The sequence below is a fragment of the Lissotriton vulgaris genome, chromosome 8, assembly GCF_964263255.1.
Source record: "Lissotriton vulgaris chromosome 8, aLisVul1.2, whole genome shotgun sequence".
Lineage (NCBI taxonomy): Eukaryota > Metazoa > Chordata > Amphibia > Caudata > Salamandridae > Lissotriton > Lissotriton vulgaris.
The window spans coordinates 887,864,872-887,936,960 of NC_141696.1; positions in this window are offsets into that span (position 1 = coordinate 887,864,872).

The window sequence follows — 72,089 nt, forward strand, 5'->3', positions numbered from 1 at the left end:
TGTAAGTGGGAAATACACCAGACACAGCATCCACCTCAGGAAACGTGACCCATGAGTAGAACAACTCAAATGGGTACACTGCGTCAGCTGATACAATAAAAACAACTGCCTGCCCTTCCAGTGAAATTAGGTGATCCTGCAAGTGATTCCACACAGCCAAGCAACTGTGTGCTGAGATATCAACAGCAGCCATAATGACTCAGTGATAAAGAAGTACAATGCAACATTTATAAAGGCACAACTGGGTAGTAATTCAATAGAAAACCGTTTTTAAAATATCAAGCTTGAAAAAAACCTATGTAACTATAGGCAGGTATTATCCGTCACTACTGTCAACGGGAAACAATAGTGAGGGGTTGTAGACTGATATAAGCACTACTCAAGTGTCTCACAATAAGACCACACTCGCTGGCGGCACCATGTTGCAAGGATCCTGCTCATACACAGAACTGTGCACAGAGACCTATGATGTCAGTGAATTGTGGCGTACCAGAAACTCACCTCCGTACCTAGAAAAACCCTAACCAGCTAGCATCAGTGTCACATTAGCTCTTCATCCTATAGCAAAGTACCAATGATTAGACAACCTAGAACATGCAACTTAGGACCATCTCAGGAATGGTGAGAAGTGAGAACACTCTTTTGTTATACTCTCATACCAGTCCATAACAGGAGTAAATCAGAGACACAGTAAGGTTAAAATATTCATTTTAACGACGTGATCTCATGTGCAGTATCTTAGCCAACACAAAGAGACATATGATTAAAAATAATATGGTCAGCATGGTTACAACTCCATGAAATACAAAAGGAGAAATCATAATACAATGATGGTGAAAATAGGTCTTATAGCGCCTAGTTTTAACACCCTCCTTATATAGGAACAATGTAAGAGTAAATTACATATGGATCAGTATAGGCTCTCTTCATCCCTGGAAACGGAAATCTTCTGAGTGTCTGAAATCATGGCAAGTGTGTGATAATAAGGACGCCAGAATCTTACTTGGCTCACAGCTGCCAAAATGTTGTGTCTAGAAAGCGTTACTCGAACATGTCCAAAAACAGCTAACATGTTTTGATAACCTTGACGGCTTCAGCACTCACTGTGCAGACTAGTGGCACGATGTAAGTCTAGAGATGTAAAAAATACACCTTTTCTCATGTGTAGACCTTCGTGAAGGCTAACTTACAAAAACAGCTTTGCAGTGTTGTGTGCAAAAGCAGCAAAAGGCAAAATGGCGTTTAAACTTCTAATAAGCCATACTAACTTAACATGCACGCAAAGCAGGCCTTAGGCCATACTACAGGAAGCTATGAACTGTGGAAAGGTACCATTGATCTTAAATCTTTTTGGGGATCTAAGCATTGGCAAGTGCACAACGCTGAGGCTCTGCATCGTGCATGTCTCATCCTCAACCATATGTTGTTTCTGAATTTGACTAGTTCACAAATCACCTGCTTTGGATTGGCTACGTCTAAAAAATTAAATGCTTCCTCTATTCCTGATTTGGGCGAGTTACTCCAATTGAAATAATCATACCAGTAGGTCCCTTAGTGATTTACAAACTCTGTTACAAAATTCGTCTTTTAACATTTCCAGTTTGAATCCCAAGGGCTGGTTATTATGGCAAAAAAGTGCAGATGCATGCCAGCATTGTTTTCTCTGTTTAGCACCTGGTTATACACAAGTTAGGGTGGACCCCCGTTTTGAGACTGACCATTAAGACACTACCTATTCTGTTGGCAAGCTGTGTCAGTCCTAGCTCAAACACTCCACCTTAGCGTCAGTTAAACTCAGTTTGTCTAAATTGACTGAAGCCGTTAGCTTGAATGACTTTGTCAGAGGTAGGTATTTACTGTTAAGTAATGAAGATTGCTGTGGTATGCTGGCAGGAATTTCGTACATCGTGACTGTTTCCCAACATGTTGTCTGTTGTAAGAATGTCCTGTTTCCTCCTCCGCATGGAAAGCTCTATGTATCCATCTGGCCTTCCATTCCGACCTTGAAAGCAGAGTTCAACAAGATGAGTCGAATAAGAGCGCTTTTGTCTCAAAAAGAAGTCGCCCTTACATCTGTGCGTGAAACATTAATCCTTCACGTGGCTAATACTCGTATTGAGGTACATGCCTTATTAAACACAGATCTCCCCCTGCATTTTGAAGCATTGATTTACACTATCTTTAAAGCCTCCTCAACCACGGGCCTGGCACAATTTTTTAAAGTAGTAAGTTCTGGTCTTGTGACTTCATTCCAAGCTATATTTGGTGTGAAAAAGGCATTTTTTCATTCTATTTTTTCCAGCGACTTTGGCGGTTGCCCATTACTTCTCGCTTTGCGTGCCGTGTACTGCTGTTAATTTGCTTGCTGCAAAATGGTTGCATATTCTGTGCCCCACGGCAGCCAGCCCCGGCTGCTCCAACTTTGTAACCGGATGCTTGAATACTATGGATCTCTACCTCTGGCTACTTTGAGAGTGGCGTATGGTTTAACTTTCTGGTTCTCTTACTTCACATGCGTGCAACCAGTTTTCCACTGCCTGGATTGCAGATTTGAATGGGCTCTGGATTTGTGTCTCTGCAACATGGTGTCTCCTAACCCGGATTATGATCAACTAATGAGTCCCTTAGATGCTCATGAACTAGATTGTTCAGAAGTCAGGATTATAGCCTGCACAGTGGCTCATGGGGTCCAGGGCAGTTGGAACATATGGACTGCAGCCCATGACTTTCTGGCACAAAGTTATCTCGAAGAACACCAGAGTTGTCCTCTGATGGTGCTAGAGGATCCGGCTCGTGAGGAACATGTGTGTTCTTTTCCATTGTTAAATTGGATGGCTGAAATGTTCACTGATGAAAACAATGACTTACTGTTGGCGGCAGTTGCAACGTACTGTGCCTATACGCTGTTGGATTGAAGTTGCGACTTTTTTAAGCTTCATAGACACGTATTGGTATGATGACCTTTTTCCCTTCAATTTTTAACTTTCATGAACTCTACAAGTTGCACGTGTTTTGACAATATACATCCCTGCTGGGTTTGAAAAAAATGTTTTGGTTACTAATTCGGATTTTACTCCCACTTATCCACTTTGGCGAAAGTTTCAACTTGGTTCTGTCTCATTCGAACTTGAACTCTGCTTTCTAAAAATTGCACCCGCTAATGTGCGTTCTCCGATCAAGGGAGGGTGTAGTGAGGGCTGAGCCTTGTTATTCACACTGTTATGTTAGCATGGGCTTATGAGAAGTGTATACGCCATTTTTCCTCTTTGCTGCTTTTGCACTCAACACTGCATATAACTGTTTTTGTAATTTAGGCTGCGTTAACTGCTTCACATGAGAATGGCTTGTTTTCAGCATCCTTAGACTTACATCGTGACTCTAGTCTGCACACTAAGTGCTAAAGCCTCCAAGGTTTCATAACAAGTTAGCTGTTGCCCTGGCAGATCGATTCAAGTTCTAGCCATAACATAAATGCAGCTGCAAGCCAACGTGATTCTGGCGCCTTTAATAATGCACTGTAAGCATGATTTCAGACACTTGGAAGAAGCCCGTTTTTCCAGAGAGACAGATAGCTTTTGCAGATCCATTCCTGCTGATTCTAGAGGTATGGGGTCCCCCACACAAGCCTAAGAGATCTTCCATATTTTATAAAACATAGTTCCTAGCAAGGGAGGGTAATTCATTAGGCGCTATATGACCTATTTTCACCATCATTGTAATATAATTTCTCCCTTTTTGTTTTATGGAATTGTAACAATGCTGATCATATTATTTCTGATTATATGCTTGCTTATGTTAGCAAAGATACTGCATCTTAGAGCACGTCGTTAAAATAAATATTTTAACCTTACCCGTGTCTCTTTTTTAATCCTGTTGTGGACTGGTATGAGAGTATAACGAACGAGTGTTCTTGCTTCCCACTATTCCTGAGTATAACCTAAGACGCATGTTCTGGGTTGTCTAATCATTGGTTCCTTTGCTATAGGAGGAAAAGCTAATGTGACACTGATGCTAGCTGGTTAGGGTTTCTAGACACCGAGGTGAGTTTTTTGGTACACCACAATTTTCTGAGGTCCTGGGTCTCTGTGCACAGTTCTGTGTAGGGATAGAATCCCTGCGACAGTATTGGTAAGTTCAATATTAAGCGTCAAAGTCTCACAGTCGGTCATGGAGGCTCGCTCGAAGATGGCTGTTTAGGAATCCCTGTAAATTATTGCTGGGCCGCCATCTTGCTTCATAGGTCTATCTAACCAATACATGGCGTAGTGTGAGATTAGGACTATTACTAAATCCGGACCTGAGGACTGATCTGCCCAAGTTTTGGTCACGAAAGCAATATCAATCTGTTTTCTAACTATAAAATCAGCTAAATCAAGCGCTTGTTTAACTAGAGATCTGCCGTCTACCAGGGCTGCTTGATTTTTGTATATATGGGATCACTACTAAGCCTTCCTGTAGGAGCACAGGGCTGCTAGATTTTTGTATATGGGATCACTATTAAACCTTCCTGTAGGAGCATGGTGGTTTGTCCAAATTGACTTATCAGTGACACTTGAGTTTGGTTTACAATTGATTATGGGACAATTACAATCAGGGCATAGTGTATTGGGATTGTGTACTAGCCAGAGTGGATCTAAAACACAACATGCTGGGCTCTTACCTTCAGGGTTGACTGCCAGGAGCTTATCCACTGTGTATGGTATACGTGGAGCTGGGTGGAGGTCCAAACCAGCATATTGGCCGGCACCGGCCGTGGTCTAGGTGCTGACGGGCGCAGACAGGCTTGCCTTTGGCATGCCTTCAGTGCACCAGCAACGCGCCTGCTGCACAGACGCACTTGATGCCAATTTAAATATCCCTCCATGCAAGTGGGGTGAAACTAGGTTTGGGAGCTTTGCAGTGTGTGTCTAGAAATAACAGGTGGGTGAAATGAAAAACAAAACTGGGGTTCAACAACCCACTTGCAGGCTCCTCTGCGAGGGACAGCTACTGATAACCAAGGCAAAATCAGCTTAATCGGCGAGGAAAGCTAAAAGCATGAAATTAATAATATTTTCTGCCTTTCATGAAGACTACATATTTTGAGATACAAATCCTTAAGAGCAGTCTCTGGTCTCCAGTACCATTTCCCTTTCTAAACCCAGCTTGGCGGTTCACTAAACAATTTACTGTATTCAATTGATCTTGAAGCCAATTAGACAAAGGTTTACAACAAATCTGTCCTCTATAACAAAATAGGCTTGTAATTTCCAGGATTCATCATAACACTGCCCTTTTTTAGAATTATTGCATTTTGCAGTGACAGTGGTATTCTATCCAACTGTAGAAGTCTTCTAAAGAACAGGGCCGTATGTACTTTCCATTATCAGATTTAAAAAGAGCCAGATGGAACCATACCTGGCGGAAGAGCTTTTCCATTTTTCTTTGCAGCATTATCTTTAGTGGGCTTCTCTACAAGTAAAAGTCAGAGTCTGGACATGGAATGTCACCTGCTCTCTCTCTTTAACCTATGATATTGGTGTATCTTCACTCTGGGATTTAATGTAATTTAGCAAAATGTTTGTACCACATAGCTTCACTAATATGAATTTCAGGTACATTCCCAATGGCATATTTCCCTTCCTATAGCACCATCGTGAAATTAGACCATTTCTTCTCATTGGAAACTTTCAGAATTCTTTTCCAACTCAATATATCCATGTCCATTTTTTGGTATATCATTTTATTTGACCTACAGGAGTAACTGAGAATGAACACTTGTCTTTAATGTGTTCTGTTGATAAACTTCCAGCATGTCTACATTCTTTGTAAAAATATGTGCTGGCATTTGTGGCTTTTACTAATTGGTTTATTCTTGTAAAGATCCCTATATACATGTCCAAGTTTGTTGAAATGAAACAAACGTAGGTGGGTCCCATGCTCACTGAGTCACTGGATCCAAGCTGTACCTGGCTGGTGGGCCTATAGCTAGGGTGACACCATTCCTGGGTTGCTTGTGTTCTGGTCCAGGGCGGACCTGGCTGGCAGTTCATGCTGGACTGTTACTTTGAGGAGCATGGTCAAGACTGGTTTGCTTATGGCTGGTTGCAAACTGAGGTGGCAGAGTGAGGAAAGAAATGATTGGTTGGGATGGTAGAGTGAGCGATTTCCAGTGGTTAGACAAATTGCAAGCATTCCTTCCATCACCTTTTGTGTGTTTCATGTACCACCTAAGTGGCATGGGAATGCCCAGACGTGGGTCCAATGCTCACTGAGTCACTGGAACCAAGCTGTACCTGGTTGATGAGCCCATAACAAGGGAAAAACTGGTCCTGTGTTGCTTTTGTTCCAGTTCAGGGAGGACCTGGCCTGGTAGCTCGGGCTGGACTGTTCACATGAGCAGCAGGGTCAAGACTGTTTTGAATATGGCTAGGTCCAAACTGAGGTGGAGTGGTGAGCAAAGTAACGATGAACACGGATGCTACCCCCACACGATTGCCAGTGGTTAGACAAATTGCAAGCATTCCTCCCATCAGCTTTTATGTGTTTCACTTTCTGCCACTCTGTCATTCACCAGTGGGCTGGAGACTAGGGGCTAATTTCAGAGCAAGATGGGCTCTCATGACTCAACCATACCGCCGGGAAACATTTAATTCAACATTTGCCAGGATGATTTTGGATTCCAGTCCGGCCATGCATTTTTACAAGACAAATTGCATTTCACTATTTTTTTGTTTCTCTATTCCAACTGAACTTTATTCTACAAACCTGATAATGTTATGACAAAATAGGGAACATTCGCCAAACCACAGTTCTAAAACAGTTTGCGCTGTTATGATGAAGAAAGCGATTACGATATTCTGAAATTATATATATCTCCTTTAGATAGATACAGCTTTTGTCCTGTTTTTCTCCCATTCAACGTTCCCAATGCTCGTTGAATGTCTAGGTTGGTTTACCGAGCTTTTGTCGCTTTGGAGCTGAAAATCTCCCCTGCAAAGGTTGAATGAACCCCTGTGACCTTCTCCTCATTAGAGTCCAAGGGCATCCAAATCATCCACCGGAGACAAAAACAACACATTCAGCAAACAAAAGAGGTAATTCCTTCGCAGACACAATCGGCTGCGTGAATGGGAAAAGGCAGAAGAAGCCGTTGTACAAAACGAGCCACAAAAGACTTTGCATGAAATCCGCAAGCGCTCGCTGAGAAAGTGCGTGGTGGAAACGCAGTGGGTGGATATTTTGAGTGGTTGAGCAGACGGGGGTTGTTGTAGATGGAGGGGACAAAGTGTGGAAGCTTTGGTGTCTGAGAAAAGTGCCAGCAGCGAAGACGTGCATGAAAATGGTATTTACGTGAGCGGCAATCATTGAGATGAATAGCCACCCTGGGATATATTGAGGTTCTCTAAATGATTTTGTGGTGTTCAAGTGAGAGCAGCGAAAGCAAACACCTGCCAGGTCTGAACATACAACATACAAATGTTACCTCATTCTTTTTTTTTAACAATATTCCTTGGTTGCTCAAGAAACCCCACCAGCCAGGAAAAAGTACCTTAGCTGAATTCAAAATCAGTTATTATTTGCAAATACACCGCTGGTCTCGCATCCCAAATGTCCTTACTAGCTTCTTATTTCGAAGTGACAAACACGTACTCTTGTAGTTTCGAAAAGGATTGCTGATATCTTCTTATTCACGCCCTTCTTCTACCCTTGGTAGTACTGCAAGCTACACGAAGAGCGGATTCTATTTTAAACTATTACTTAAGGTATGATTGTTAAACATATTATAGAAGTGAGCTGGTAACCTAGGGGCAGAAGCCCTGCAGGGCAGCAAGACATCTTGCTGCACTGCGTGGGTGACAGGGACAGAGCGGAAATGCGTCATATCTGTTCAGATATGGCACGTTCCTGGGGCCTCATTTATGAGAAATGACGCATCGCTGCGTGAAAGCAGTGATGCGTCACTTCTCAGTGCGCACTCCTTGCGACATTCCTGATGCGTCATATTTACAGTATGACGCATCATGTCGCAAGGAGTTACAGATACGTCAGTATTTCTGACGTATCTGTAAATGCAAAAGTGACGCATTGCTGGAGTGTGTCACAAAAATGACGCAACTCCAGCAATGCGTCCTTTCACATGAGGCAAGCCCCATGTGGAAGGGCCTGCGTCAGTCTTACGCTGCTGTGAGGCAGGCGCAAGATTTTGACGCAACGGCGTCCTAAAAGTGACGCAGTGAAATCTCATAGATTTCACTGCGTCACTTCTGCGACTCTTCCTTGCGTCAATACTCCCCCCTTGCATACATTATACCTGGCGCAGGTATAATGTGGCGCAGGGGTTTACAAAGTGACGCATCTACCTAGATGCGTCACTTTGTAAATATGGCGCAACAAGGCGCATTTTTTACGCCACTGGTGCGTCACAAAAAGTGACGCACCGGCGGCGTAGAAGTGACGCAAGGGCTCATAAATGAGGCCCTAGCTCTCTTCCTGTGCAGGCGCGCTGTGTGCTGCCTAGCGCCAATGCAGGCACCCTTGCGCTATCCTACAACAGTGCCTGCATAACAGGATCGTTTTTATGCATCTGCACAAAAATAATTATTTGAGGCCTTTTCCTGGTTTCATTAGTGCTGTAAAATGTAGCATCCATCCAAAAGACAGTAAAGAGGAGACATCAAGATATTTCTCCTCATCATACCTCACTTGGGAATGTGTACCATTTTGATGCAATCCCAGGCTCACTACTTTTAGTAAATATGGGATTGCATCAAAATCCATGGGTGGATGCATAGGAAACCTCATTCTCCACCCATGCAATGCTTTTCTACACAGGGCAGCAGCGCATCGAATTGTGATGCCTTGCGTGACTCTGGATTTACTAAGTCAAACAGAGCCATGCAAGGTGGGCAAGGTGGCTTTGAGTGGCTTAGCAATTCCCTTTTAAGGGCCTATGGTGCCTTGTGTCGCCTTGTGCTGAGCAGGGGCAATAAAAGCTCTTAGTACATCTGACTCACAATGTTTACAAACAACTACCATTTTACTCTCCGATCAACAAATTATTCACTCTTAAATTAATATGTGTACCTCTTGCAATTGAATGCAAACCAGGAGGTGGAAAGAAACACCAGGGACAGATCTTGACCAATGCTGGACATTCTTAAAATATGAAAACAACAACACTGAACTAATCCTTCTTGCACATTGGTCCTAGATTTGGTAAGTAGCTGCTCTCATACAGGGGATACCCTAGGACCTACCTATTCAAAATTCATCTGTAAGACTGCATGGGCTATACTTAGTTAGGATTTCTTCAACTATTTTCCTTGTGCACTTGCCACTATCTTACACTTTTGCTTTCACTTTATATGTGCTCAGTCAGTTATCCCTGGCCTTACTTAAAAATAAAGGTCTTGTGAAAGCATTTGATGGCCTGTGTCAAAAACTCACAGTAGTCTTCTTGAAACCCACCTATTGCCTCTATTGGTTGGTTTTGTTGTCACTCTTATTTGCTTGCTTCCGGTTTAATGGTTTGTCTTCCTCCTCTGGTGTTTGTTCTTCTCCTGGAACATAGCCTCTTTATCATCCTGTTTATTAGCTAACTCGTATCCTTAAAATCATACAATTTAAGATTACAAATATTAAAATCACTGATGCCTTAGGATGCAACAAGATATGTTTATGCTTTTCCTCCAGTATTATGAAATGTGTTTGCTTTTACTTTCTTTTAAGCAATGCTTTTCAAACAAGCATTGCCAAAGAGAGTAGTTTGGGTCGCTGATTATAAAGGCGCGACCTTTTGGCTTTTCCAATGCTTGTTCTCCTTTGTAGTTTCTTTTAAATATAAAACGCTCTGCTGTCCATGTGGCTACGCCTGCACTGTATAAATATACCTAATAATAACAAATACAAAGTATGTAATCTTTTCTCGTGGAAAACGTGAGTGACAGGTGCATTAAGAGAAAGGATGCCTCTTCCCAGGCCACCACATAGCAACTATAATGTTTCTAAGGACACACAGTTCCCTTAAAGCCTTCGCAACTGTATGAGAACATCAAAACATGCCGACTCGGAGACCTCGAATACCCATTAGTGCTAGGCCCTGCTGCCTCCGCCATGAATGAAAAGGCCTTGATTATTAACTTAATTAGAAGTTATGCCAATGCTGATATAAATGGGAGAACTTTTAGAGCCCATTAACAGTGTTACTTTAAGTGATCTGGCTGTGAGCTGTTCAATTCTGTAATTACACTATATGCCTGTCTATAGGAGTGATGTAATTAAGCAAAAAGGGGAGGGGGTGAAATTAATGTTCCCTGGACTACAAGTGTGTTTTTTTGCACACGCAAATCAAAGTGTTTTTAACATTGTGGATTCCCATGTTAAATTCATTTTGTAGACATGCTTGAATGCCCTTTCCTAGAGCACACAGGTATCTCACATAGAGGAACTTTAGACAATTCCTTTCGAAATGGTTCACTACTTCTTCTGCTAATTAAATGCACTTGTGTAAAATGCTTCAAGTCTCATGCTATTTCCACTGGGAAAGTCAAAAAGTATTTTCAGCAGGTCCAGATGTGAAAGGGAACCACAGGCCCAACTTGCTGATTAACATTTTTTTACATACTCATTTGTGAAGGTTGTATTTAGTTAAAATATAGGAGTTTGTGAAACTGAAGTGTTTTTCTCACGTACGTCTGGTTTTTCTCTGAAACACTCAGTTGTAATGATCACAAATATTCATATGAGATGGGCTTTTGCATGAAAAGCGGGACTTTTGCAAGTATTTTGTTTACGAGTCTAATTTGGGTTGAGACAATAACAAAGAACACCTGAGAAAAGTATGCACGTGCATACTAAATATCACGAGTTACAGGCACAGCATGGCTTCAGAGCACTTGCAACATAAATCTAAGCAATATATGCACTCACCGATAAAATGCTAGAGTGCAGGCTCAATTCACAAAGGCAAACTGAGACAAAAGTCTAATTTTACGACTTTTGGTATTCAGAAAGGGCATTTTCGAGTAGTAAAGTTAGACTTTTGTTTCACTTTTGGTCTCAGTTAAACTTAAGGCCAAAACTTAAGTTTAACTGAGACAAAAGTCTAACTTTGCTACTCGTAAATGCACTTTGTCAATAACGAAAGTTGTAAAGTTAGACTTTCGTCTCAGTTTACCTTTGTGAATTGGGCCCTACATCTTTTAGAGTAGGCCAAATTGTAACAATGACCACTAGATAGTTGGCAATATTCTGAATGAACGAAACTCGAGGATGACTAAGGATGAAATTTAGACTAATCTAGTCCTGGTCATTTTCAAATTAATACAAGGCCCTTGTGTCTGATGATCAGGAGGAATAGACTGAGGAAAGAGAGAAGGGAAGCATGGATTTCTAGAATCAAGCTTAAGGAACTGGAGTTACAGAGGGCATCGGCAGAGGAGTCGGTCAACAGGCAAATACTTCAGAGAGAGCTCGATTGTCTGCGAGCAGAATTTCAAGCAGGGTTGGACAAGGATCTAAAGGAAAAGTGGGACATTAGTAATTTACAACAGTTTGCCTACGGTGAGAAGTGTGGACGTCTCCTGGCATGGAAGGCCCGAGCCGACAGAACAAGAAACAAGATAGACAGCTTGGTTTTATCAGGTACAGGGGAAAAAACTAACAAGGATGACTGTATCAGAGAAGAAGCAAAGAGATACATGCAGTCTCTTTATGGACCCAACTCCTCTGGGGATAAGCAACAAGCAGAATCCTGGTTTGCAAATGTCCAGCTCCCTAAGTTATCTGAGATTGATTGTTCTTATCTTAGTTCAGAAATCAAAGAAGGGGAAGTCAGGGCTCAGGTGTCAAAAATGGCTAAGGGCAAAGCCGCGGGCCCAGACGGGCTCCCAGTGGAGCTGTTTAAGACCGTTTTAGAGCAGATCATAGGGGTTTTGACCCTATTATTTAACGAAGTCTTACTCAGGGGAGGACAGGTCCCCAGGTCATGGGCGGAGGCAACGGTCACATTATTGTTGAAGCCAAATAAGGATCCGAGTAGGATTGAGTCCTACAGGTCCATTTCACTTCTAAATGTTGACTATAAAATATTCGCGGGGGTATTGGCTACGAGATTAGCAAAGGTAGTAAAATCTGTAGTACATTGCGACCAAAGGGGCTTCATCCCGGACAGGCAGCTCAATGAGCTGACCTTTCAAGTGGTGGCTGCAATTGATGTAGCTCAAGAAAAGAAACAGCCTCTGACCATAGTAGCAGTAGACGCTGCGAAGGCATTCGACCAAGTTGACTGGAACTATTTGTGGTTGGCGATGGAAAAATTTGGCTTTCCGACGAACTATATAACAGCCATTAAGCTTTTATACTCAGACCCAACAGCAAAGGTCCTAGTAAATGGTTCTCTGACAGAGCAGTTTCATATCTCCCGAGGCACTCGTCAGGGATGTCCCCTATCCCCTCTTTTGTTTGACTTGTATATAGAGCCTTTCGTTTGTTTATTAAGAGCCGATCCTATAATTAAACCCTTTAAGATTGCGGAAGTGGAGTTTAAGTTGGCTTTGTACGCAGATGACCTGTTAATGTATACTATAAATCCGGATGTGGCAATCCCTAGACTATTAGATCTTGCAATGGGGTTTGGTAACATTTCAGGGTACGCAATTAATGCTGAAAAGACGGAAATAATGGAATGGAACCAGCAGTCTAGCTCGTTAGGGAAGAAGAATAAAATGAGGTACCTGGGAATTCACTTGGTTAATGAGATAGATGAAATCCCCAAAACTAATCTAGAAAGGATCATTAAAGATACAATTGCTTTATTGCAACGCTGGTCCTCTCTGCCTCTAAACATATACGGGAGAGTGAATCTCCTGAAAATGATAGTGCTCCCTAAGATCACTTTTCTATTTAATGCCATCCCATTATCCTTTCCAGCACCCTTAATTAAAAAACTACAAGGAAAACTGGGCTCATTCATTTGGAATGCCAAAGGCCCTCGCATAGCGTGGAAGAAATTAAGAAGGGGTCTCAAGACGGGAGGACTCGCCTTTCCAGATTTAATGCTGTATTGCCACGCTTTTCATTTTAAGCATTTTAGAATTATGGCGGGTCATATGGACCAATCATCAATGGGGCTGCTATTCTCTGTGCTATTAAAGGAGGTTCCTCAGGGTTCCAGTTTTTTTCTTTATAAGTTTGGGGACCCAAAATTCTTTAAAAAAGTAAGGTTGAAGATCTTAAGGTCAGCCTTGAAAAATTGGGTATTTGTAAGGACTAAACTAAACATTACCTATTACGCACCACAGGCCCCCATATGGGACTCACCAGGCCTCCCAGCCTGCCTTAATGATCAACTGTCACTACCTTTGAAACAGGCAGGGCTGCAGAGGTGGGGAGATCTGCAGGGAGATGGCCAACTCTTAAGCTGGGACGCATTGTCCAATTTAACTGGGGGGGCCCTGACGCGGTTTAAATACTACCAATTGTCAGGCTGGTGGACAACGAGATCTGGGACACCTAATGATAATAACCCCCCTAACCCTAAATTTGATGCGGTAGCTAGAAGGGGTAAGTGGAAAAGCCAAATATCTTTTTGGTATTCGGCAATGTTAGAAGGGGAGGATGTGACGGAGGTTGAAATCAGTAAAATTTTGGTGTAACGCCCTCACCCCGACTAATGGGCCTCTTTTGGATTCTTGGCGCGACTCCTTCAGGGTGTTGAATGCCGTAATTAAGCCGGCTGCGTTGAAAAGGAATCACCTATACACTATGTATAGAGTCTATATAACTCCGAAGAAATTGGCAAAATTCTCAAATATGGACTACAATTGCCCAAGGTGTGGCCTCTTGAAGGCTGACGATGTTCATATGTTTATGGATTGTCCTGATTTAGCGGAATATTGGGGGAAGATAAAGGAATTTCTGGAAGAAGTCCTCTTAATGCCTATAGCACTCCCAAGGTTCACAGTCATGTTTGGGCTTGTGATGAACTATCAAGTTAATGACTTTTCCACTAAATTTGTATTTTTTATCATCCTCTTAGCAAGGCGCGAGATTTGCAGGGCATGGAAAGATCCAACTCCCCCAACCTTTGCTAATTGCCTGAGGCAGATTATGTTAACTTGTAAATCAGATGTGGCATGCGATCCCAAAAGCTTGACGAATGTGTGGGCAGCCTTGGTGGCATGGCAAGCTCGATGATTGGTTTTCCAATGATTTGTCTGGAGCCCTGCTGGTTCCCCGTACTCCTAAGTAGCAAAGGGCGCACACGGATCGGTGAAAGAAAAGGAGTTTGGAGGGGAAGGTAGTGGCTACTTGAGGGTGCGGGCAAACCAACTTGCATCAGGCCAAAACCAACGAGGGTCAGTGCAGAACGGCCAGCAGTGCATGGAGGAGCCAGTGTCCCATCAAGAGTTCCATCTGTGATATATGAGGATTACCAAAAAAAAAAAAAAAAAAAAAAAAAAAAAGGCCCTTGTGTTTGTCCTGTTTTATTAAATTTGAACCTCATACCTCTGAGTGACCACCTTGGTTGTCTGAATCTGGAATGCCACAAGTATTCCAGCAGCCAAAGCATGCAGTAGTGTCACTGTAAGTGGTCCACAGACCTGGTGCATGCAAGCATGCTCCCAGGCACATGGCATACATGTGCTACTGGTCTGTGCCCCATGATGTTAAAGCCACAATATCTACTTTTAAGTATTGCTCTAATAAAATATTGTATCCAGAATATTGACTGCCACAATATTGTACGATAAGTATATGTAGGTAAATACGATTCTACTTTTATTGATTTCACCTTACGATTATGCCCCTTAAGAAAATTAACCATTTTCCCCATTTTAAATTGCCACTTGTTCTTTTCCTTTTCTGTGTGAGATGAAGACACATATGCCCAGATGCATCAAGCATTTTTGCAGTCGCAAACGATGCGATTCCTTAAAATCGGCCGTTTGCGACTCCAAAAATGCTTTTTGATATGCATCATTACTTTTTGTTAAAATTCGCTAATTTTGCGAATTTCTTAAATGCGATTGCATTTAAGGAATCGCAATTGTGCGATTCCTTAAATGGAATGCATCATTGTAAAAAAAATAACAAATTTTAAAATTGCAAGTGCAAATTACCACGAGTTTGAACCTCATGGTAATTTGCACAATTGTTTAAAAAAGCACAAAAATGCATTTTTTAAACTGTTAAGTTACAGACACACATGTCCTTAGGACATGTGTGTATGTAACTTACATGTAAAAGTGCATTTCATGGGTGCAGGGGGGGGTCCTTTGGACCCCCCTCTCCACCCTTGAAATGCTTTGTTGAACTCCGATTTTCAAATTGCGAATTCGCAATTCCCATTCATTCCTATGGGCATTTCAGCCCACAGGAATGAATGGGAATTGCGAATTCGCTATTTGAAACCCGCAATTTTATTGCGATTCGGTAAAATTTGCTAATTTTACCGAATCTCAATAAAATTGCGAAATAAATGATGCATTGCCATTTGCGATTCCTTATTTGTGATTCCTTATTTTTCGCAAATAAGGAAACGCAAATGACAACGTTGATGCATCTACCCGTTAGGCTCATATTTATTCTTTTTTCATGCAGTGCAACTCAGCAAACCACCTTGATGTGCTGCATGAAAGGGCAGGAATGTACTGTATTCAACATTATATGGTGCATTCCTGTCCTTTCTAGCTCTGGTGCACTTTTGACTGCCTAGCATCAATTCAAACAACCTTGCATCATGTTGAGGATTGTTTTTGTGAAGGAAGGGACATCTTCCTGCGCAAAAAAAATCCATAGAAGCATATTCCTTTTTCTATGTGCGCTACAGAATGCATCACGTGTAGAAAGAGGAAAAATCAAGGAGAAATAAATATATTTCTCCTCATTACGCCTCCCCTGGGGAGGCATAGCATTTTGACGCATTCCCAGGTCTGCCACTAATTGTAAATTTGGGAATGCAGTAAAATAAATCGGTGGATGTTTGGGAACATCCCTGATCCAACCATGGAATGCATCCCTGCTGCAGAGTAATGTAAGGCAGTGATTTGGGCTGCCGTTGATTACTTTAGATTCATCAAGCCATTCAGGGCCATGCAAGGTGGCTTGATAAATCTCACATGGGACACGGACAATGCAAAACTTGATAAATATGCCATTTAGAGAACAATTGCTCAATGGGTTTATGCACCTGGCAAATAATATAACAGTGAAATAAATTGACACAGTCAAAACAAACATAGAAAAGCACATATTGGCAAAGGCAATGTGTCTGGCTTTAATGTGCAAAAAGAATGCCAACACCAGTATGAAGTAATAATGTGTGCACGCATTGGCTCAATAAATAATACCTATTTTGAAGCACATAAAAGAGAGTTCAGGTTAACTAGAGCACTTCAGTTCAATAATAAGTTCAACCACAGAGCTTGTCATCATCTCATACTTCACACAACATCATATGATAACACTCAGAACTGTGACACAACATGTCAGAAGCTACAGTACCTGCAATCTCCTAGAGTCTTGGTCTATAACATTTTAGAAAATGTTTATACTTGATACTTGATATATAAAGCACATCACCTGCCTTTTTTCAGTTCACATACAAACTCAACAAGTAAAAGGAAGTTATTTTAGGGGGCGGATTTCAGACCGGTGCAAAGCTTGCAAGTACTGCAGTACTGTAAGCAGTTACTATGTGCCCCTCTTCAGTCAAACACAAGTGAATAAAGATTCCTTCACAAAGGAGCAGTACCTCAAACCTTTACTAGATGTACCTCTTGGATCAAGCATATATCCTTGCAGAAATGCTCACAAATATGCATTACTGCAAGCCATGACCAGATGTCTGTCTCAAATGGAACAGAAGCTCTTTCTGTAACAGACTCCCATATCTTATGCCATTACTATTAATGAGTCCATGTGTGTCTACCATTAAAACAAACACTGCTGCCAGTCTCTAGATATCAGACAAGTTTGAAGAGAGCAAACCCCATTTAATATATCCCGCTAATTTTCTATTTGTTGAAAGTTAAGTGAAACAATAGAAAACCCTCTTCAGCAGGGTAGATCATAGAGAGAGTGCACTTTTAGCACCTTCATTTGAATATTCACCTTTGCTGCTTTTATGGTTTTGCTAAGAGTATATGCCTATGGTCATAGAGGTCATCATGGCTCTTTGCGCACCTACCTTATATTCCAAAAGACATCGAATCTTTGGTGCCCTTATTCTGCTACCTTGAGCTCAGAAGATGACTGGCAGTTGTGTTATTTTTTCTGTTGAATTTGGACCACAGAAATGGGATCCCTGAAACCTCTTCAGGCTCGGAGAGGGGGTGGTTACGCACTCTCCCCTTTCTTATAACATCCACCCTGGGGATGGGGTCCCCGGGCCTCACAGAGGCTCAGGGAGGGGTGCCACATGCCCTCATGCTATACATATTTAAATATGCCACCCAACCGTATCCTGGCCCACCACAGCCCCCACCAGACCTAGGGGGCAGGATAACCTGCCCCTTGTTTTCACAGTTTTCTTCAGGACTCAGTACTTAGTCCTGAGTCCTCAGTTGGCTGCTGCCACATTGTTCTTGGTGTGGTGCAGCCAATCAGCTCTCCTCTGGAGATCTTTGGTCTCTGCTGATCCTTCGCACCCCAAGATATACAGATATTGGAATCTGTAAATTCTCATAAATTACTTAATGAATTTACACCAAATCACAAAAAGCACACTTTCTGGACCAAGATCTAATTTTCTGCCAACTTATGTGCAAGTCCATTCAGCGGTTTTACTGTAGCTGTGTCTAAATTTAATATGGAACAATAAATGGGTAAAATGCATTTTGGGACTGCCCCTTTTTCTGGCCCTCGCTTGAAGGATCACCCTGTCACACTACATTAGCTATAACTTGCATATTCTCCATGCACTGTATTCTCACAAATTGTGTCATTTGATGTGTCATATATGTTGTTATGAATGCAATGATTTCACATGGTATAAGTGATGTAAGGTACGAGTTATAGTTAAGGTAGTGTGGCGAGTGAGGTGACAAGACTGGATACAGAGGTGTGCGACTTATATTAATTTGAAGGTGGTGCGTGAATTATACATTTAAGTTATAACCATAACTTTAGAATTTCTAATATTTGTCTATTTAAGTTGGGTTTTTATTGAAATAATAAATAGTTTTCCTAACTATAACTTTTTCCTAACCTTTGGTTTTTTCAAAGAATTTCAATAGTTTTTATTGTACAGTGGAATACAGTGCAATTGCGTTGAGTAGGGTGGGGTAGTATAGAGCGGAGTAATGTTTTAAACAGTGGGGTGACATGGTGTTATAGAAAGGAGAGGCATAGAGTAGAGTAGGGTCTAGTAGATTGTCTCTCAGTGCAGTATCGTCAAGAGAAGTTTTGTAGAGTACACTGGAGGAGAGTCTCATACAGTTCAGTGCTATATCATATAGTGGAGTTGCGTGTTGTAGAGAGGAGTGGAGTGACATCTCGCTGTATTTAATACTGTACTACAGTGGTGTACAGTGGACTGTCATAGAGGGCAGTGGTATGCACTGGAATAGCATAGAGTGTAGTGACGTTAAGTGTAGTGGCATAGAATGGAATAGCAGAGTGGGATAGCGTAGACAAGTGGCATTAACTGGAGTCAGGTATAGTGGAATATAATGCAGTGGAGTGAGTTGAATGGTGTAGAGTGAAGTGCTGTCTAATGGAATATCATAGAATGGAGTGGGGTATACTGGAATAGTCTAGATTGAACTACCACCTAGTGTAGTGGCAAATAGAGGAATAGCGAACAGTGCAATGTGGTGACTTCTAGTGCAGTAGCGTAGAGTTGAATACCATAGTGTGGAGTGGAGTGGCATACAGTCAAGTTGGATAGAATGCAGTGGCATACAGTAGAGTGGGGTAGAGTTGAGTAACATACAGTGGTGAAGCATCCAGTGGCATTGCATACAAGGTAATAGCATAGACTGAAGTAATGGAGACTGCAGTGGCATACAGTGGAGTGGGGTAGGGTGGAATAACATACAGTGGAGGGGAAACATCCTTTACAACGCAACTTTTACCACGCAGTGCCTTTACCACGCAACTTTTACAACACAAACCATTACAACGCATTGCGCTGGGGGCGCACTAGGATAGGGAATACGTTTAATTTACTATCCAACACCTTCCCTAGTGTCCACGGAGACTGGAGTTGGAATAGTAAATTAAACTATTCACTATCCAGCACCCCAAAGCGCTATGCGTTGTAAAGGTTTTCATTGTAAAAACCACGTTGTAAATGCATGCGTGGTAAAAGCATGCGTTGTAATGTCATACATCCACAGTGGAGTAGTGTAAATTGCATAATGTGTACAGTATAATAGCACTGAGTGGACTGGCATACAGTGTGGCATGTAGCTCCTATAAAAATATTCAGTATCTGTGCATTTAGACAACATACACTGTAGGATTGGTGTCAGACTAACTCTAATCACCCCCACTGGGTATGTTGACCTTTTGTACCAACTAGCTCACAGTGCCTATAGAATCTCCTCTTACCAAGGAGAGAACAGTTCCTGGCAACCATGTAATGTAACAACCCTGATACCACAGGACTGTGGAAACAATATACTACCTTTCGCTCAGTCACTCATGCTTACTTAGTCTATGTCAGAGAAATGCACAGAATAAACAGGCTGGGCATTTTCAATAAGCATTTATTGAACAGTTGTTATTCTGGGGTAGAAGAGTAGTGCTGCAACAACTGTTTGACAGTATAAGATATGAATGATTAACAGTACAATAAAGATAAATGGATGGTATAGTTCTACCATCTTACTATAATCATGAATACATTCAAGTATATAAAACACATGATAAAAAGATGCGTACTACTACGATGTCTCCCTAACTAGATGTACCTAAATGTACTAAGCCTGTGTATAGGTGATAAGCCAAGAATCCCTCTAGGATTTAGTCAACCAAATTACCTGAAGTGAGAGACTATGGTACCCCATCCTAGTCTTGTGCTGGACACCCCAAGAGGGATATTACAACACTGTGAGCTGGAGTGCTGGGGGAAAACATGGCGGCCGCTGGCTAGGGCGGTGCGCGCTTCGCTAGCAGACCTCTCCTCCACCCTGGGGTAACGGCGCTTCCATCGGCATTTTCAGCAACAGCAACAGGCATTCAGTTTTTTTGTGACTTCCTCACTCGGCAGCCTTACCGCAGAAACCCTCAAATGCTTTTTCGCAAAAACCAGCACCTCGGAGTGAAGACGGCTCATTTTCACTTCAGGATTAAAACCGATGTGTTTGAGTGTGAGCACAAGCGCGAGCCTGACACCGCCCCCGCCTCTCCCCCGCGGTGGAGGAAAGCCGCCGTGGAGCATTGACGGGGCCGCAGGGCGGCAGCGCGCGGTCTCCTGAGAGGGAGCTCTCACATTTCGGAGGGGGAGAGAGAACCTCAGCCCGCAGCACAGACAAATTTGGGTACTTCCAAAATAATTATGGAGAAGACAATTCGTGGATCTCCCTCGGTGTCAAGTGAGAAGATCTCTGGAAGTAAGGAGAGGGCACTGGGGGTGGGGGGGGGCGAAACTCTGACTAGTTTAAAACCAAAAAGCATCACTATTGGAAGGCGTGGGTGCAAGGGTAAAAGAAGAGGGAAAAGTGCTAGAGGGGGCAACTCTGTGGTGAGGTCAGATACACACGAACTGGTCTTAGAAGGGGCAGGTGAACTGGACAATGAAGTAAGGGCAGAAGCTGGGGCTTCTGTGGGCGAAATTCAAGGGGCCCACCATAAGAGAGAGCTCTGCCTGCCCAATACCAAATATAAGCACTAACGCTAGCTCTGGAACCCAGCTAAGAGGCAAAAATAAATCTATAGGGACGCGCAGGGGTGCAACACGAATTACGCCATCACTGCGTTCCTACTTTAAAGTGCTGCCCCAAGTTCTCGACATTGTAAATAAAACAGAAGTGGTCTGTGGCAATCGCGGAAATATCATGAGTGATAATATTACACAGTTGGGAGAGTCTCCTGCCTCAGTCAGTAGTCTAGTGGTGCTTGAACCAGTGTTAGCAGTAAATCCTGGGGTATCAAACTCAGTATCAGAAGGTGGTGTTTGCATTAATGTTTGTCCTACCATTGGCATAGAAAGTGGAGGCAACTCGGTGGAGGAACTTCTAATGGCTATGAGGGAAGAGATCAAAAAGGGTTTTGCTGCGTCTAAGCTGAATCAAACTGAGATCAGGGCGGCATGTGATACACTGGAAAAAAAAGTGGATGGCCTCTCTGAGAGAACTGAGGGCTTGGAATGGTCAGTGGAGCAACTAAAAGCTAGCTTGGAGTCCGCAGAAATCAAAATCCAAGGCCTTAGGAGAGAAGGGGACGTAATGAAGGACAGAGTTGAATCCCTGGAGAACTATTCACGAAGAATAACCTCAGACTCTTAAGATTGCAGAGGGGAAAGAGGGAGGACATATCATGGCATATGTGGTGTCCTTGCTGAAGAACGCCCTTAACTTGGAAGAAGAAACAGAGGAGTTGGAAAAGGATATTCAGAGGATCCACAGAGACCCCTTCCGCCTTAACCCAGGGAGGGTCAAGCCGAGGAAAATATTAGTGAACTTACTCACCTATGCCATAAAAGACATACATTTGAATCTAGCTTTAAAAGCAAAGTCGCTAAAGGCCCCCGACTTCACTTTTGAAGTCCGCTCAAACTTGTCCAAAACTACACTAGATAGACAGTGGGAGCTGGGTCAGAAAATGGAGAATTTTAGGGCTTATGGGGCAACCGTGCAGATGAGATTCCCCGCCTTCTTAAGGGTGATGTACAACAACAAAATGCATAACATTCGTTCCCCTTTAGAGGCTGATGAGTTATTAGCATCCATCAGCGATCACTCAAGGGAGGGTCGCTAAGTCCACTAAGGTTACTAAAGTCATTAAGGTCCTGCTTCCTCAGTTTGAACATTCCCACATAAGAGGCTTGGAAGTGGCTTGGAGGTGTCACATTAAATGCTGTGTCAAATAGAAAAAGGGGAAAAAAGAGTCTAGTGCATTATAATAAATAAAAAAAACTCAGCTAGGAAAAAAATATATATATATATATGTATAAATAAATCAACAAGTTGACCATGTTCACACGTTAGTTACACAAGGCTTTTGTATCATGTCATAAATGTTACAACTGAGGGTGGGCGGCGGGGACACCACACCCCACCCCGACAAGCTAATGCCTGCTTAACAACTATCCAGTAAAGAATGCCTGTGTCTAGCCACATCCTATTTAGACACAGGGTTGGCAGGGAAAGAGGAGAGGGTCTGTCTACAGACCCGAAGCTGGCTATCCATCTAGTCAGCACAAGCAGGGGTGGGGTTTCCAAGGGTGTGTGGGGGGGAAAGGAAAAGGTCAAAAAGTCCTCATATGTCGGTCCGTATTTCTAAAGTTTTGACTTTTAATTTTATTAAGCGCCTCATTAATAGGGCAAGCCAGGATAATAATCGGCACACTGACGAGTCTGGAAAGGACATTCCTATAGGAGGGTGTAAAGAACGTAGAGGAAAAAGGTAATGATGGGGTTGCAATTCTTATCCTGGAATATTATTGGCCTGCGTGACAGGAGTAGGAGATATAGAATCTTACAATACCTAAGAGACTCCCCCGCACAGTTCATCATTATCCAAGAGACACATCTACTTAAAGATGAAGTAAACAAGATGTTGAAGAAGCTGAAGTGAGTTGATAAATATTTATGTACAGATCATAATGCTAATATACGGGGAATCCTTATCATTTTTTAAAAACAGGCAAAAGTTCAAATCATGGATTATAAGGAGGAGCATACTGGCAGATGGCTTCTTTCAAATATTAGGCTAGATGGCTGTCCTTACACATTAATAGGCTACTATGTCCCGAACATCGACGACCCTTCATACTTAAATAAGATCGAGAACCATTTGATTTCTTCCCCAGACCCAATAATATGGGTGGGAGACTTTAATATTGTTTTAAATCCAAAGCTGGATAACACACCTAATTCCTGTGCGATGACTCAGTTAAAATCTAGGCAAACCCTATTAGCAATAATGTCAACTCTGGGTCTAGCAGATATTTGGAGGGAGAGAGCTGGGAACACTCTAGGAGTTTCCTTTCACAACTACAAATACAAACATAAATCAAGAATATATTATGCTCTCTGCAGTTACAGGCTTAAAGACAAATTGAAGGAGCTAGTTTACCTCCCTCACACTTGTCTGATCATTCAGCCATCATTTTCACTATAAATCTTCATCAGCAATCAAAACATCCTTCCTGGTCCTTTGATAGATAGGCCAAGATCGTAAATGTATGGGAGGCTTTTAAAGCTTATTTAAGAGGGTGCATAACCAACCGCGCCTCTTATAGAGCGAAAGTCTAGAGAGAAGCGATCAAAAGTATAGAAAGGGTACTAGTTCTCTTGGATTGGGGAAGCAACTTCGCCATAGGATCCTTAGTCGACCAGGAGAGGCGGGCGGAACTAAAATTAAAACGAGAAAATTTACTTCAGGAAAGGGTGGCTATGAAGTGTGAAGCAAGTAAGCTCTCACAATTTGAATATGGGGAAGCAGCAGGGAAGGTTCTGGCATGGAAAATCAAATCAGACCAGGCCAAAAAATATATTAGAGAAATAAAAGTGGAAGGGGAAGATACATCCAGGACCTCAAACTCAGGAATTGGAAGTGCTTTTCATGAATTTTTCCAGAATATCTATAAGGAGGAGATTGGAGACAATCAAATGGCCAGGGACCTGTGGCTAGATGCAGTTAGTTTGCCCACCCTCTCATCAGAGCAGAGAAATAGTCTGGATGAGGCAATAACTGAAGCTGAAGTCAACACAGTTATCAGCAAACTGAAGCGGGGGTAGACTGCGGGTCCGGGCGGCCTTCCTGGGGAGCAATACCGAGTACTGGGTCCAGTGGTCATTCCAACCTTGACTGCCCTTTTCAATGACATCTTTGTGAACGGGGGGGAAATTCCTGAGACATGGAATGAGGCAACAATCGTTCTGATCCCCAAACCTGGCAAAGACCCGATGGACTGTGGATCCTACCGGCTTATCTCTCTCCTAAACGTCAATTATAAGATCTTCGCTGCCACTCTGTCTGCACCGCTGGGGAGAAAGATAGGCTAAATTATCCACCAAGACCAGAAGGGATTTATAAGGGGGAGCCAGATGGTAGAACTTATGCATGACCTGGTAGGTGCAATAGATATAGTTCAGTTTTGTTCTTGATAGTCACTCCTTTGTTGTTCTTTATAAGCAATAGATATAGCCTCAGCTTTTGGTCTCCCTCTGGCTACTCTGACCCTGGATAATACCAAAGCATTTGACAGGGTTAACTGGCCCTACCTGGATACAGTGATGAGGAAATTTCAGCTTGGAACAAGGTTTTGCCGTACCATAAAACTTCTATATCAGGATCCCAAAGCCAGACTGTTGGTAAATGGCGCCCTTACTGAGTCTTTTCAAACTATGAGGGGTACGAGGCAGGAGTGCCCTCTTTCCCCGTTATTATTCAACCTATATATTGACCCTTTCGCACGAATATTAAGAGAAGAACATAACATCCCCCCTTTTGAATTCGGAGGCTGGGAGAAATGGATAGGACTCTATGCGGATGATATCCTGGTGTACACAATCGATCCAGTACAAGCTTTTCCTGTAGTAGTAAAAAGGGCGGAGGAATTCGGGCGTATCTCTAGGTACGAAATCAACGTGGGAAAAACTGAGATTATGACCTGGAACATAGACAACCCTCAACTTGTAGCAACTCCATCTATGTGCTCCTTGGGAATAAAGATCACTCAGGACATCAATACCTTGGCACAGACCAATTTGGATAAGGTATTTAGAGAATGTAGGGCATTGTTAAAATCTTGGTCTTTTCTCCCATTGACTATTCTTGGGAGAATAAGCCTGGTGAAAATGTCCATTCTTCCCAAGTTTACGTTCCGTTTCAACACCATTCCAGTAGCCTTCGCCTCAAAACAACTATATAAATGTCAGCAGGAAATAAATTCCTTTATTTGGTGCTACAAGGCACCCAGGCTGGTATGGAAGAAACTAAGGAGGAGAAGGGAAAGGGGAGGACTTGCACTGCCAGACCTAGAATACTATGCCTGGGCATTCTTGCTGTCCCATTCAAGGATGTTGCTGAAAACTCCACTGGGCTCGGCAAAAGGGATCATGTTTAAGGCTATGCTGACAGGAGCGAATTTACCACTAGACGGATTCCTATTTAAATTCGGACATCAGAGGTACTTCAAGAAGGTGAGGCTGAAGATTCTGCAATCCGTAGCGAAGGCTTGGGCACAAATTAAAAGTAAAATATGTTTAACTTACTACTCAGCTCTTGCCCCAATCTGGGACTCCCCTGGGCTTCCGTTGTGCTTAAATGACAGGCTTGCGGTCCCCATAAAGGAGGCAGGAATTTTAACATGGGGGACTTATTAGTAGAAGGATCACTGGTCAAGTGGGAGGATTTATATGGGAAGGTTGGTCCTTTATTATCCAAATTCAAATATGTACAACTTGTTAGCTGGTCCCAGGAGTTGATTAGGAAAAAAGCCCCAGTTGGGAGGAGTAGCCCTTTAGAACAACAATTGGTACAGAGGCAAGCGGGGGTAAAGAGGTAGCCTTTGGGTACTGGGCCATTTTAGAGGAGATAGATGGGGATTTTACCCTCCTGGAAGAACTATGGGGAGAAGTCAAGGGGGTCCAGTGCGAAGATATATGGACAAGTTTGTTTACTCTCTTGCTTAAAACAGTTCAGCCTGCTTGGTTGAGGTGCAATTGCTTGTTTACGCTACACCGCGCATACCTTTCCCCACTCAGGTTATCCAAGAGTCAATATGGGAAGTGTTGTAACAAGTGTCTCCTCCCTGCAGCCTCTGACATCCATATGTTTTGGGACTGTCCACCTATCAAAGTCTTTTGGGAAGAAGTAAAGGGCACCCTAGACTCAATCCTTGAAAATTCAATACCTCTCACCCTGTCCCTTATAATATTTGGTTTGGACGAAAACATCACAGGGCCTGCAAAGACCTTCTTGTTCTATGCAATTCTCCTAGCGAGACGACAGATCTGTAAATTTTGGGTTGAGCTAACGTCTCTATACGAAACATCAAAGGTGGATCTGGCCAGGTACTGTAGTAGGTGTAACTTTACCTCCTGGAATCTGTTGGTTCAGTGGAGTTAGATCAATCATTAGGTTCCCCGGGGTTCTTTTTTTTTTCCCCAAGTCCAATGATTAAGCTGACATATTGCTCGAACCTGTTTGTGGCCAAAGTGGGCCCTACAGGTTGTAAGATGCCTTGGAAGAGCAAAGATTTCTGAAAGCTTGTCACGCCACTCTGATACTGTCAACTTGGCCTGGAATATGGTTTCTATACTGTGCCAAATGTTACCAAAGGTGGTTGGCGCTTTCAATGGAACGAGAGTTCAGCAAATGAGGACAATAAAAAAAAAAATTGAAAAAATAAAAAAAATAAAAAACACTGTGAGCTGGAGTGTCTGTTAAGTGCGACTTATAGAGCGCGCTGACACCGAAGCTTCCTGGCGCTGACAGACAGAACAGGTGAGGGGGGAGTATAGATGACAAAAACTAGCCAGAGATGGGGAAGAGGTGGGTTTTTAACATTTTCCTGAAGTTCAAGAGGGAAGGGGAGGATTTGATTGGGAGAGGGAGGAGGTTCCAAAGCACAGGGGCTAGGTAGGAGAAACGGCGGCCGCCGAATCTCTTAGTTTTACTCCTGGGGGTGATCAGCAGATTGCGGTGAGCTGATCGCAGATTGCGTGTGGGACAGTGAGGGTGAATGAGGGATTTTAGGAAGGCGGGACCAGGGCAGTGAAGTGCCTTGAAGGTGAGACATGCCACCTTAAAGGCGGCCCTTCGATCGACTGGGAGCCAGTGAAGGCTCATGAGCAGAGGCTTGGCTGATTGCCATCTGGGGGTTCCATGAATCAAGCGGGCCGCTTGGTTCTGGACAACTTGAAGACGTTGTATCAGAAATTGCGGCAGACCGTGGTAGATGGCATTAGAAAAATCCAAACGGGAAAGTACCAGCGAGATAACGATTTGAGTAAGTGCCGCTGGGGGGAGAAGGCAGCGAACTTTGCGGATCCTCCGAAGTTGGTACATACAGGAGGAAACCACCGCTCCAACTTGAGCCCTGAGGGAGAGCTCGGTGTCAATGATGACACCCAGACTCTTTACTGTTTTTACTGGGGTAGGGGGGGAGCCGAACTCTGGAGGCCAGAACTGTGGGCCCCAGTAGGTGTGACTGAGCCCAGGGAGAAGGAGCTCAGTTTTACCGGGGTTCAACTTCAATTGGTTCTGGTTCATCCAGAGTTGGATGTGAAGCATGGCTCCATGGAAAGTTTTAATGGCATGTGGTGAGTTGAGAGAAAAAATGATTTGTAGATCGTCAGCATAATTGTAAGTGACGATATCCCATTTCAAAAGTGTCTGAATAAGTGGCCGAAGATAAAGATTAAAAAGGAGCGGGGAAAGGGAAGAGCCCTGGGGGACACCACAGGAGGTGGGGGTTTGTTTAGCAGTGTAGGGACCTAGGCGGACCGCTTGGGTTCTTCCCGTGAGAAAGGATTTGACCCACTCAAGAGCAACGCCTTGGATGCCCGCCTGTTCGACACGGTGGAGAAGGATGTTATGATCCACCGTGTCGAACGCGGCAGACAAATCCAATAGGACGAGGGCTTGGGGGGTTCCCGCGTCCGCATTACTCCTGAGTGTATCGAGAACTGCCAAAATGACAGCTTCTGTGGAATGGGCAGGTCTGAAGCCGGCCTGAGTCGGCTCGAGATAACAGGAGGATTCTATGAAGCTTGACAGGCAGCGGGTGACATGGGCCTCCATAAGTTTGGAGAAGTAAGGGAGGAGGGAAATGGGGCGGTAGTTCGACGGCTCTGACATGTCAGCACCCGTTTTTTTTAGAAGGGGTACCAGGATGGCCTCCTTAAAGGAGCTAGGACAGATGCCACTGCTGAGCGATCTGTTAAGTAGGTGTAGAACACTATCTGGTAAGTTAAGGCAGATGCTCCGCAGGACAGATGGTGGACAACAGTCGTTCGGAGAGCCAGATTTCACGCGGGTGGCTAGTTCCGCCAAGGAGGTGGAATCTAGAGCAGGGGGGCAAACAAGTCGCTAGCCGACTCTAACCAGGAGGCGATGTCTTGTTCTAATCCATCAATGTCGTTGGGGTCGTGATTAACTGGGCAAGAGTCGGCTAGGGCGATGAGAAAGCCCTGGGAGTCGTATGAACTCCATTTACGGGAGAGGCCACCAGCCATCAGGGGGGCAGGCGTCTGACCGACGACTGTGATGGTGGTGTCCACCAAGTGGTGATCAGACCAGGCACATGGAAGTATGTCTGGTGGGGACAGCGCCAGGTTACAAGTCCAAATCTGGTCCAATATGTGTCCCTTAATATGGGTAGGTTGAGAGACATGTTGGGCGAGATTCAGATTTTTAAGAGTCTCAAAGAGCTCGGTGGCATGAGGGCCGGCATTAGTGTCTCCAAACCAGTAGTTTAGATCGCCGAAAATAGCAAAACGGGAGTGCAGTGTAAGGAGGGAGGACAGTTGTTCACTCATAATAGTGGAAAAAGATGGCATAGAGAGTGGAGGCCGATATAAAAGAAAGAGAGTAAGAGGGCCGGTATCTGTTTGCACGTTGATGAGTAAGTTCCCCACCTCAGGGAGGGGAAGAGAGTAGGAGGAAATGGAATTCAGGCGTTTAGATATGATGGCCGCTACCCCACCCCCGGGCCGGTCGCCGGGACGGTCGGCGTGGAGAATGTAATAATCGGGGGGGAGGGCCGCCAAGATATCTGGCAGGGATTCTGAAGTGAGCCACGTCGCCGTGAGTAGGAGTATATCAGGATGAGAACTGGAAAGCAGGATGAAGATGTCCTCAGAATGCTTTACTAGCGATCGAGTATTCAGATAGGATACCCTGATGGATGTGGAGTTCCTAGTCAACGTAGCTGGGGGTGGGCGACCGTCGACAATGGATTGGTCAGGGCGAGTGAGACCAGCAGATGAAATATGTTGCAGAGTCAAAGGAGATGGTAATATGGTAGTGTTCTGGAAATCCCTGAGTGCTTGGGGTGAGTATCTGATGGGGTGATCAGCTTGGCATGCCCTGAGCCCCGTCGGTTTCAGACATATTAGCATTTAAAAGACCGTAGAAATTCAATGAAAAAACCATAGGTTTTAGGGGTGTTATAGTTAACTGAACATTTCACTCCTACAAAACCATTGAAATTCCTCCGTTATAGTTAGTTGTACTAACTATAACTTGTGCGCCCGCAATCCACTGCTGATGATGTGACATATTACATCATTCATGACATGGTCAGTGACATCACTGATGACATCACTGATGACATCTCAAATGACATCACTGATTACATCACTGATGACATCATCCAGCGAATGTGGTTTGGTTCTATATTTAAATAAGTATTATCCATAGCAATCTGCATTAAAGACTGAGTGGACGTATACGTGTCTGGATGGAGGATTTAGTAGTACTGTGATTGACTGTCTAAGTGACTAATTTAAAGTGTCTCACTAAATATATGGGATAGTGATTAAACTGTGTGAATACCTGTATCACTATCTCTTGTTGTGTGGACTACTACATAAGTTGGTTACTAGCTAGTCTATATTAGTTAATAATTAGTTAAGTGAGTATTTGTCTGGGATAGTGAATGTGTATGTGGTTGGGTGGGAGGTGTGTGACTGTCCAAAGATGTGTAAATACTTTATTTAGTAGGTATATGAGGTTAAGACTGTATGTGGAAACAGTTGTTTGGGTGCGTGAATCTCTTTATGGGTGTGGTGATGAGTAAACATATTTGTCAATGATACATGTCCAACAAAGTAGAAATATAAAAGGCAGTGTATGTGACAGTTGTTGTATATAAATACGTATACATAAGACTCAGTGATTGTATGAGTGACTGTATCGAAAACTGTATACTTGAAATAGTGATTTGATAACTAACCAAGTATGAGTTACTATCTATATGAATAAATAAAGTGGTGTTTGTATAAGTGTGTAGCTTAGTAAATGTAAGTACGATCAATTGTTTGCATAAGTGAGTAGGATGACTGCATAAGTGAATAGGATGTGTGCTGTTGTGTAATGTCGATGTAGGTGTATAAGTATATGTAATAGTGTTCTATTGATCTTTTTTAGCATGTATGAGTGAATCTATAGGTAAGTGTTTCAATGTGTGTGTGTAGATGTAGGAATCACTGAGGAGGTTTTTAGAAACTTGTATTGGTGTGTCAATGGATTCAAATATGGTACTCCATATTTCATAATGAGTGTTGAAAGGTTATACTCGTGTATGATGATATGTATCAGATTATTATGTGGATGATGTAATCAGTGATGTCTTCAGTGATGTCATTTGAGATGTCATCAGTGATGTCATCAGTGATGTCACTGACCATGTCATGAATGATGTAATATGTGACATCATCAGCAGTGGATTACGGGGACACGAGTTATAGTTAGTATAACTAACTATAACAGAGGAATTTCAATGGTTTTGTACGAATGAAATGTTCTGCTAAATATAACACACCTAAAACCTATGGTTTTTTCAGTGAATTTCTAAGGTTTTTTAAATGCTATTTCCTAACTATAACATGTCTGAAACCCATGTTTTTTTCAGTGAATTTCAAAGGCCTTTTAATTGCTAATTCCTAACCATAACATATCTGAAACCTATTGTTTTTTCTGTGAATTTCAAAAGTTATGTAAATGATAATTTTTAAATGTATTAATTGTTATATTTAGGTTTTTTATACTGATTTACTACATTGTTTTTAAATTATTTATTTTTTAGATATTTTATTTTTTAAATTACATTATATATTTTTAATATAAATTGAATTAAAAAAATATATATTGAAATTCTAATATTTTTTTATTTTATATATTTTTTAATATATTTATATACATTTTATATAGCAGGCAATGATATCCTATGGAAGGAAATTCAAGTTACTGGTAAGTACGGTTAGAATTACTTTTCAGGATCAGCAATGGGCTCAAAGATGCAGCACTGAGGTCTCTCCTGATAACAGATGAGTAAATTGGAATTTGTAGTTCAGCTGATTATAGAGGAATATTTTAAAGTTCCAAAACTCCACACACAGAAACATTTTCAGCAAAAAGCATGCAATGATATCCTATGGAAGGAAATTCAAGTTACTGCTAAGTACGGTTAGAATTACATTTCGGGATCAGTACTGGGCTCAAGGATGCAGCACTGAGGTCTCTCCTGATAAAGGTGAGTAAATCGGAATTCGTTGCTCGGCTGATTTTATAGGAATATTTTAAAGTTCCAAAACTCCACACTTAGAAAAATTTCCAAGTGAAAGCAGTCAATGTTAGCCTATGGAAGGAAATTCAAGCTACTGGTAAATATGGTTAGAATTACTTTTCAGGATCAGTACTGGGCTCAAAGATGCAGCACTGAGGTCTCTCCTGATAACAGGTGAGTAAATTGGAATTCGTACTTCAGCTGATTTTAGAGGAATATTTTAAATCTCCAAAACTCAACACTTAGAAAAATTTCCAAGTGAAACCAGTCAATGTTAGCCTATGGAAGGAAATTCAAGTTACTGGTAAATAAGGTTAGAATTACTTTTCAGGATCAGTACTGGGCTCTAAGATGCAGCACTGAGGTCTCTCCTGATAACAGGTGAGTAAATTGGAATTCTTAGTTCGGCTGATTTTAGAGGAATATTTTAAAGATCCAAAACTCAACACTTCGAAAAATTTCCAAGTGAAACCAGTCAATGTTAGCCTATGGAAGGAAATTCAAGTTACTGGTAAGTATGGTTAGAATTACTTTTCAGGATCGGTACTGGGCTCAAAGATGCAACACTGAGGTCTCTCCTGATAACAGGTGAGTAAATCGGAATTCGTAGTTCGGCTGATTTTCGAGGAATTTTTTAAAGTTCTAAAACTCCACACTTCAAAAAATATCCAAGTGAAACCAGTCAATGTCAGCCTATGGAAGGAAATTCAAGTACTGGTAAGTACGGTTAGAATTACTCTTCAGGATCAGTACTGGGGTCAAAGATGCAGCACTGAGATCTCTGCTGATAACAGGAGAGTAAATCGGAATTCGTATTTCGGCTGATTTGAGTCGGGCAAATTTATACAGAGCCACTTTCCTACACCAGCCCCTCCCTTCACCACTGTGCAAACACGCCCTGTGGCACATTTTAAGTTGAGGAAATATTTCCCCGTCAATCCTGAGGGTCCCTAGGGTCCAACTAGCCCACTAGGTACATCCAGTAAGTGCCACAGAGCTGCGTAGCAGAGAGATGTAAAAAGGGGCACGGCCTAGTCCACCTCTCTGCAACACAGTCCAGTGGCGCTTACTGGAAGCACCTGGTGGGCTAGTTGGCCCCCAGGGTCCCTAAGGATTGAAGGGGAATTATTTCCCCAACTTAAAACACGCCACAGGACGTGTTTGCACACTTCACCTCAGTCCCGTCCCCTCCTTTCACAACTGTGTAAACACGCCTTGTGGCCGTTCTAAGTTGAGAGATTAAGTCCCCTTGAATCCTAAAGGTCCCTAGGGTCAAACTAGCCCACTAGGTACCTCCAGTAGGTGCCTCAGAGCTGCATTCCAGACAGGTGTAAAAAGAGGCATGGCCTCTGAACAGCTGTTTGTAACGCAGCTCCCTGCCACATATTGGAGATACCTGTTGGGCTAGTTGGTCCTCAGGGACTCAGTATTGAAAGAGAATTAATTCCCCAACTTAAAACGCGCCACTGGGCACGTTTGCACAGTGGTGAAGGAAGGGGGCATGGCCTGAGGTGACATTTCTGCAAACACGCCCTGTTGCACGTTTTAAGTTAGAAAATTAATTCCTCCTCAATCCTGTGGGCCAATTAGCCCACCAGGTACCTCCAGTATGCGCTAGGGGGCTGCGCTGCAGAGAGGTGTTCAGAGGCCTCGCCCCTTTTTTACAACACTCTGCAACGCAGCTCCATGGCACTTACTGGAGGTACTTGGTGGGCTAGTTGGCCCTCAGGGACCCTGGGGATTGACGAGAAATTAATTCCCCAACTTAAACTGAGCCACATGTGAACTCAGGACCCACTCCCTCCCTTCACCACTGTGCAAACATGCCCGTGGCATGTTTTAAGTTGGAGGATTAACGCCCTTTGAATCCTGAGGGTCCCTGGGGTGCAACTATTCCACAAGCTACCTCCGCTAAGTGCCACAGAGCTGCGTTGCAGAGAGGTGTAAAAAGGGGCATGGCCTCAGAACACCCCTGTGCAAATCAGCCCCCTGGTGCATACTGGAGGTTCTTGGTGGGCTAGTTGGCCCCCAGGGACCCCTAGTATTCAAGGGGAATTCGTTCCCCATCTGCAAACGTGCCAGTTTTTAAAACTGTTGGGGAAAGGGGGCCGGGTGGCTCCCCTCCCGGGCCACTTATGGCGCTGAGGACTCCAACCCGTGGTGCCGGCCTTTATAAACATTTTTTTAAATGTTTTTTTAACTTTTAGGGAGGGGGGCCGCATGGACCCCTCCCGGGCCACTTGTAGCCCCGGGGACCCCATCTCCCGGGGCTGGCCCTCTCTGTTTGGGACCGTGGGGGGGGTCCCCATTCCCCCCAAGGTACCAGCCGGCTCCCCGCGTCCTACGGGAGCCGGCATTGCTTTTCAACATGGGGAGCAGCTAACATGCTGTTCCCCATTTGGAAAAACTATTTGCTTTGCTTCATTGAAGCAAGAGCAGGTTTCCCTGGTCTCGCTTCATTGAAGCAAAGTAGTTTGCAATGACAGGGTGGGAGCCGCAAACTACAGTGTCCCGGGGGTTGGGCACCCGGGACACTGCAGGAGGGGTGTTGGTCCCCAGGGCCACAACATGGTTCCAGGAGGGGGGCTGCATGGCCCCCCTCCCATATTTTAGAAAGCCCCGGGGGGTGGTGGTCCCCGGGGTTCGGGGTCTGTCACAGACCCCACAATTTGAATCTTTAGTGCCATGGGGAGGTGGCGGTCACCGGGGCTGTCGGGGGGGGCAGTGTGCCCCCCGCAATCTCAATTAAGTTGAAGCCCAGGGGTGGCGGTCCCCGAGGCTTGGGGTCCTTAGAGGCCCCCAACATTATAATACTAAGCCTCAGGGGTGGCAGTCCCCATGGCTCGGAGGGTCCCTAGAGACCCCCAACATTGTACTATTAAGCCCCCCGCAAATAATTATGCTTTTGTCCCAGGGGTGGCGGGCCCTGGGGCAGTGTGGGGGGGAATTTGGCCCCCACACTTTATTTTTAACATGCCCCCGGGATTTGGCCCCTCGGGGGCTAATTAGCATCGAAGTGCAGGAGCCGGCGCTTTGGTTTATTTTTATCAGCAAGATTCGCGCACCCTGCGCAGATTTTGCCGATTTAAAAAATATATATATATTATTTGGCCCTGGGGGTCCTTGTGGGACCAGCTGAGCAGGCCTAGGGCGTCAGGGTGTTTCTACTCTGCCCCCTTTTCGCGTTTTCTGTGTTTTTTTCTTAGGTTTCTTGTGCCTCGGTTCTACTGAGGCACAAGATGGCTGCTAACACTTCCCGATTCAGAGTGTTGACAGACAATTAGAATACAGCTAGTGCTCGGAAGGGTGCTCTTAGGGTGCGCAGATCCTCCACGGCCATAGATATATTTGTAATTTTACTTGTGATTTTCCTAGGAACTACGGAGCAATTTACACTATTTAAGCAAAAGGCAAGACTCTGAACCAAAGGCTACCTCTTTGCCAAATTTGGTGTAATTCCGTTCAGCAGTTCGGTCTGTAGCTGCGATTAAAGGTTCCTATGGGAAATTGCATGGGGAAAACACGTTTTGGGACCCCCCTTTTTTCTCGGCCCCTGCTTGACAAATCACCCCAAGACTTTCAGGATAGGACCGGACCGGAGCGGGCAATACGTTTTAAAAATTTCGCAAAGGTTTGTCAACCGGTGCCAATGTTATTCTAAATAGAATGTTGCGGATTTCTTGTGGAAAATAGGTCCTAACTATAACTACCTACTGGCAACCGCAGTAGGTAATATATATATATATATATATATGTATCGTTTCGACATTAGCCCTTACCCTGGCATCCAGGCGCTCTCAGGTGGTGCATTCACGGTACGGCAAGGCCTAGTCGTTACCAATTACATCCAGTATCTCCAAAAGGACACAAATACGAGCGCAGTCATAAATATCGAGTATTACCAACTTGATGATTTTAAAGTTGTAATTTATTCAGCATTTTTCAGCATACCAGTAATCCTTAACGCGTTTCAACCTTTACAAAGATCTTGTTCACAAGGTTTATGGTAATATATATATACACCCATAGGTCTCCCCAGCGGTTCTACCTTGTTGTATTACTGTGTCGGCCTAGAGATGACGTTGGGCATGAACTTTATACATAGATATTATACAGGAGATAGTAGCCCTGCTGTGCTTCCAAGAATCCTCATGCATAATGTTTACGATTTTGAACTATTTGAACAATTCTGAATGTAGTGATGTATCTAGGAAAAAGGTCAGTCCCGGTAAACCATGACAAGTGTAATGTAGGGAAGAATATAGGTGAAAGGTATTGAAATTATGAGGCCTACATTATGGTACCTGTATGGAATATAACACCCACTCCACTTCCGAATGGATGACATAGTTAAATTCTAAATGTACTACTAGGTGTACTAGATACTTATAAGCAACTAGCTAAAACATTAATTTCTCGTTGTGTTAAAAAAATTGTTTTAAAAAATGCTCTAAAAAAATTTAAAAAATGGGAAGATATCAGATATTGACACTAAACCTACAGCTCCAATATGTTCAGGTATAGTCTGAACTACTACAAGCATTAGAAAGCCATACATGCTCAAAAGGAATGTCAATTTTGATATGGAGTTCCAATTTACTGTTTGTTTTTCAGAAGTCAAATTTTTTCCCAGCACACGACCGGCCAAATGAGTCAAATGTTTATGTGTTCTGGCTGGTAGATGTAACATTTTAGTTGCCTGCCTCCGCAGTTGATGGTCCCTGTAACACCTTGCAGATTATGTCAATTGAACACAGATGATCTTCAGTACTGTCCACAGCTGGTGCTGGGGCAGCCTGTTCGCCATCCAAGGCCTTGGTGTCAGAGGAGGAGCCGGTGTCCATACCAACAGGAGATGATACTACCTGCGGTGATGCTAGCAATGCCTTATAAAGCCAAAAAGGGAAATCCCTGGAAACGCAATAAGTCCTTATTCACATCATCCTCTCACTCTTAAAATGTAGCGCTTACAATATTTTTTATTTAAAAGATTTTATCTTTTCTGCAAATTTTAAAACTCCGGAGATATTCCCGAAAACCTCTCCATCAACAATAAACAATAAAATACAGTATATATCATAAGTACAGTTTATCCATTCAATTTCATCATAAAACACATTTGTAAAAAGATTTTCAACATAAAATGTATGGCACAAAATCACAGTTAATTCTAGTTACCCCCCTCGTTAAGCAAATCTCATGCTCTTACTAGACCTCACTTAGATCCAATAGCCCTCTATACTTTTTGTGGAGCACTCAGTACCAGAATTCCCATGTATCTGAGGCTTCCTAGGATTTCTACCCATTCTCTACCCATTTCTTCATATCTGCCTGACTGCATTGTTCAAGGTAATATTGGAATTGAAAAGTTGTGACCGGAACAGCTATGTGGCCATGAATTAACCAATGTATGAAGAAAACAGAGACGTGCTGTTTATGAAATGCCAAGGCACATATATGTACACAAGGATTGCAGGGTCCAGCTTAATACCATAATAGAATGCAATTGTGATTGCCCGTGTTGTAATATAGACAAATCCTGTTTTAGTACATCAATAGCAGAAGATACAATGTTGCCCAGTGATTATATCCTGGAGGTTAGTGTTGTTAACCCATTATCGACCATTGTAGAGCTTTCTCTAGATTTATATGATCTATTTCTCGTAATCTTTCCGTGGCCTCTTGTTGTGATATTTCCAAATCTCATTGTAGACAGCATAATAGAAACGTTTGTGACGTGGCTTCCTGTGACCTAATAAAAAATCTTGTAGGTCCACATCCTCTGTAAGTAAGGATAAATGTTGTTTCACCTGTGTGAGTGTTGAGGTCTTTAGCCAATCGAGGCATAACCTTCCAACACTGAATGATGTCACTACCCATGGGTGTTATCTCTGTACATAGCGTGGATCTGACCTGTTCATACTCAATCCTTTGGTTTTACCCAAGAATCTTTCATGACAGTTATTGGTGTCTGTGGGCCAAATCAACCATCCCTTCCAATCGGGGTCAGATCTATTGTATTGCATGATGTCATCCATTGTAACCTCTTCTTGTCATGTTATGTTACCCTCAGTGTTGATGGCGCTCGCACCCGAGGTGTTTTCAAATCTTTGTTCCTGGCTAATCCAAGACAGATCCTTTGTTGCACCGTTTCATTCAAAAACATTATTTGCTGAGGAATAAGGCATGCTCTAAATAGTGCCTCTGTTCTCTGGACCTGCCAGTCTCTAGTACCCCAGACACATTTTAAGTCCATGAAGTCTTTCCATAAGACAAAACCCTGTTCAGACACCTCAGCAATAAAGGAAGCAGAATACATTTGTTTGGTGCTGGTCATCATATTTTTCTGTGCTTATGTTGGTGTAACCTTATAATAATACAAGGCAGGGTCTGATGCGTTAAACCCTGGAAAATACGGAAATTTCCTTGCAATGTTTTTGAACTGCTTTTCCGCTGTGTTGGACAATGTTCTGATTGGTGGGATGCGAAAACTGTTCTGGGATTAGCAGATTTATGTAAAAAGTGATGACCATAATGTTGATAGCAATACATTTTTTCAAAGACTAATGTGTCTTCCAACATTTCATTATTAGAAAAGTCAGCAGAATTTTCTAAATCAGACAACACAATATTTATATTTTTAAAATCCCAAACATCGGAAAATGTACTGGAGGGAATAATATCACTCAATGAAATTTTAAATAAATGTGGTATTTTTAAAAGTTCGGTCGTGACAAATATATTGTAATCAACTTTGTCCCATACTATACCATCAGGTCTAGTAACTGCTGTAATGTTCACTGATGATAGGTTTCTCATTTCACCATGTGATGATAGATGCGGTTTCTCTGGAGTATTTCCATTTATAAGCCTACTAAAGATAGTTACTAGGCCTATCCAGAAAAGAAAGAAAAGTATTCCGGTAGATACTCAGAGCTCCACCCAAAGTGATATCAGGTACGTTTTTAAGAAAGTTCAGAAAATCTTTGAATCGCTGTAGATGAGTTTTTTGGGCTGGTATCATTTCAGGTGCACTTGGATCTAATGAAAACTTTTCAAAGTCAATGAAATAGCCAGATGCAGTATGATCAATTTTTGGCAGTTCCGCATGTTTTGTAGAAACTGTAGCTTGCTCTTGTTGGGGCATGTTGACGTAAATATCCATGTTTGGTCAAAAAGAAATTTGTCTTTCAGTTGAGTTCTCATTTTGAACTTCAGTTTCTATAGGAACAATTGAAGGACTCCGCAGGCACACGCCGGGAGCTTCTCAGCGCTAATTTTAAAATTTGAAAAATTGTTGTTTTTAACTTGTGTGTTGAAAAACCTACCTAAGCCCTCCTGAAACAGCCGTGAAGCGCTGCATAGCGCCGGCTGCAACGACCGCTACAAACGCCATTCAGGCGAGTCCCTGGGCCACGCCCACATCGCAGGCCACGCCCCCTCCGCCAGGCAGCCAATAAAAACGCGCCTCTGAGAGCGCCGCCTTGAGAATTGAAGGACTCCGCAGGCACACGCCGGGAGCTTCTCAGCGCTAATTTTTAAATTTGAAAAATTGCTGTTTTTAACTTGTGTGTTGAAAAACCTACCTAAGCCCTCCTGAAACAGCCGTGAAGCGCTGCATAGCGCCGGCTGCAACGACCGCGACAAACGCCATTCAGGCGAGTCCCTGGGCCACGCCCACATCGCAGGCCACGCCCCCTCCGCCAGGCAGCCAATAAAAACGCGCCTCTGAGAGCGCCGCCTTGAGAATTGAAGGACTCCGCAGGCACACGCCGGGAGCTTCTCAGCGCTAATTTTAAAATTTGAAAAATTGTTGTTTTTAACTTGTGTGTTGAAAAACCTACCTAAGCCCTCCTGAAACAGCCGTGAAGCGCTGCATAGCGCCGGCTGCAACGACCGCTACAAACGCCATTCAGGCGAGTCCCTGGGCCACGCCCACATCGCAGGCCACGCCCCCTCCGCCAGGCAGCCAATAAAAATGCGCCTCTGAGAGCGCCGCCTTGAGAATTGAAGGACTCCGCAGGCACACGCCGGGAGCTTCTGAGCGCTAATTTTAAAATTTGAAAAATTGTTGTTTTTAACTTGTGTGTTGAAAAACCTACCTAAGCCCTCCTGAAACAGCCGTGAAGCGCTGCATAGCGCCGGCTGCAACGACCGCTACAAACGCCATTCAGGCGAGTCCCTGGGCCACGCCCACATTGTAGGCCACGCCCCCTCCACCAGGCAGCCAATAAAAACGCGCCTCTGAGAGCGCCGCCTTGAGAATTGAAGGACTCCGCAGGCACACGCCGGGAGCTTCTCAGCGCTAATTTTAAAATTTGAAAAATTGTTGTTTTTAACTTGTGTGTTGAAAAACCTACCTAAGCCCTCCTGAAACAGCCGTGAAGCGCTGCATAGCGCCGGCTGCAACGACCGCTACAAACGCCATTCAGGCGAGTCCCTGGGCCACGCCCACATCGCAGGCCACGCCCCCTCCACCAGGCAGCCAATAAAAACGCGCCTCTGAGAGCGCCGCCTTGAGAATTGAAGGACTCCGCAGGCACACGCCGGGAGCTTCTCAGCGCTAATTTTAAAATTTGAAAAATTGTTGTTTTTAACTTGTGTGTTGAAAAACCTACCTAAGCCCTCCTGAAACAGCCGTGAAGCGCTGCATAGCGCCGGCTGCAACGACCGCTACAAACGCCATTCAGGCGAGTCCCTGGGCCACGCCCACATCGCAGGCCACGCCCCCTCCGCCAGGCAGCCAATAAAAACGCGCCTCTGAGAGCGCCGCCTTGAGAATTGAAGGACTCCGCAGGCACACGCCGGGAGCTTCTCAGCGCTAATTTTAAAATTTGAAAAATTGTTGTTTTTAACTTGTGTGTTGAAAAACCTACCTAAGCCCTCCTGAAACAGCCGTGAAGCGCTGCATAGCGCCGGCTGCAACGACCGCTACAAACGCCATTCAGGCGAGTCCCTGGGCCACGCCCACATCGCAGGCCACGCCCCCTTCCTCAGCTACATCATGTGCTGTTACCGGACGCGCAGCGGACGAGCGCAGCGGGAGCGCCGTTTGCGCGCCGAAGGCGCGCCTAAGGCAAGCCCGTCTGCGCCCGTCCGTGACCAGCCGGGACCAGGGGCCACCCCCCCTGCCTCTCCCGCTCCCCCGGTGAGGACCTATAGCCCCACTGCTCTACGGTCCATAGGAAGCAGAACTACTGCCACATGTGCTCGTACCTTTCTAGCCCCATCCCTCCCGTCCTGCTGCCCTGACTGCAAACACTCATTCCGTAAAATCTCAGCAGGCCCCCCGACATCAAAATACTGCATGCTGGCACTAAACTGTCGATCATTACCTAAGCATAGCACTCAAATGTCCATACTACTGGAGGAGCGTGAGCCAGATGCTATGTTTTTAACAGAGACTTGGCTTTCCACTCATTCCGACCCTGACCTAGTCGCAGCCCTACCAAGTGGATACCACATCGTTAGATCGGACAGACCAGTGGGGAAAGGCGGCGGTCTGGCCATTATACTCAAAAACCAGTACCATTGCCGCACCACAACAGAAAGCATTCCCGAATGCGAAAGCATAGAATTCTGTATAGAGTTCAATGCCAATACATCCTTCTCGGGCACCTTGATCTACCGTCCTCCTGACCCATCAAAGCTGTTTCATAGATCGCTCCCAGAGATCATTGCTAAAAGGGCTATGTCCATGGCGAACTACACAGTCCTGGGTGATTTGAATTTCCACTTCAACTCCCCCTCAGATAACATTGCCAAAGACCTAACAGACGACCTAGGAGCTCTGCAGCTGTCCCAGCTGGTCACAGCCCCAACTCACGAGAAGGGCAACCTGCTAGACCCAATTTTCAGCAGCTGCAGCGACCTGATTGTCGACTCTCCTATCCCTCTCCCATGGACGGATCATTTTCTGATACCGTTTTCCTGGGCAACCCACAAGACCCCTCAGTCACCCCCCTGTACAACACTCAGGAGGAACTGGTCAAAACTCCAGCTGGAAGCCTGGCTGCTTAGCCTGGGCGCCACCCATCCGCCTCCCTGCTCAGACCCTAGTGCAGCAAACGAAAATTATGTTAGCTGGATTACGAACTCACTAGACACGATCCTCCCTCTCCAGAGATCCTCGTCTAAAAGAATGCAGAGATCAGCGCCCTGGTTCTCTGACTCCCTAAGAGAATTAAAACGTCGTTGCAGGCAACGAGAGAGAGCCTGGCGCATGGATTTTCTCCCGGAAAAAAAGGACGCATATAAAGAGGCAATAAAAACTTACAGAGAGGGGATCAAAACGGCGAAATCAACCTTTTACTCTGACAAAATCCTAGAGGCTAAATCAAAACCCAGGGAAATTTTCCAGATAATAAAACAATGTTCTAATGTCACCACTGCCCCCCCTCCGACTAAAACCCAAGTTCAATGCAATGAACTTGCGGACTTTTTTCATAATAAAGTCCTGAAAATTTACTCCACCTTTCAAACAGGAGCAACAGTTCCAGAGACAGCTGACCCACCCTCCCCGAGAACACTCCCTCCCCATGCCCAGTCAACCCTCGAGCACTTCCCTCCCCTGGACCTTGACACCCTCGGTAAAATGGCACGGCAAGTCAAATCAGGTTCCCCACGCGACCCAGCCCCACCAGAAGTTCTGATGCAAGCTCACGAAACCACCCTGCCTGTTATCCTAGAACTCCTTAACACATCAATAGCCTCAGGTGTCGTTCCTATAGCATGGAAACAAGCCATGGTGCGGGCGCTGCTAAAAAAAACAAACTTGAACCCCGACGACTATTCCAACTACCGCCCCATCTCCCTCCTCCCTTGGGCTGGCAAGGTGCTGGAAAAATATATAAACGTCCAACTGGTCCAGTTTATTGAACACCACTCCCTACTGGATACATCCCAGACAGGTTTCAGGCCAAAACACGGCACCGAAACTGCCTTATTAGCGGTCGCCGAGGAATCTCGAAGGGCTCTGGATCAGGGAGGATCAGTGGCAGTGATCCTCCTTGATCTAAGCGCCGCATTCGATACGGTCAGCTATGCCACCCTGCTGAACCGTCTCCGGGACATCGGGGTCTCTGGCGATGCTCTAAGGTGGTTCGGCTCCTTCCTGTCCGACAGATCATTCCAGATCTTCGATGGGGACACAGTATCAGCCAGCAAGCCCCTCAGCTGCGGAGTACCACAGGGCTCCTCTTTGAGCCCTGTGTTATTCAATGTCTACATGAGACCACTGGCTGGAATCGTCGAACCGTACGGCATCAAAATTGTGTCGTACGCCGACGACACTCAGCTAGTGGTATCATTGGCTCAAAAGAACATCAGTCACCCCCAAGGAGGCCTACTGAGCTGCCTAGAGGACATAAAGGAATGGATGACCAGCTCCTCCCTCAAATTAAATGGAGATAAAACAGAGCTCCTGCTTCTAGGCCCTGCCTCGCCAACACCTTTTATCTCCTTGTGGCCCCAAGCCCTGGGCACTCCCCCCACCCCCAAGGAAAGCGTCAAGAGCCTAGGAGTGTGGCTGGATAGCAAGCTGTCCTTCTCCACCCAGGCTACCAAACTGTCCGCCACCTGTTTCGGCATCCTCAAAACCCTCAGGAAGGTCCTTCCACTTCTGCCTCCAGAAGCCAGTAAAGTGGCAGTCCAAGGCCTGATCCAGTCCCGCCTTGACACAAACAATGCTCTATACGTGGGGGCTCCCAAGATGACCCTCAGGAAACTCCAGATAGTGCAAAACTGCGCAGCGCGCACCCTGTTAAAAATTCCTCGAGCTCAGTCAGCCAGATCCGCCTTAAAAAGTCTTCACTGGCTGCCAGTTAAACACAGAGTGTCATTCAAGGCGTTGTGCATTGCACACCGAGCATTCTGGAAAACAGGATCTGCTATTAACAGCAAGCTCGTCATCCCCTACCACCCAAACAGGAACCTCCACTCCTCTGAGGCCTTTCTGGCAGTGGTCCCCCGAGTAAAGAAAGCCAGAGCCGGTGGTAGGATGTTCTCGGTGAACACCGCCAAACTTTGGAACACCCTCCCCCTCTCACTCCGTTCCAACCTGGACCTACTGTCATTCCGTAAAAACCTGAAGACCTTACTATTCACCAAAGTCTCCGAGCTATAATGTGTCACTTCACCGGTCCCTTCAATTCTTACCTCCCAGCGCTTGGACGCCCCCGGGCAGCAACCGCGCTCTATAAATCTATTTCCATTCCATTCCATTCCATTCCATTCCATTCCATTGCATTGTTGCATAGTCCATCATTCTGTGCAGGTGACCCTTCAGACTGGATGAGTCTTTCTGTTTGTACTTCTTATATAGTTGTGAGAGGAGGGTTTATGTTACTCCGGAGGCCACGCAGCCTGTTACTCAGTATCAGCCACATAGTGTGGTTTGATTAGGTTTATTGAGACAAATCTTCTCTCCTTTAACCGGCAAGAGGTGGCAGAAGTACTGTTTCTGTCCCTTCAACAGCCAGGACAGGTACAGGCTTTCTGTATGATGGCCCAAATTCTTTTTGTCTGCTTTTTTCTCTCTGACCAGATCCCGAACTTTAGGGATCCAGACAGGTCTTTGCGTGACACACTTTGCTTCCGCAGTGGTGGTCCTTTTCACCTGGACATTACTCTGTAGTGTCCTGGATTCATTAAGGTCCTGTAAAACAGGCAAACATTTATGCATGTCAAAAGGTTTTTCATCCACCACCGTGCCTTCACAATCAAGATCAGTTACCAACATTCTTGTCCCAAATAGGACCTCATATGGAGTGACACCCCCTAGAGAGCTTCTTGGCTGTTTATTTAATGCCCTTTAAACTCCATACAGATGTTTTACCCAATTCCCACCCAAACCTAATACGCTTGCTGTTAAAGACTGCTTGAAGTCCTGGTTTTTCCTCTCCACGACTGAATTTCCCTCTGGATGGTATGGAGAGGAGTACCGCAATGCTACACCCGGCTTCCTTGTAAGCCCTTGAGCTAAACGCGGGGCCATGGTCAAAATGTAATATGCCAATTGCATATGTCCCTATAAAGACTTGCAAATCTTAAATAACAGTTCGAGCATCAGCAGAACTCTGGGGTCATACCCATAGGAACCTAGAGCAGGAATCCACTGCAACTATGATATACTTGTAAGGCCCATCATATTGTAAGAGGCCGTAGTGGTCCAAATAAACACATGTGAGTGGCTGATATAATTAATGGTCTCTGCACTGGACGTGTTACTGTGGAGCCTTTCATCTGCTGACAGATGTCGCATTTCAAGACAAAATCCTTAGTCTGCTTTCTTAGTCCTGGCCACCAAGGGCGCTATTTCACTAGAGAAATAGTCTCTGTAACTCCCGCATGTGCAGAATCTATACCCTTGGGTGCTGCTAGAATTAATCCTAACCTACGATCCATATTTGGTATTACTCTATCCCCCACTCCAGGACTTTGAGCAAATGGAACATTGTTTGCATCCAACTTGTAGGAGTAGTTGAGTGGAAATCTTTTTGGTACTGCTGAGTTATTGCGTGTGGCAATAATGGCAACCAATATCTCACCGTCTATTCTCATTTTTGAATGAGTGATTGCAGTTACGGAAGCAATGCGTACAGCCCCCTTTGCAGCTTCATGAGCCAATGAATTCCCTTCAACGTGAACGCCATCATGCTGATGACTCAGTGTGTGTATCACATGAGCCCTTGGTAGTTCATTTTTCAACTCCACTACCTGTTCCCACTGCATTTTGTGCTTAACTATGCCACCTTTTGCATATTTAAACCCATTATGTCCCAAGTGATGTAAATATTCATTGTAAGCCTGTACACAGTAAAAGGAATCACACATGATTAGTGTAGGGAATTGTTGATCCGTATTTACCAGTGCCAATATTAGTGCTTTTAATTCTGCCAGCTGTATCATGCAGTCTCCTAGAGACTGTGTGTGTATACAATTCAAATGAAACTTTCCATCCTGCATGCCTCCTTTAACTATAGAACACGGGGCGCTGAATTACTGTTTACTCCCTATTGCCGGTTGAGCAGAACTGTCAGTGTAAATTATATATTCATACTGATCTAGAGGCATTATTTCATTTGGTAGGGGATATTCTTGTTCGTATTGCAGAATTGTTTAAGTTTTTTGATTTCGGTTGTACCTGTATTCATACATCTGTTGCAGTGAGAGAATTAGCCCATTGTATCCATCTTGGATGTAAGGCTTTAGCGTTGGTAACACTTGCCTTTGTTGCAGCCTCTAAGGCTGGAACCAGGGTAATGCCAATTATATGTTTCTCTTGAGCCAGGGCTCTTTCTTTAACTTCAGCAGTCTGTACTGCTGTTAAAATGTTTTCAGTTGATGCAAAACGCATCTCAGCATTTGTGTACAAATGTGATTTATATGCAATTGGTACTCTCTCACCTTCATTATATGTTAGATAGGTGTACCCTGATTGACCCACAACTGCATGGATCACCAGGTTGTGTACATTTACGTGTGTCTGTAACTGTTTGGAAGCTATCATATCAGCTGGTAAGGAACGAAGAGTATATGTGTGTTCCTGTGTCTACTGTCTAACTGAAAAGTCAGGTTTTACCAAATAGTAGAAAGGTTTTACTCTTTCTGTGTAATCCCAAATGTATGCTCTGCCAAAATTCAGGAATCCCAGGATTGATTGTAAATGTTTTAATGATTTTTGAGGTTGGAGCAGCGCGCACTTTTCTAAGAAGTTAGCTGCTAGGTTTTTCCCTTCACTTGATAGCTCATATCCTAGAAAAGTTTAATTTGTAACCCTCAGATGCAAATCCCAAAATTATGGTATTCACTCTGGTCAAGTGTTCCTCCAGGTCATTATCCATCAGATAAATATCATCTACATAGGGCAATCCCTCCTCATTCAAATTCTGAAGTAACTCAGTTACCCTAGCCGAAAACAACCCTGTGTTGTTCTTATACCCCTGGGGGAGTCAACAAAATTGACCCTTCAACCGTAGCGCTGAGAATGCTGTCAAATATCTGCTCTCAGGTGCCATATTTTGGAAAAAAATTCATTTGAGATATCTATTGTTTTGTATTTTTTCTGCACAATGTTATTCATTAATGCGGCACTATGTGCATTTTGAACTACATATGTCTTAGTGCAAGTGTTTAAATTTCTGTAATCTAAAACCAAATGATATGAATTGTCAGGTATGATAAGGAAACAAAGGGTTATTCATTTTGTCGTGTTCATATCTAGGAACCTAATTCTATATTCCTGATGAATGCCCTTGTGAGGTTATAATCAATAATATCCTAATAAAGGCATAAGAATCAGATTCATATTCAGTAATAGCCCATGCAATCCAAAGCACAGCACAGCTACTCCCATCGACTCCTAGAAAGCACAACGCGTTCTTTAAACAAACCAAGCCTCCAGCAGCCCGGGAAAACCGCACTGCTTTTGTTTTGATTTGAACAAGAACTCCTGAAGTCCAGAAAGAACTGTTAGCTCTTAGTGACGTCTTATGTCCAACCTTACGTCAAACTCGGCACCTTTCAGGTGTAAAATACCAACAGTTACCTTAAGCAAACACACTGTGGTTTGGAGCAGAGAGGCCATCTACTTGCCCGAGGGCCCAGCTGATGCGAGTTCCCACGGAAGCCGCCCCTCCTGTTTGACGCACTGAGAGAGACGCTGTCTTTCTCTCCAGCCGAGAAAATCCAGCTCCGGTGTTTCCAGCCTACCCTTGCGGGTTGCTGGAATATCGAGTCCTGAGAAAATAGATACCAGACCTCCCACATTCTATTACCAAGGTACGGAGCTGACTGAACCCTTAAGAGAATTCTTGATGCAGATTCTTGGCAAAATTATCTTAACCAACTTAACTTAAAACTGCTACTTACTTGTCTCATCCCACGTATTAGGCTTAGGTCAGGTACACCGGGGTAGGCTTAGTTATAAGCACCAGTTGAGTACGTTAGTCAATGTATTTATGTATGTATATATTTTATCCATTTTAAAGTATCATATGGCTAAGAAACCATATCAATGCTTTTACAGTATTATTTCATAATACTACTTTTACTGTACGCACTTTACTTTACTTTAAGTATTGCAATTGTGGCAATTCATTTCTCTTGCATGAGGAAGAAGACTGCTCAATAAATAACACCTTTTATTGAAAAACACCAGTCTTTCTATTTCTCTGCATTCTGGTGAAACTAAGTATGCACTGCTGACCGAGTTAAATAGCTGTCTATTGTTTTCACACGACTCTAGAGATACACTCTTATTCTGAGGGAGCAAAGTTGTCATGTTTATGTGGTTGTCGGAAACTGAATCCCTTCTTGTCTGAGCCAGGTGAGCTTGTCCCTTCCTATACATTCTAGAAAGTTTCTAGTGACCTCTGAGCTAGCTGGCGCAAACCTAAATTAAGTTTAACATAGTCAGTAGAGACCTAGATGACCTCAGTCCTACGTCTACACTGCTGTTTATGTTATTCCAATGCACAGAGCCTATTGGGAAAATAGGTACTACATTACAATTTTAGAGTTGCACGTTTCAATCACCCCTAGGTATTCAAGTTGATCTAAGATCTCCCTAACCTGTTTTTTAGCTTCTTGCTTTCTTGAGTAGTGCCTTTGTGCTGATAGAGTATTTTTAATGGAATTATGTGGTGAGTTGAATCCTCATCCCATCCAACATGGTTTTTGTAAAATGCCGGGGCTTGGGCTACCGCCCTCTCCCGTGCATTTGTATATTTTTAATATTTGGGAATGTGGTTGGCGAATGCTGGTAAAATTACCGTTTCTCCCCTAGGGCAATCCATGACGAATGCTGGTGGCCAATTGTGTTCAGCTAACAAAATGTTATAGCCAAACGGTAGGGTCTCCCAAAAGAGCCCTCTAACTGTCCTGCATTTCTCCCCCTCCATTTGGAGTGTTATTTCATACAATTTATGTGGGACACTCACCCTAGTATCAGGTGTTTCCACCGTGATACAATAATTCAAGTCCGCTGTCACCAGAATTTCCATCAGGTTCTGGCGTGCTATTGTTACTACTGCCGCACTGTCTAGCATTGTCAGAACCCATTCAGTAGTCAAGTCCTCAGAATTCTGGGCATGCCTGATCTTTGGCCCCCTACCTACTTCTTTTTGAATTTTGTTTTTTGTTTATCTTCTTTTTTGGGGGTGTATTCTTGAGTGTGTTGCTTGTCTCTGGACTTTGTACACTCTTCTTGTCTCTCTGAGAGTTTTTCGTTGAACCCTGAAAGGAACAAGATGAATGTGTATCAGTATCCTGATACCTGTCAGGTTCCCTAATATTGTCCCTATTCCTAAGGTTATACCTCCTTTCAGAGGGCTCCTGTGGAGTAGATCCACCTCTAGATTGAGATCTGTTTTCTTTAACTTTTTGTTTTTTGTTATTGTCCCACTTCTTTAAAGAAGAAGCAGCTGTCTGCGTGAAGGTCTCCTTCTTGGGATTACCTGTCAGTTGTGGTTTTAATGCTTTTCCACCCAAACTCTCCCTGCCTATTTCTACATATGCAGCTTCAATTATTTTAGGTAGTTTGTGCTCCTATTGTAAAGGACTGAATTCCCTTAGGCAATGGCGGATGGCCACTGATGCTGCTTCCCCATTAATATTTGCTAATATTATGGCTGATACCTGGGCATGGATGTATGACGGTAAGACGGGGCTATTACCATGCGTACCGTTACAACGCGTGTTTTACAGAGCAAGTCGTTACCACGACTTGCGCTGTAGGGTGCAGACTTAGGAATAGTTTAATTTACTATTCCAACACCAGTCCCCGTGGATAGTAGGGAAGGTGTTGGAATAGTAAATTAACTATTCCTTGTCCTTGAGCGCCTTCCAGCGCAAGTCGTGGTTACGACTTGCGTTGTAAGAGACGCGTCGTAATGGTAGTGCGGGGTAATCCTCCGCGTCGTAAAGGATGTTCCCCCCCTGGGCATATTTACCTAGGGGCCGATTCACAGAACTAATCTGAGACAAATTCCCAAACGTACTACTTTTGGTATTCACCGAAGACTTTTAGTAGTAGTAAAGTTAGGATTTTGTCTTAAGTTAGGATTTTGTCTTAAGTTAGGATTTTGTACCAAAACATAAGACAAAGTTAAGTTTAACTCCCAAGGCGGTAGCGTTCTACTCTGTATTATTTTTTTTAAAGTATTAAACACTATTGTTATTTTTCCCTACCTATTAACACTTTAATTAAGTGATAATCGTTAGTTAGTCTTGTGCCGCCAGACTTAATAACGGGAACGGTTTTTGATTAGCAATCAAGGACATGAGATCTGTGGGTCTCACTCTAACCCCATAAGCTGTAATATTACTAGTGAAGCATGGAATCCCACTTTTCTAAAATCTATCAAGCTACATCAATGAATGAGGATTTATATAACTATCAAACAGCCTCAAGGATTGAGATAAGCGTTTTAGAAGTTGAGGATGCTATTCATCAAAGTCTGGGCAATAAAGCTCCTGGTCCTGATTGGCTACCATAGATCTTATTAAATATAAACCTGAATTTTGGGTGCCCTTTTTACTTAATGTCTTTAATAATTTAACAATTGCTTCGATTCCCAGCACATGGTCTACCAGCATTATTGTCCCCATTTTTATAAAGGAGATAGTTCCAACCCTAGCTGCTACAGACTGATCTCCCTGATCGATAATACTCTGAAAATTCTTAGGAGGATCCTGTTTAACAAGATCACGTCCTGGGCCTAGGATGAACATATTTTAAATTCATGTCAGTTAGGTTTTAGACGTAAAGTAGGCACAGAAAAACAGTGCCTAAACCTTATCTTGATTATTGGTAAATATACTGTAGCATAGAAATCTCCTATTTATTTGGCTTTTATGGATCTAACTTCAGCTTTTGATTTTGTTAACAGGTCACATTTATAGTCTATTCTTCTAAAATATGGGTTGGATGAGGTTTTAGTTCATTTTCTGGCGTATTTATATAGGGACCTGAAAGCCCGGGTGCGGATCAGCAAAGGCGGAGAGGTCTCACAGGGCATTAATGTTGGTAGAGGGGTCAGGCAGGGGTGCGTACTGGGCCCACTCCTATTTATTTTATATATTAATGATGTACATGACTCCCTGACCAAGCTTACTAATGATGTTCCTAGTATTAATGGTAACACTTTCCCTGCCTTACTATATGCGGATGATGCAGTCCTAATGGGCCTCACACCAAACGCACTGCACACTTTAGTCAGGGGCTTTGTTGATTTTATGCTCGCTCTAGATCTTCACACAAATTTTAATAAATCTTGTTTAATGGCTGTGGCCCAAAAAAGCATCTTACTAACACAATTTCTATAGGCAGTAAATGTTTACATTGCCCTTTCCCATACTTGGGGCTGGTATTTGCAGCCAACGGTTCTCAGACTGACCATGTGGCACATAGCAGGGGTACGTTTGTAAAAGTGAATAACTCTATCCTGTCCCTCCCCCAACCATAAAATGCTGAGGTGGTACTATCGATCATTAAAATTTTCAAATTACAATGTTTCCCCGCTGCAACATATGGTGCAAAAGTTTGGGGTTTTACAAAGTGTAGTGGTATACAAGGTGAGGAAAACAGATTCTGCAGGAAACTGCTGGGGGCCCTGATTTCCTTGCCACAGTATATCTGTCATAAGGAATTAAAACTGACACATATTGAAGATTATATCAGGGCTCGACCAGCTATATTTTGGCTTAAAATTTGGCAAAACCCTGCGGCGACCCTCAATAGAAATATAATTATTGACTGCCTTAAATGTAACAAGCATTTACAATGCAACGGTTTCGCCTTAGAAAAAGTTAGAGCTATTGGCATTGTAAATGACAACATTTTTATTTATGTGTTGGTTTTGAAAATATATAAATAAATGGCACTGTCATTTACAATGCCAATAGCTTAATCTCTTGCAATTGCCACACACAAACACACAGAGAGTCCCACATACATACATACCTACAGAGCCACACGCAGAGCCACACACATACACAGAGCCACACACTTCCAGTAGTTGGTGGGCAGCGTGGAGCAGACCAGCACCCAGCCCGACAGGGCCAGCATTAAGGCAACGATCTCCACCGCCATGCTGGCGTTTCATGCAGATGGCATCATGTTGGGGTGTGCCCGTGTGTCACGGCGCCTGAGTAATGTGCGAATGGTGCCCTCGTAAAGTCTGTGGTTTTTCTCTCTCTCTCTCTCTCTCTCTCTCTCTCTCTCTCTCTCTCTCTCTCTCAGTGGAGTGTCAGTGCCATGTTTAGAAGCGAGGTGAGTGTGGTGAATGCATCACTGTGTCACAATGGCGTGTCTATACATTCTTGCCAACATGTGTAAATTCCCCTGGAATTTTTACCTTTGTCCTTGCAAGGCTTAGGGAAGTGTACATCATCAAGTTTATCCTGGGAGGGCAGGGGCAATAAAGCGTTCTGCCCAGATATGTAGGGTGAAGTAATTTGGGTTGTTCAGATTTCTGAAATCATACTCACTGAGTTCTGGCCTCGTATGGTGTGCAATATATTGTTTTTGCAAAAAATTTCAGTATGTAAAAATAATGGTGAAGGTATAGTAAAGATAAAATAAAGGAGTGGTTCATGAGCCCAGCAACGTTATATCTCTGGTACTCAAGTGCACGTCGTTTCAGGAAGCTGTGCACACGTGATCAGGACAACTGGTTTCACCCACGGTGCAAGACCGTTTATGAATGAAGTGTGCAGACCCACTGAACCATGCTGTGTGCTGTGGTGAGCAGAAACAAAATGTGACTCACACTTGAACATATGTTTATATATTTTTTATTTATTAAATTTTAATTTGGGGGGAAAACCTAAGACCAAGATAATGATATCCTGCACAAGCAATCTGCAACGGTCAGACTCAAAGGCTTGCTACACTTCACTTTAAAAGTTCCTACAGGGTCTTGGGTCTCATAATGGCCACATCTACTTTGGCAGCTCTAAAAGGGCAGTGCGGCTAAAGCTCTCATCAACAGACATTCTAAGGGGCAGCTGCTCTGCCGTTCTCCTGCATTCCCAATGGCTGCAGCCATGTTGCGCTCTGAAGTAACTGAAAAGTTACAGGCAGCACAGTTTAAAATTCCAAATACACCCCCCCCCCACAAAATCATATGAAAGAAAGAAAATAAGTCCAAATCATCAGTTTTCATATCGAGGAAACAAACAGTGCAACATTGCGGTAACTACCGGAAATAAGCGTGGGCGGAAGAAACGAGTCTCTGACAGTGAAAGACAGGAATGCCGATTCAGGGTGTTTTGTGTACAACAGAAGGGGCCATTTTAAATTCTAAACTACGGAATTAGCTGCTGCGGGGAAAGTGTTGCAAAAACAGGATGTGAATATTCATCTACTTTGGCAGCTGTAAAAGGGCAGTGCGGCTGAAGCACACATCAACAGAGATTCTAAGGGGCAGCTGCTCTGCCGTTCTCCTGCATTCCCAATGGCTGCAGCCATTTTGCACTCTGAAGTAACTGAAAAGTTACAGGCAGCACAGTTTAAAATTCCAAATACACCCCCCCTCCCAAATCATATGAAAGAAAGAAAATAAGTCCAAATCACCAGTTTTCATATCGAGGAAACAAACAGTGCAACTTTGCGGTAACTACCGGAAATAAGCGTGGGCGGAAGAAACGAGTCTCTGACAGTGAAAGGCAGGAATGCCGATTCAGGGTGTTTTGTTTACAACAGAAGGGGCCATTTTAAATTCTAAACTACGGAATAAGCTGCTGCGAGGAAAATGTTGGAGAAACAGGATGTGAATATTCATCTACTTTGGCAGCTCTAAAAGGGCAGTGCGGCTGAAGCACTCATCAACAGAGATTCTAAGGGGCAGCTACTCTGCCGTTCTACAGCATTCCCAATGGCTGCAGCCATATTGCGCTCTGAAGTAACTGAAAAGTTACAGGCAGCACAGTTTAAATTTCCAAATACACCCCCCCAAAAATCATATGAAAGAAAGAAAATAAGTCCAAATCACCAGTTTTCATATCGAGGAAACGAACAGTGCAAAATTGCAGTAACTACCGGAAATAAGCATGGGCGGAAGAAACGAGTCTCTGACAGTGAAAGGCAGGAATGCCGATTCAGGGTGTTTTGTTTTCAACAGAAGGGGCCATTTTATATTCTAAACAACGGAATTAGCTGCTGCGGGGAAAGTGTTGGAAAAAAAGGATGTGAATATTGCTGGCAGGAATCGCGCCAGGGCAGACAGTTTTATTCTTCCTAATCCAACGTCATCCACACTACATTTAATCACTAGTGAACTGTACTAAGACCCTTTCAGATACACGACTGCAAAAGTATTCTTTTAATCAATTTAGCTGAAAACCTATTTCGAAGGTCACCAGAGAAAAATAGGCACATTCACACTCTGAACAAGCAACGCCAGGTACTCGCGACTCGCCCGCCCCCCCCCCCCAGCTCCCTGAAAAAATGGCGGCCAAAAACATCACAAACGAAGCCAGGGACAACAATACACAGAGACGAGACAGCACTCACGCACAATGGTAAAGGACACAAAGACAACAGCCACGCACGACGGTACAAGACAAAAGACAACAGACAAGCAGTACGGTACTCGGAAACAACAAGACGTTAAACAGCCACAGACAACAATACACAGAGACGATAAAAACGGAAAGACGTACAAAGTTAAAATAAAATTAGAAGAAAATGCTGCTTACCTGCTCGCAAACATACCGGCAACATAAATTGCGCAGCCCACTCCCGCAAAAGCCACGATGAACTGAACACAACATGCCGTCCCCCCCCCCCCCCAAAAAAAACATCCGCCCACCGCCGCAATGACGTTGTTAAAGGGGCTGAGAGAAAATAAATCGCCGGAACGCCCACGAATCTGCTCGGACAAACACTGACACATCTCTGTTCCAATGGCAAGCCTCCATTTATGGAGCTAGCCAATGGAACAGAGAGGCGGGTTAAAGCCCCATACTGAAACTCAAACGATTTCGCCTGCATGAACACTGCTGCGCAGTGGACGCCAGGCAAAACCTAAAAAGGGCAGGAATATAACTTGGCTTGCTGCTGTAAGGGAAAGCCTAAACAACGTGAATCTTGAACATACTTTTTAAAATCCAAGTGACATGGGTGGATTTAACAAAAAATAATTCCTGCAGGAGGCGCTGTACAATAAGTATAGTAGGGCAAGATATAAAAATGAGCTCCTGAAATCCTCAGTAGCAAGGTATATGTCTCTAGAAGATGCATGCTGTTCATTATTTTATCTACCATCTAGTTATCTCTTAAAGAATATTACCGTTGGGAAAGAGGTTTTTTTTTTGTTTAAGGCAGGCACTATAAAATTTTTGCTCTGTTTTCCTTAGGGTTCAATGTTAAGCTTGACCAAATGCTATGCTCATGTGACAATCGTAGCAATCAATCAATGTTACATTTTTTATTCTTTTGCAATTTTTATCAAATATATCCAAAACATTTTTTATTCCTTTTTTCAAGAAATCTGCCATTATTGATCAAAAAGTAGCTTATACAGAAATTCTTAAGCTGGAGGAGGATGCTTTGGTCTTCTGAGTGGGATCGTTTTTTAAAGCAGTAGTTTGTTCACGCGCCTCAATGAGTATTCATTGATGGCTGAGTTTTACTGTGCCTTAAAGTAAAATCTTGATAAGTAGTAAAACATTTGGATGTCTGTGTTTATCTATTCATCCACCTCCATATCTACTTTGGTAGTTTTTAGGCATACTGTATATGTTTATCCTCTTGGAACTATGTGAAACCGATGTATTGGTAATATATTGACTGCATTTTATAGTTACATTTTATTGCTATGCTGCTATTGACTTGTGTCCATAGGTCATTGATTGGACATTGTTTTTATGATTCTGCTGTTTGTATATTTCTGCATTTTGACATTCTTATGTACTTTAATGCTGGCTTTTTGACCTGCACTTTTATGGATACATCTGTATCTGAATAAAGATTAATTGAATTGAATTTAGTAAAATTTAGTGTATTAGTGTTTGTTTATTTTTTTTATATATTTATTTAAGTATTAATTTTTTGGTACTGAAGTACTCCCATGGCAGTAAAATGTAGTGTATTAGTGTTTAAATATATTTATTTAAGTATTTATTTTTTGGTACTGCAGTACTACCAAGGAGGTACCGCTCTACTCCGATTTTTTTTTAAAGTATTAAACACTATAGTTATTTTTCCCTACCTATTACACTTTAATTAAGTGATAATCGTTAGAGAAAACTATAAAATTGAATAATTACCTGTGTTTTACACCCTATCTCAGAACACAGCCAAATAGCACTAAAACCAACATGGCTGCCTTTGAATTTTGTAATGATATAAGGCGGTCTTCGGCATGTACCACAGTAGCTTCGCAAAATTATAGTGAAACTATTGTGAAAAGATATCACTAAGGTTTACGCCCTTAGAACGTAATAACTTTTCTGTACTTCCAAAACGATCACCTGCACACCATCATTTATATTCCTGCCAAATTTCATCCTAATCCGACTAGCCCTTTGGTCTCAATGTCCAATACAAAAAGTCTGTGGAAAACGCATTGGGAATAAAATGCATTTGAGCCCCTTTGACCAACTCCCGCAAAACTTCCCATCATCCACCAATGTAGAAGGAAAAATTGATCTGGAACGTTTCTTGGAGATTCGTCAAATGGGCGAAAGTTATTAATGGGCAATACTCTTTCAGGCTTAGAGCACTGAAAAATTATGCAAAACTGGAAGCAAAGACCTCTGGGTAGATACCGAGTTTATGTAGAGAGCAGCTTCATTATATGGAGCACCCTCCAACACCAGTGACTCTCTGAATCTGCTCACCTTGAATGTCTGTTTTTCTAGCAGAGATTTACATATTGTAATAGCCCAGTGCCGTCCACACCAAGCTAAAAAGGGAAAAGTCTTTTTGCATATTTTAAGCAAAGTCTTGAAGCATATAATTAGCACAGTGCCTTCCACACTGAGCTGAGAAATGACCAAAGCTTTTTACTGCTCGAGGGACAATATTACAACTTGGGATTGATAAAATACCATCCAAGCTAACCTAGAATGCATAGAAGCAACCACTGACATGTGTATCACATTATCTAGAACTCATGAGAGAATTGCAGCTTTGTCCAGAAACAAGGGAGCACCCAGTATACTTCAAGAAAATACCCTTTCAAGCTTAGAGTGCCAAATAAATTAGGCAAAATAGGAAGGAATGAACTCTGGGCACTTCCCAAGTTCAAGGGGAGAGCATCTCCTTTTTATGGAGCATCCTACAATACCAGTGACACTCCGAATCTCATTACCTCAAATGCCTGTTTTTCTAGCAGAGGTTTAAGCATAGGATTAGCGCCATGCAATCCAATGCTGAACTAGACAGTCATTTGTCAAATTTAAAAACCAATTGCTGTCCTGCCAGCTGAATCTAATTGTAGATATATACAGGTTTTCTCTATTTATAAATCTAAATATACCATTTTATTTCTGATTTGTCATTCTTAACCTCTTCTAAATCAGGCCAGGTAATACAGTTTTATCTTTCCACTGTCACTCCTCCATTTACTTAATTGCTGTAGGTACATTCTTTCATTAGACCTGGCTCAGTGAAGCTTACTGCTAGAGCTTATGCCACTTTAGATTTGGTTTCAGAGGAATAAATATCCGTAATTACATTCTATTGGCTCTTTTATCCATCCTTAAAAGATAAAAGCCTAACACCTACACCCCTACCTTTTACACATGTTCTAGGGCCCCGCCTAAATATTTTTTTGCAAGGGCTATAACCAGAGAAAATGAGCAAATAAATCTGCGACATTTATATGAACCTACATTGAAAAAGGTGTTGTGCCTTGTTTGACTTTGGCCTCACTGCTGGGCCACAGCCATACCTTCCTCCTTCATCTTGTTTGCTGAATTTTGCTTTTGTTTGCTTTAGTACTCTGTAAATGTTACCTCTGCTAAACAGTGCTAAAGTGCTTGTGTCCGCTCCCCTAAACATGGTAAAATTGGCTTACACTCAATTGGCACATTTAATTTTCATATTAGTCCTTAGTAAAGTGGTCCTACATGTACCCAGGGATTGTAAACTAGTGCTGCTCATTGGCCTTCAGCACTTATTTTGCCAACTATTTACGTAGCCCTTTAAACATGTCTTAGGCCTGCCACTGAAGCCTGTGAGCAATTTGAAACTGCCATTTTGACCTGGCAAAATAAACCTTTTCCCAGGCCTAAACCTTCCTCTTTTATACATATGTCACCCTTGGCATAGACCCTTAACAGCCCATAGGGAAAGTTGCACTGTATTTAAAAAGTAGGGCATGCTTTCACCACTGGAAGGCCTATCTCTCCCATTGGATAAAGTTGGGTTACCTTATTATTTTCTCCAACCCTGCACATTCCAGTCGATATGTAGGGTGATACTGTAGGGCGTATAGGCAGTCATTGATGGCAATTAAGTTAGCCACCCAATAGTCCGTTTACGAATAGACGGCGACCGGGAAACTACAGAGGAGGGATACCGCACCACTGCATACCGCGTGTGTGAAAACGCACCCGTTTTCAAAAGCCCACATCAGATGGATCCCCTCCCGGTACTGCCTGATACACACCCGTATTAAGTACCAAATTCTGAAAATCGTCATCTACCCAACAGGGCGGAACACAACAGCAAGATTAATATCTTGCACCTAACCTAACTGGAAATACCATTCCTACGTACTAACATACTTGAACCTCTAATATACTCCCATAGAACGCCACCACGAACTCCAGACAATTATCAACCCAAGTGTTCGGAGTTGAGTTTAAAGCCCTGAAGAGTCGTGTTGACTCAACTGTACACGACGAAACACGTGTTGGCTTACAGTGACTATTCTTCGAGTCTGGTTACAATAAACCGTCATCTTGCTGTGACAAGAAAAACACTAAAGAATCTGCTTCTGTCTATTGAATCATATTGGTCATTGTACTAAGTTTTGTTATACCTTACTGTAGTTGCGAGAGCATAGCTGTGTAAAAGCCACCCAATAGTAGCTCTCAAAATCTGGGAGCACTAGGTCACCACTGGACTGGGACCATTGCAGGTTGCAAAGCGATATTCTGGGATGACCACCATCCCATCAGCAGTGTTGATAGCCGTCCTTTGACCCTTCTGAACACTGACTGCGCTACCAAATAGTAGGTGTTTTGAAGTGCATGCAACAGTTTTGGCAGGGTGATCATTTTAAACAGGGTCGAGCGTCCCATCAGTGTAAGGAGAAGTCCCCTCCGGCTGTCCACATCCGTCAGAAAATTTATGATGATTCTTCCAATACTCCGTTAGGTTCAAAGTTCCCTGTGAGTGGTCATAAGAATCCCTTTATAAAGAAAACCCTCTGTGGAGAGTCTAAGACCCAGGGGTAGAGGCAGAGGTAGTATGTTTGCCTGCTGCACACATTGCACTGATTTGGTCCAGTTGATACCATAGCCTGAGTGTGCCCCATATTACCTCAAACAGAGTGCAAATGGTGCTCTCGGTTTTGTCACATAGAGGAGCATGTCACCTGCATAAAGAAACAGCTTTTCCTCAATGGCATCACAAGACGAAATAAGGAACCCATGTATTTGGAGGTGTTGTTCAACTGTGCACGGAAAAGATTCCAGCATGAGGTCAAATATTAACAGAAGAGTGGGCATCTCTGTTTGGTATCTCTTTCTATAGGAAATACTAATGTTTTTCCATTGACCCTCATAGAGGCCAATGGATTTTTTTACAGTAACGCAACCCAGTTCTGAAATTAGGGACCAAAGCCGAACTTCACAAGAGTCTGCTCTAACAATGGCCAATGAGCAGAATCAAATGCGTTCTCAACATCTAATGACAAGAATACATGAGGGTATTGTCGGGTCTGCACTGTTGTCATTCAGTCATGCGTACGTCGCAAATTGTGATGAGTTGACCAACAACGTATGAATCCTGATTGGTCATTATGCATTAATGGGGTAATGACCTGGAGTAGGCGCTGTACTAAAATGATAACTAATATCTTGGTCTCTACGTTTAAGAGGGAGATAGGGCAGTATGATTCGCACCTATTCTTTGGTTTACCCTCTTTGGTGATGACCACTATTGCTGCTCTCGGGGGTCCAGAGGAAGCTGTCCTTTCTCCATCTCCTCCTTAAAAAGGTTTAGAACTGCAGCTCTTGTAAGGTAACATGTCATTCAAAAAAATCCACAGGGATGCCATTAGGCTCTGGTGTTTTCCGCGTCATCAGCTTGGCCACAGCAGCCTGCCCCTCGCCCAATGTAAGCTCTGTCTCCAGAGACTCACGGTCCCCAGTCTTCAGCGCCAGTGCATTGACCTGGGCCAAGTAGGCGGCAATAGCATATGAGTCATAAAGCTGTCTCGCAGCGTAAAACTGTTAAAAATATCACACAAAATCTACCACTATCGAGGTGCCAGAGTGGAGCTGCACCCCTTACTTGCTTACTAACGTCTGCACCCAATGGGCGTCTCATTTACTGAAACCCAACCATGCTAATAATTTAACTGTCTTATCCCTTGTTTCATACAATCAGTGTAGGGCAGCCACCCTTTGCTGTTCTGAGTTCTTTTCTGCCGGGTCCCTGTATTCTATCTGGTATGCCATAATCTACTGTATAATCAGGGGATCTGTGGGTGCACTCGGTAACCCCTCAAGCTGTAAAATCTTACCCTCCAGTGTCTCTAGTTCAGCTTTTTCTCTCCTTATTTTTTGGGCAACCAAGTTCTGGGCCCTGTCCCTCAACACAGTTTTGAATGCTTCTCACAATAATAACTTGGAACCCACTGAGTGTTTGTTTTCTTTAAAGTAGTATTCCGTGTGTACTCTCAACCCTTTGCTATCTCCCTGTACTTTACCTCCCATGCTATACGTTTCCATCCTGTAATGGCCCCCCTTGCAGGTGCCTCAGATGCACCTGTAGGTGCGAGTGATCAGAAAGACCACTCATGAGATGTTCAGCCTGAGACATTTCACCTACTTCCCCACGGGGCACAAAGACACAGTTCAATCTGGAATGGACCTCGTGTGTTCTTCAAAAGTACAAATATGCTTAGGTAGTGGCATGTTGCTGACGCAAGAGATCTGAGAGGCCCAGTCCACAAGCAAACTGTGCATGTCCTGACGGAATGGTCAAGATGCACGGCCATCACTTAATTAAAGTCTCCCCCCACCCTGTGGAGCATGGAGGTAGATTATAATAGAATGTCTATCAGCTTCGCCAGAGTGGGTGCTTGAAACGGAGGCTCATCTACACTCAGCAATGTCATGGCCATCTAACATCTTGTAAAATGAGCAAGGCCACATGGCAGCTCCCATATCTGTAGTGTACAATATGTGTCTGTTTTTGTTCGCTATCTGCAGTGTAGGATGGAATGCCAAAAAATAAACTAGCTGAAAAAACCCTCATCCCCCAAACTTGTCCCCCCTCGCCCACCTCCCTGAATCACCTTCTCACTCTAGACCTTGCAATCACTACCAACTGGAGCAAGAAGACAATATGAGAGGTCTACAACCCAATGTCGATTGTACCTCACAATCTCCTAATAACTGCTTAAAATATAAGTTGAAAACTTAAAATAAAACCTAAAAGAGAGACAATGAAAAAAGAAAAGGATATACAATGAAGAAGAAAAGTACCCGTCATAGAGCACAGGGGTGGCACTCTCTACCCTTGAAGTTCTTGAGTCATCTGCTACCAGACTCCATATTTTCAATTACCTTGATTCAGGATCTGTAATTCCCTTCTGAGCTCCAGGGAGTCCCAGTCCAACCCACCCTGTTCCATATTCATGATTTCTTGCTTTAGAAGGTGTCCAGAATCCGAGGCTGATGATCAGACCCTTCAAAAAAGTTCTGGCAGGGAAACTATGGGTGGGTCAGTCCATTTGGTTGCATTTGAAGTTTGAGCCAGGTCGCAGTTGGTGTCCATTAGCATACAGGATCTGGAGTGCATTCGCTATACAGGCAACGGGGTTCCATTGTGATGCCTACCACCAGAGCCCATCTCGCCTTCTCAAGGAGCACTGACTTTTCAGCTTGTCTCCTCCCCTATAGCTGTGGTTTGATGCCCTCTCCTGCCCACTCCAGTGCTGAGTGAAGGACGCGACTCAAGCCAGCTCCATGCCTTTTCTGGAGTCTGAAAAAAGAATCTTTTATCTTCATACAGAACTTTATGTTTTGCCGGGAACATCAACATATGCTGGAGGTAGAGGGCCTGCAGTTTTTGTTTGACTGATCCAAAAGTGCATCTTAGCTTTTGCACCTCGAGGGAGTCATCTGGGAACACCATTATCTTTGAGTTCTCTTGGCGTTTCTTCCCATACGCCGCACTTAACGCAGGCTCCTATCTCTGTCTTTAAAATTTAAGAAATGGGTATTACTGGTTGCAGGGATGCTCCCGGAGGAGGTTTTGCATTCAGTGCTCTGTGTACATGATCTATTCTGAAGCAGGAGGAGAAGTGGTCGGGGTAGGGCCACTTTTAACCAGGATTCCACAAAGGGCACATGATTTTCTGCTTTGTCCACTCTCCATGCCATTTCCCTCATTGCTTTTTTTAGAAAAACAAAAAGGTCCTAAAATTTTTCAATGCAGTTATGAGTAATAAACACAGACTTAGATAAGAACTATGCCTCTTTTTATCCAATGTCCAGCCGGACAAAGGAATATTTATTTCCAAAATGAAATGAAGATTCACGATTACGTGAGAGACGACACAGATCAAAAACTGGGCACAAGCCTGTACCAAGTAAGAAAGGAGAGAAAACAATACAAGGGGGAAAATGACAGGCAAACAGAGTTGAGCAAAAGGTGGCTTACAATACAATGCAATCTTGTGTAAGCACAAACCAACAGTAACTGCAACACATATTGTACAAATGAGAGATGCAGTACTGTTAAAACTCGACGTGACGTCTCGATCCCTATCTCCAATTATTAACTGGGATCGTCTTCAGGACTACTTATAATACTATTGCCTGAGTGATTTTTGGACGCCTGTGGGAATAAACAGGAGAAGGGAAGAGGGAAGAGAAACAATTTTATCTCAGGAGCAATTTTATTTACATTTAAATTAAGCATGTCAGACGCACATAAGTGTTTATTGACGGTCTGTGACATTGTGTTCTAATGCCACCAGGTCCAGTGAAGAATATCAGGCCAAAATTTTGTGACAGCGGTACAATGTGCACTAGTGGTGACTGGTGTTTAGCAGCGTGTGCTGTGTACATCTCGACGGCCACGCAAGTGGGGTGACTACTAGAAAGGGCATAGGCGTAATTGTGCTAATTTTTCAGGTAGCTTGGGCAGTGTATTTAGTGCAAGTGTGATCACCATTTTGGAATGGTGAAAAATTGTGAAAAAACCGGCCGAGGATGAGCAGGTCAGTACAATTATTAACTGTACCCTGTCAAAACCGTCACTGAGTATGTTAACTTCACAGAACCACACGATCTGTGCCTTGTCTAAAACTGGTTATCGATTATGCGTCGCCGTTTAGAACATTCACCTACTCCGGCACTCTTTTGCCCAAAATCCGCCAAGAGCCTGAATACTTCGGTGATCACACTTGCAGAGCATCGTCCATCATCTTGTGTTTACAGTATATCAGGGACACCTTGAGATCCATGGGATTGACGGAGTTGTTTGACACCTCACACAGCTGTGCGACAGTATCTGAGGCAAAAATAAAGGGAATTTTCTTTTCTAAAATGGCAAAAGAAAGAATGGAGTTTGATTGCAATAAACCTACGGTGATACTACGTTGGAGAGCTCTCACATAACCAGCAGATATACACTCCGTTTAAATTCTTTTCACAAATTATCAAAATCGATACATCCTAATGAGATTCAGATTAAATTATATCTCAGTGATGTTAGGTTACCCCACTAGCACACATACCATAGACAATCTTCCAGCTTGTCCCTGTGATGGCACATCCCCTCAAACAGACCTGCGTTTTATATTTTTCTGCAACTTTTACTATGTGCAAAGCAAAAGATATATCCTCCCGCTTATTCACAAACACAACTTCAGACAATGCCATCCAGCTTTATATGTGATGCAAATGCTAATTGACCTTTTACCATGTTTTTGCTTAGCATAATTTTTTTTGGTCCTCTTTGAGGAGCAGGGGATCTCGATAATAAGACTAAAGATTGAATTGATTGTTAATTATGTCAATAACTGTACTTGTCCCCCTATATTACATTAACTCTTGGAGTATTTTATGTAACCTTTTTTAATGGAATTTTAATGTCATTAATATATGTGATTGCACTTTTTTACTTCTATGTATGTTAATGTGTATTTAATATGCAGTTTTATGCTATTTATTATTTATAGCGAAATAAAGAATATTGATTGATTATAATTCATTTAATTCATTCCACTTTATAAATCTGTACCAAACAAGTGGTTTTCCTGAAAAGTCCCTTCCAACCAAGCACTACATTTTTCATAGCATATTTCCGCATTATATTGGGTTGCCTATCAGTTGGTGAATGCCGAATTAGATCTTGTTATTTCAGTCTTTCCCCATAAAAGGAAAAACATTTTTGCTCGACTGTCTCACCTTCATTGTCTAGTGTAATGGCTCTCTTTCAGTCATTTACTCACATTTCGAACATTCCCAGCATCTCTCTTTGTAATCTCCATTTTAGTCTTAGTCCATCACTTTTTTTCTCCAGCAAATTTGGCCTGCCACCCATTTGTGAAGTTTTTAGGTATTCATTACTTGAAGAAATATGCTATTCTCCAGTTTTGTTATGCTTAATAAAGGTATTTAAAAGGTTTTCAGCTCACTTAATTGCAAAACAGGTGACATATTTCACACCTGCATTGCGCTTTCTTGACATTCTTTTTAAAGAGCTGTTAGCTTGCATTCTGTGCAGATTCAAGCCTTCACTTCATCCACCGAACTGCATCCTTTCAATGTTAGGAAAATATGAAAAAATTGGGGCCTGCTTTCCCCACACTTTTTATTGAATAAAAAATCATTGATTAAAATATATTGGGCCTTATTTATGAGGCCTTGCGTCACTTTTACGCTTCTGGTGCGCCACTTTCTGTGACACACCAGCGGCATAAAAAATGCACCATGCTGCACCCTATTTACAAAGTGACGCATCTAGGCAGATGTGTCACTGAGTTAACCCCGCGCCACATTAAACCTGCGCCAGGTATAATGTATGCTGTTTGGGCGTCCCCCCCGCAAAAAGCCTCTAGGAGATTTCAGTGCGCCACTTCAAGGACGCCATTGCGTCAATATCTTAACCATGCCTCATAGTAGGCGTAAGACTGAAGCAGGCCCTTTCACATGGGGTTTGCCCCATGTGAAAGGACACATTGCTGGAGTTGCCTCTGTTTTCTGACAAACCCCAGCAATGCGTCACTTTTGCGCCTACAGACCTGTCAGAAATACTGACGTATATGGAACTCCTTGAGACATGATGCGTCATACATCATGTCGCAAGGAGGGCGCACTGAGAAGTGATGCATCGCTGTTTTCAGGTAGCGATGCGTCACTTCTCATAAATAAGGCCCATCATTTTTACACAGAACTATATCAAATGCATTCCCCCTAATCATGTGACTTGTTCAGCAGCTCACTACCCACAAGCGTTTTATCTATATTCTGACTTCATAGTAACTAAATAGATTTCCACATCTTAAAAAATATATTTGTGTGGATTCATTCTCCGGAAAGGCAAAATAGAGCAAAGCAATAGTCCAATTTGAACCATTTTTGGGGTAGTGCAGATTATCAATATATGTTTTCCCCCTTTTGAAGCGTTTCCAAGTGGTTGACCAGAACGTCACCTTCAAACTGATGTCATTGGTTTTAAGTTTTATTTTTTTGTGAATTCGCAAAAGTTGATGCTCAATCGATTTTGATGTTGGCTGTCTACACTGTATGCTTAAAAATCAATAATCGTCTACAGATCATGTTAAATTGAGCAGACTGCGCCATTTCTTCCCAATCCAAAAGTGACAAGAAAAGGCAGCTAAATAATTAAGATGTAAGGCTCGCTCCCTGATTTATATTGTTTGTTAAGGCGACTTTCAGCTTTGACTGTATTTCCACTTAAGGGAAAATAAACGTTATGGTCAGAAAGAGGTGACACTTCAATGAATTTCATTTACAGTGAGCCATAAGTTATGCACGTGCCCTCCACTGCTTGAAAACACTCCCTGATAATGGAGGAATACACTGTTAGTCCTTCAAGCCAAGTGTTCATGTATCCATGGGTTAGCATGAAATTAAAAATACAGTTCAAGTGGTAGCAGCTACCATTTTCTAACTCCAAGGTAAAATATACATTTTTCAACTTCCAGTTCCCTTCAATAAAGCAATAGGCAGACAGAGAAGACATTGTGCTGCTTTTTTGTTTCTCAAAATCCCTCCTTACCATTCAAGCGCCCTGCGTATGCAGCGCACATAATGTTCTCTGAGGGGCTTATTTACATGCCCCTTGCACCGCCGGTGCATCACTTTTCCCCATATAAAATGTATCGCACCGGCGCCCCTAATAAGCCCCTAAGAACTTAAGGCTGGGTGTACCAAGTGTTGATTTGCAAAACGGTGGGGCATGTTGCACATTGACTTGGTGTGAATTGATTCTGATTTTGCAAATTAACCTATCCACTTTTAGGTTCCTTCACAAAATTACGGCGAACAGAATGAACTTGTTAATGAATTTTAATTAGGAAAGTCACAATGTACTACCCCCATGAATACAAACACAGGGATAGTGACCTGCTAGGGACAGAAAACCGCCACTCCTTTGTTTGTACTACCAAACATTAAAACTTTTTTTTAAAGTTGCACAGTTACTTTAAGGAACAGGTGATGCTTTAAAAAAATTAAAGTTTCACATCTGGGGAGAACATCAAGTAGACCAGGCATTATTCTCCTGAACCACTGCTTACTCTTCATGAGATTACCAACCTATTCATAACTTTGATAATCAGTTACCATCCCCTTTGCAGAGTCAGTAACTGGCCAATGGTTTGCAACTTGAAGAGCAGCTGCAAACCACAAACATATACCATTCCAAATTGCAATTTAGAAAGAATTCCCCTTCCAAATTGTAAGTTGATAAGGGTTGCAAAACCCATTTTGCGAGTCAAAAAACATTTCCGACTCATAAAATAGGTTTTTTACATTGGAAATTGCCGTGTACTATTGTGCTCGCAGACTTCATGATCACAAAATTGCTTAGTACGTCTGGCCCTTAATTGAATATTTTGAAAATAACAACTATATCCTTAGAAAGGAAGGTCCTTTGATTTATGGTGTTATATAAGATTGATAATTTGATAGACAGTCTCTTCAAGTGCAAGAACTGTTTGACAAAGACAAGAACTAATGGAAGCAATGGTTTGCCAACTATACTCATATGCTTTTCATTAACACCGCTCTGACCTCTCTCCTCCCCCATTGTCCAAAAGGGTGGTTCTGTGGAGTTTCTTTTACTATAACATGTACAAGTTGAAGGGGCTGGGAATTGGTTTCAATGTATCCTTGACCTCGAGTCACAAAAATTCCCCCAAAATAGTCAGAAATTTACTAACTAGTCTTACACCTATGCTTCAAGTACATTTCTGGAATTTGTTTAATTTCACAGAAGAATTCAAGGATTTATATATATAATATATAAAGTATAAATAAATACACACATTGAAAAAAACAAAGGTTACAGGGACGTTATAGTTAGGCTCATTTTTCACTCGTACAAAACCATTGAAATTCAGCAGTTATAGTTACCTGAGCTAACAATAACTTATACCCCAACAATGCACTGCCAGTGATCTCACAAATTGCACCACTCATTACATAGTCTCTATAATGAACACTTATTTCTCCATGGAGTGATCTCTCAGCATGAAAAGGCATTCACAAGTGTCCTTCATATGAGAGAATTTAATAATGTTTTTCAGAGGTAGAAACAATAAGGAAAGCTTTGGTGAAAACAAACAAGCAACTGATTTTGAGCTGATTGTCAACTTTTGCTATTGTACCTTTCAAGTAACCGCAAGAAACCTACCTACCCCTGTGAGCAGATTTGCTCTCATGTAAATTCCATCAACTTGGCAGAATTTATGTGTGAGAAAATCCCATCTCAGTGAATCGAGATTGGGGTTTTGTCTTCAAGCATTATGATTTTTGTCCCTGATGTGCACAGTTTTAATAATAAGTTCCTTGTGTTTAAATGTAAAGTATTGGTGAAACAGACACTATTCAGTATACCCATGAGAGTCCTCTCTTTTTTGGGGATTAGCAAAGACAGATACCTAAACGTAAGTTGCGGCCCGCAAAACTTACTGCAGATAACAAGGAAAAGTATGAACTTAATAAGCAGACCAAAATCATATATATAGATAGAAATTAATTGTTAACTCAACTTTAAATTCAAGAAAATATTGAAAATGACAGCAAAAGAATTAATTATAACCCAAGGAAACACAGATGGGACATTAAAGGCAGGGACAAAGCAAGTCACACCAGAAGTGAGCACCAAAGCATTAACAAAAACACAAAAAGTAAAACTGAAAAAAGGTATTTGGCTAGCACAAAGGGGATAACAAATTAGTCTTCAGAATAATACTTAGAGGGGAATATAGAGAATACAAGGACCTTAGGAGAACGTAAAATGCAGTGAGACACTGAACAACAACTGCATCACTCTTAATAATAAGCTATTCATTCAGCTTTGTCAGCTGGATCATCTAGAAAGTTTTCAAAACAATGATCCCCTAATAATATAGAAAATAAAGTTAGCAACTAGGATGACAAAGTACCACTGTATATGCTGGAACACTTCAGGCAGAATCGCAAAGGAGGTAAAGGTAGAGGATCCCATATAACACTTGAATTCATAATCTACCATAATCCTTCTGGAAATGTGGGCCCCATTATTGAAAGTTTCCATGGAGCATGAACCTCAGACTATGTATATCAGTTGAAATAGCAAACAATATGCCTGGGCCTCATCCAAGGACTAGGACATATTGAGTTTTTAGTAGAGCCGGTGCACCACTGTAAATCTTCAATGACCGTCGCCCTACAAAACTTGCAAGATTCCCCACTCAATTTAGAATCAGACAAGTGCTGGGTTTACAATGGTAGAGTATCGACAGGCATTGCCATCAAAACTTCTGACCTGATGGCTTGTCCACTACAGTGCTGTCAGGTCCTAGTAACAGTTGCCCGACCATACGTAGGGGACAATCCCTAGATTACCCTTCCTGGACAACAGAAAAGGCATTTTTGTCCCAGGCATGGCGATCGTTCAATGGCCCCAACGTGAGAAAACTCCCTGCACGTCAGAGTCATTGATTCTTTATTTTTCAAGAATAAACTCGCTCTTTGAGAATGTTTTATTGAAAAACTGTTATAAATGGGGTTTCTGGTTTGGCGAAGGTATACACCCAAACCAGGCAGAACCCACCACTCTATTCAGGGTTAGCTAAATACATAACAAAGATAACCTGCGCTCACCCTCTGGTCACTTGGCATAGACCTGTCAGGCTTGTGTGAAGAGGCAATGGTTAAAGTATGGGTGCAACATAATAAATACAATAACAACCGGAAAACACCACAAAAGACTGCACACCGGGTTAGAAAAATGAAGAATATTAATCTGATTTAAATACGACCAAAACAGCAAAAGTCCAACTGGTACTTGTCAAGATACAGGCATTTAAAACATGTATGCAAATCAGTACAAATGGAAGTGCCTGTGCACTTCTATAACAGTATTGACTGTAAGTTTCCTGCGATTACAACAATCCCCATCGGGGATCGTCAGATGGACTCCTGTACCTTGGAGTGGTAAGAAAACAGTCCATAGAAAGGTTCTAGTTGTAAAAAAGGGACACAAACTCAGTGTGCACATGAGAGACCTCACTCTTTCCCTCAAAACCATGAACTCACAATTTCAGCTGCCCGCAAAAGCACAATGCATCTACAAGGGTCAACAGTACCTTTTTTTTCTAGGAATGCGGAGGTGATGACTCCACGGTTTGCACCGGCATCACCAGAAGTCTCCACAAGAGAGAAAGAGCTGTGGCCTCGGCCTCACAGGATCAGCCTCGATGGCCCGATGTCCAAATGGCACATGTTGGCAGTTTTCTTCTTTCAGACAACAAGCATGTAGTCCATGTCGGTGAGCAGCATTAACTAAGCTGAAGCATTGACCTGGGAAGACACTCTGGTTGCTCCGGCAACACAACGGAAAAGGAGACATGCTGCAAAAGGCCTTCCCTTGATGCCGCCTGCCTCATCAGTGGCAGAGTCTGCGGCTGCAGGTGGAGCACTGGGAAGTTAAGGCATACATACAGGTGGTAAAGCATCCCAGAATTGAGGTGCTTGCCTTGGGCGCAACCAAGTACAGAGTACAGGTCCCACCTGCACCTTGGGACATGTGCCGTTCAGAAAAGTTGTAAGCTCATATTCTTAAGAGGCCTCCACTGCTGAGTGGATGCCGGTGAAGCCTTTGATAGCTCAGAGGCTTCGAAAAACAGTAGGCAAGCCAACAAGCCTTTGGAGTTCTTGGATTTAAAGGTTGTTGAGGGCAGGTTCAATCCTCTCTCACTGCAAGAGCCAGCAGGTAGCAAGCTAATGCAGCACAGCAAGTTGTAATAAGACACAGAAATCAGCAGGAGAAGGCTACCTAAGCAAAGCAAATAGCAAAGTGGCATTCCCTCCTGGCCGCACAGCTCCTCCTCAGGACCCAAAATAAAACTGAATTGGGGGTGTCAATGGTCCAGTACTTATACTAAAATGTACCTTTGAAGAGGGGAGACATCAAAGAGTTCTTTGAAGATTATAAGGTCCCTGCATTTCCTGACCTTACTCCAGACACAACTACAGGGTGGTATGCAGGAACTTGTGCGGGGACAGGCATAACCATATTCAGGTGCAAGTGTCAATGCTTCCCTCCAAATCTACCTCAGGAAGGTCCACCATCCTGGTGATGAACCATTGGGATGCAAATGTCACACCCCAGTTCCCTTTGTGTGACTGTCTAGAGGGAATGCACAAAGCCTAGCTGTTACCATAGCCCAAACGTGTAATCAGTGACAGACAAAGACACAGAATGGTTGGAGTAAGAAAATGCCAACTTTCTAATAGTGCAGTGCAAACAAATGTTCCACATTCTGTCCATCATTTGTTTGCATAGGGAGTTTCGCCCTAGGTGGGATGGGTATGCCCAAACGTTTGTCCCTTGTTCACTGTGCCCTGGATTCAAGCTAGCTTGGCTGTTGAGGGGGCGATAGTTTGGGCTGGACTGTTCCCATGAGTAGCAGGGTCAAGACTGATTTGCATATGGCTGTGCCCAAATTGGGGTGGCATGGTGAGCAAAAGAACAATGGATTTAACTCTGATCTCTTGACTAGGGGTGAATGTTTGATTTCTTCAGCATTCAGTCCATCATTTGATTGAGTAGCATTTTTCATCCTAACTGTGATTTGTATGCCCAGACATGGGTCCCTTGCTCGCTGTGCCACTGGATTCAAACTAGCCTTGCTGTTGAGGGGTGAGACCCCAAATCTGTCCGAGGATGCGTGCTTCCAGTCCAGGGAGGTCCTGGCTTGGCAGTTCGGTCCGGACGATTTACAAGAGGAGCCTGGTCAAAGACTGATTTGCTCATGGCTGGGTCCAAACTGATGTGGCATGATGAGCAAAAGAACAATGGATTTAACCCAGATCTCTTGACTGGGGGTGAATGTGCGATTTGTTCAACATTCCAGTCATCATTTGCCTCTGTAGCAGCTTTATAACAGTGGCATTTTCAGACCTGCAATTCAAACCAACTTTACTAAAAGATGTGCTTTTAAATTGTGAGTTCAGAGACACCAAACCCAAATTTTCTATCTGCTCCCAATGGGAAATAAACAATTAAAAGATTTTCTTAAGCAATCCCCATGTTAATCTATGGAAGAGATAGATAGGCCTTGCAGTAGTGAAAAATGAATTTAGCAGTTTTTCACTATCAGGACATGTAAAACTCAAAGGTACATGCCCTACCTTTTAAATTCACTGCACCCTGCCCATGGGCCTGCCTAGGGCCTAATTTAGGGGTGACATGTATAATAAATGTAAAGGTTTGGCCTGACAAGTAGTTTAACTTGCCAGGTCTCAATGGTATTTTGAAATTGCACAGACAGGCTATGCAATGGCAGGCCTGAACCATGTTTAAAGGGCTACTGAGTTAGTTGCTCAATCAGTGCTGCAGACCCACTAGTTACATTCGATTTACAGGCCCTGGACACATATACTGCACTGTACTAGGTACCTATAAGTAAATTAAACATGCCAATTGTGGATAAGCCATTGTTAGCATGTTTACAGTACAGAGCATATGCACGTTAGCACTTAGCAGTGGTAACAGTGCCTAGACTCCTATAGCCAACACAAACTAGGTCAAAGAAAAGGGAGGAGGAAGACAGAAGGTTTGGAGGTGACCCTGCCGAAAGGGCCAGGTCCAACAAAAACAAACAAATATCCTAAGCAGGTGGATGAAAACTTGCTGCCAGCTTGGCAAATCAGCACTGCCTTCAAGGAAGCCTCCGCAGTAACATCTCCACTGGAGAAGGAAAGATCCCCACCTTCCTAGCAAGGATCTCTAGCTATGGCACACAGAAATACAACAGAG